At 34.7% G+C, this 70,096-nt stretch overlaps 8 protein-coding genes, 1 long non-coding RNA gene and 1 other non-coding gene across 23 annotated transcripts; 5 read left to right on the top strand and 5 right to left on the bottom strand.

Annotated features, from left to right (window-relative positions):
- Positions 1-18,489: 18,489 nt before the first annotated feature.
- LOC127264186 (probable transcription factor KAN2) lies at positions 18,490-22,597 on the top strand. 4 transcript variants are annotated; one of them, XM_051293634.1, is made up of 6 exons: positions 18,490-19,473; positions 19,599-19,675; positions 20,599-20,644; positions 20,777-20,924; positions 21,667-21,718; positions 22,126-22,597. In XM_051293634.1, the coding sequence occupies exons 1-6, from the start codon at positions 18,870-18,872 to the stop codon at positions 22,234-22,236; spliced, it is 1,038 nt and encodes a 345-aa protein (XP_051149591.1). In that variant the 5' UTR covers positions 18,490-18,869; the 3' UTR covers positions 22,237-22,597. The 4 variants fall into 4 exon arrangements, with proteins under 4 accessions (XP_051149591.1, XP_051149589.1, XP_051149590.1 ...); XM_051293632.1 differs by having other exon boundaries at positions 18,574-19,473; positions 22,123-22,597; XM_051293633.1 differs by having other exon boundaries at positions 18,579-19,473; positions 21,664-21,718.
- A 9,521-nt stretch (positions 22,598-32,118) lies between these two features.
- On the top strand, positions 32,119-34,603 carry LOC127263810 (protein ABIL2-like). The gene is made up of 9 exons (XM_051293043.1): positions 32,119-32,369; positions 32,467-32,555; positions 32,672-32,822; positions 33,268-33,367; positions 33,477-33,566; positions 33,656-33,716; positions 33,838-33,926; positions 34,000-34,097; positions 34,263-34,603. The coding sequence occupies exons 1-9, from the start codon at positions 32,250-32,252 to the stop codon at positions 34,428-34,430; spliced, it is 966 nt and encodes a 321-aa protein (XP_051149000.1). The 5' UTR covers positions 32,119-32,249; the 3' UTR covers positions 34,431-34,603.
- Positions 34,604-36,877: 2,274 nt separating this feature from the next.
- LOC127263717 (protein NLP7-like) lies at positions 36,878-40,780 on the top strand. 7 transcript variants are annotated; one of them, XM_051292898.1, is made up of 6 exons: positions 37,204-37,378; positions 37,466-37,523; positions 37,834-38,417; positions 38,622-38,669; positions 38,759-39,620; positions 39,693-40,780. In XM_051292898.1, the coding sequence occupies exons 3-6, from the start codon at positions 37,854-37,856 to the stop codon at positions 40,562-40,564; spliced, it is 2,346 nt and encodes a 781-aa protein (XP_051148855.1). In that variant the 5' UTR covers positions 37,204-37,378; positions 37,466-37,523; positions 37,834-37,853; the 3' UTR covers positions 40,565-40,780. The 7 variants fall into 7 exon arrangements, with proteins under 7 accessions (XP_051148850.1, XP_051148855.1, XP_051148852.1 ...); XM_051292895.1 differs by having other exon boundaries at positions 37,830-38,417; XM_051292900.1 differs by having other exon boundaries at positions 37,212-37,346.
- Positions 40,781-40,988: 208 nt separating this feature from the next.
- LOC127264015 (bidirectional sugar transporter SWEET4-like) lies at positions 40,989-43,976 on the bottom strand. Its single transcript, XM_051293342.1, has 5 exons — positions 43,899-43,976; positions 43,754-43,790; positions 43,297-43,678; positions 41,521-41,640; positions 40,989-41,138 (listed from the first exon to the last, which is right to left on the bottom strand). The coding sequence occupies exons 1-5, from the start codon at positions 43,939-43,941 to the stop codon at positions 40,989-40,991; spliced, it is 732 nt and encodes a 243-aa protein (XP_051149299.1). The 5' UTR covers positions 43,942-43,976.
- A 2,512-nt stretch (positions 43,977-46,488) lies between these two features.
- Positions 46,489-48,329, bottom strand: LOC127263677 (protein KINESIN LIGHT CHAIN-RELATED 1-like). The gene is made up of 3 exons (XM_051292824.1): positions 47,902-48,329; positions 46,892-47,806; positions 46,489-46,756 (listed from the first exon to the last, which is right to left on the bottom strand). Exons 1-3 carry the CDS (start codon positions 48,327-48,329, stop codon positions 46,516-46,518), a joined length of 1,584 nt encoding a protein of 527 aa, XP_051148781.1. The 3' UTR covers positions 46,489-46,515.
- Positions 48,330-48,412: 83 nt separating this feature from the next.
- LOC127263678 (APO protein 1, chloroplastic-like) lies at positions 48,413-51,539 on the bottom strand. Of its 2 annotated transcripts, none has more exons than XM_051292826.1 (5): positions 51,383-51,516; positions 50,654-50,763; positions 50,485-50,552; positions 49,657-50,024; positions 48,413-49,579 (listed from the first exon to the last, which is right to left on the bottom strand). In XM_051292826.1, exons 2-5 carry the CDS (start codon positions 50,706-50,708, stop codon positions 48,751-48,753), a joined length of 1,320 nt encoding a protein of 439 aa, XP_051148783.1. In that variant the 5' UTR covers positions 50,709-50,763; positions 51,383-51,516; the 3' UTR covers positions 48,413-48,750. The 2 variants fall into 2 exon arrangements, with proteins under 2 accessions (XP_051148783.1, XP_051148782.1); XM_051292825.1 differs by having other exon boundaries at positions 48,751-49,579; positions 51,399-51,539.
- Positions 51,540-51,587: 48 nt separating this feature from the next.
- Positions 51,588-51,658, bottom strand: TRNAG-CCC (transfer RNA glycine (anticodon CCC)). Its single transcript has one exon. It is a non-coding gene; the product is annotated as a tRNA-Gly (tRNA).
- A 76-nt stretch (positions 51,659-51,734) lies between these two features.
- LOC127263679 (uncharacterized) lies at positions 51,735-57,526 on the top strand. 4 transcript variants are annotated; one of them, XR_007841542.1, is made up of 5 exons: positions 51,735-51,814; positions 52,420-52,495; positions 52,693-52,806; positions 54,336-54,454; positions 57,262-57,526. It is a non-coding gene; the product is annotated as an uncharacterized LOC127263679 (long non-coding RNA). The 4 variants fall into 4 exon arrangements; XR_007841541.1 differs by having other exon boundaries at positions 57,259-57,525; XR_007841543.1 differs by lacking the exon at positions 57,262-57,526 and adding an exon at positions 54,719-54,949.
- A 2,553-nt stretch (positions 57,527-60,079) lies between these two features.
- On the top strand, positions 60,080-62,659 carry LOC127264036 (short-chain dehydrogenase TIC 32 B, chloroplastic-like). Its single transcript, XM_051293373.1, has 7 exons — positions 60,080-60,652; positions 60,739-60,818; positions 60,890-61,049; positions 61,142-61,223; positions 61,349-61,436; positions 61,524-61,570; positions 62,267-62,659. Exons 1-7 carry the CDS (start codon positions 60,306-60,308, stop codon positions 62,465-62,467), a joined length of 1,005 nt encoding a protein of 334 aa, XP_051149330.1. The 5' UTR covers positions 60,080-60,305; the 3' UTR covers positions 62,468-62,659.
- A 3,108-nt stretch (positions 62,660-65,767) lies between these two features.
- LOC127264035 (TATA box-binding protein-associated factor RNA polymerase I subunit B) lies at positions 65,768-69,857 on the bottom strand. Its single transcript, XM_051293371.1, has 5 exons — positions 69,465-69,857; positions 68,360-68,890; positions 66,747-67,535; positions 66,513-66,646; positions 65,768-66,416 (listed from the first exon to the last, which is right to left on the bottom strand). Exons 2-5 carry the CDS (start codon positions 68,883-68,885, stop codon positions 65,949-65,951), a joined length of 1,917 nt encoding a protein of 638 aa, XP_051149328.1. The 5' UTR covers positions 68,886-68,890; positions 69,465-69,857; the 3' UTR covers positions 65,768-65,948.
- Between the last annotated feature and the right edge of the window lie 239 nt (positions 69,858-70,096).

Below are 70,096 nucleotides of genomic sequence, written 5' to 3'. Positions count from 1 at the left end.
TTTTTGCTGCCTACATATTCGCAAAAATCCGCGCAGCAGTTTTTCGAGGCGCCCACTCTGCCTCGATGGACGGTCTGACCGGCATTCGTACCTCGGGTCACGAATTCGTTGTTGTCTGCCGGGGCAGACATCGACGATGATCCTTTCGCAGGTTCACCTATAGAATCCCTGTTACGAGTACCCATTTCTCTAAATGATAAGGCTTACTGGACTTGTTGCGTTGACGCGGGTTCGTCGGCGCCCGTGCGCGAATCCTCGTTCGCAATATACGGCTGGACGAAGGGTCCGTGAACAGCGTACAGGGTCGTCGTTCGCTATTTTTTGCCGTGACGTGCATCGCAGGAAATCCATTTTTGCTGCCTACATATTCGCGAAAATCCGCGCAGGAGTTTTTTGGGGCGCCCACTCCGCCTCGATGGACGGCCTGACCGGCATTCGTACGTCGGGTCACGAATTCGTTGTTGTCTGCAGGGGCAGACATCGACGATGATCCTTTCGCAGGTTCACCTAAAGAATACTTGTTACCAGTTCCCATTTCTCTGAACGATAAGGCTTACTGGACTTCTCGCTTTGACGCGGGTTCGTCGAGGCCCGTGCACGAATGCTTGTTCGCAATATACGGCTCGACGACGGGTTCGTGAACAGCGTACAGCGTCGTCGTTCGCGATTTTTGGCAGTGACGTGCATCGCAGGAAATCAATTTTGCTGCAAAGATATTCGCGAAAATCCGCGCAGGAGTTTGTTAGGCGCCCACTCTGCCTCGATGGACGGCCTAACCGGCATTCGTACGTCGGGTCACGAATTTGCTGTTGTCTGCCGGGGCAGACATCGACGATGATCCTTTCGCAGGTTCACCTATAGAATCCTTGTCACGAGTACCCATTTCTCTAAATGATAAGGCTTAGTGGACTTGTCGCGTTGACGCGGGTTCGTCGGCGCCCGTGCGCGAATCCTCGTTCGCAATATACGGCTGGGCGACGGGTTCGTGAACAGCGTACAGGGTCGTCGTTCGCTATTTTTTGCAGTGACGTGGGGTCACGAATTCGTTGTTGTCTGCCGGGGAAGACATTGACAATGACCCTTTCGTAGGTTCACCTATAGAATCCTTGTTACGAGTTCCATTTTCTCTAAACGATAAGGCTTACTGGACTTCTCGCGTTCACGCGGGTTTGTTAGCGCCCGTGCGCGAATCCTCGTTCGCAATATACGGCTGGACGACGGGTCCGTGAACAGCGTACAAGGTCGTCGTTCGCGATTTTTGGCCGTGACGTGCATCGCAGGATATCCATTTTTGCTGCCTATATGTTTGCAAAAATCCGGCGCACAAGTTTTTTGGGGCGCCCACTCTGCCTCGTTGGACGGCCTGACCGGCATTCGTACGTCGGGTCACGAATTCGCTGTTGTCTGCCGGGGAAGACATCGACAATGAACCTTTCGTAGGTTCACCTATAGAATCCTTGTTACGAGTTCCATTTTCTCTAAACGATAAGGCTTACTAGACTTCTCGCGTTGATGCGGGTTTGTCGGCGCCCGTGCGCGAATCCTCGTTCGCAATATACGGCTGAACGACGGGTCCGTGAATAGCGTACAAGGTCGTCGTTCTCGATTTTTGGCCGTGACGTGCATCGCAGGATATCTATTTTTGCTGCGTATATGTTTGCAAAAATCCGGCCCAGGAGTTTTTTGGGGCGCCCACTCTGTCTCGATGGACGGCCTGACCGGCATTCGTACGTCGGGTCACGAATTCGCTGTTGTCTGCTGGGGCAGACATCGACAATGACTCTTTCGCAGGTTCACCTACAGAATCCTTGCTACGAGTTCCCTTTTCTCTAAACGATAAGGCTTACTGCACTTCTCGCGTTGATGCGGGTTCGTCGGCGCTCGTGCGCGAATCCTTGTTCGCATTATACGGCTGGACGACGGGTTTGTGAACAGCGTACAAGGTCGTCGTTCGCGATTTTTTGCCGTGACGTGCATCGCAGGAAATCCATTTTTGCTGCCTACATATTCGCAAAAATCCGCGCAGGAGTTTTTTGGGGCGCCCACTCTAGTTCGATCGACGGCTTGACCGGTATTCGTACGTCGGGTCACGAATTCGCTGTTGTCTGCCGAGGCAGACATCGACAATGACCCTTTCGCAGGTTCACCTATAGAATCCTTGTTACGAGTTCCATTTTCTCTAAACGATAAGGCTTACTGGACTTCTCGCGTTGACGCGGGTTTGTCGGCGCCCATGCGCGAATCCTCGTTCGTAATATACGGCTGGACGACGGGTCCGTGAACAGCGTACAAGGTCGTCGTTCGCGATTTTTGGCCGTGACGTGCATCGCAGGAAATCCATTTTTGCTGCCTGTATATTTGCAAAAATTTGTGCAGGAGTTTTTTGGGGCGCCCACTCTGGTTCGATCGACGGCCAGACCGGCATTCGTACGTCGGACCACGAATTCGCTGTTATCTGCCGGGGCAGACTCGACAATGATCCTTTTCCAGGTTCACCTATAGAATCCTTGTTAGGAGTTCTCTTTTCTCTAAACGATAAGGCTTACTGGACTTCTCGCGTTGATGCGGGTTCGTCGGCGCCCGTGCGCGAATCCTCGTTCGCAATATACGGCTGGACGACGGGTCCGTGAACAGCGTACAAGGTCGTCGTTCGCGATTTTTGGCCGTGACGTGCATCGAAGGATATCCATTTTTGCTGCCTATATGTTTGCAAAAATCCGGCGCACAAGTTTTTTGGGGCGCCCACTCTGCCTCGTTGGACGGCCTGACCGGCATTCGTACGTCGGGTCACGAATTCGCTGTTGTCTGCCGGGGAAGACATCGACAATGAACCTTTCGTAGGTTCACCTATAGAATCCTTGTTACGAGTTCCATTTTCTCTAAACGATAAGGCTTACTAGACTTCTCGCGTTGACGCGGGTTCGTCGGCCCCAGTGCGCGAATCCTCGTTAGCAATATAGGGCTGGATGACGGGTCTGCGAACAGCGTACAAGGTCGTCGTTCGAGATTTTTGGCCGTGATGTGCATCGCAGGAAATCCATTTTTGCTGCCTACATATTCGAAAAAATCCGCACAGGAGTTTTTTGGGGCGCCCACTCTGCCTCGTTGGACGGCCTGACCGGCATTCGTACGTCGTGTCACGAATTTGCTGCTGTCTGCCGGGGCAGACATTGACTATGACCCTTTCGTAGGTTCACCTATAGAATCCTTGTTACGAGTTCTATTTTCTCTAAACGATAAGGCTTACTGGACTTCTCGCGTTGACGCGGGTTTGTCGGCGCCCGTGCGCGAATCCTCATTCGCAATATACGGCTGGACGACGGGTCCGTGAACAGCGTACAAGGTCGTCGTTCGCGATTTTTGGCCGTGACGTGCATCGCGGGATATCCATTTTTGCTGCCTATATGTTTGCAAAAATCCGGCGCACAAGTTTTTTGGGGCGCCCACTCTGCCTCATTGGACGGCCTAACCAGCATTCGTACGTCGGGTCACGAATTCGCTGTTGTCTGCCGAGGAAGACATCGACAATGACCCTTTCGTAGGTTCATCTATGGAAACGTTTTACGAGTTCCATTTTCTCTACACGATAAGGTTTACTAGACTTCTCCCGTTGACGCGGGTTTGTCGGCGCCCGTGCGCGAATCCTTGTTCGCAATATACGGCTGGACGACGGGTCCGTGAACAGCGTACAAGGTCGTCGTTCTCGATTTTTGGCCATGACGTGCATCGCAGGATATCTATTTTTGCTGCCTATATGTTTGCAAAAATCCAGCGCAGGAGTTTTTTCGGGCGCCCACTCTGTCTCGATGGACGGCTTGACCGGCATTCGTACGTCGGGTCACGAATTCGTTGTTGTCTGCCGGGGTAGACATCGACAATGACCCTTTCGCAGGTTCACCTACAGAATCCTTGCTACGAGTTCCCTTTTCTCTAAACGATAAGGCTTACTGCACTTCTCACGTTGATGCGGGTTCGTCGGCGCTCGTGCGCGAATCCTTGTTCGCATTATACGGCTGGCCGACGGGTTTGTGAACAGCGTACAAGGTCGTCGTTCGGGATTTTTTGCCGTGACGTGCATCGCAAGAAATCCATTTTTGCTGCCTACATATTCGCAAAAATCCGCGCATGAGTTTTTTGGGGCGCCCACTCTGGTTCGATCGACGGCCTGACCGGTATTCGTACGTCGGGTCACGAATTCGCTGTTGTCTGCCGGGGCAGACATCGACAATGACCCTTTCACAGGTTCACCTATAGAATCCTTGTTACGAGTTCCACTTTCTCTAAACGATAAGGCTTACTGGACTTCTCGCGTTGACGCGGCTTTGTCGGCGCCCGTGCGCGAATCCTCGTTCGTAATATACGGCTGGACGACGGGTCCGTGAACAGCGTACAAGGTCGTTGTTCGCGATTTTTCGCCGTGACGTGCATCGCAGGATATCCATTTTTGCTGCCTATATGTTTGCAAAAATCCGGCGCAGGAGTTTTTTGGGGCGTCCACTCTGCCTCAATGGACGGCCTGACCGGCATTCGTACGTCGGGTCACGAATTCGCTGTTGTCTGCCGGGGCAGACATCGACAGTGACACTTTCACAGGTTCAACTATAGAATCCTTGTTAAAGCTCTCTTTTCTCTAAATGATAAGGCTTACTGGACTTCTCGTGTTGACGCGGGTTCGTCGGCGCCAGTGCGCGAATCCTCGTTCGCAATATACGGCTGGACGATGGGTCCGTGAACAGCGTACAAGGTCGTCGTTCGCGATTTTTGGCCGTGACGCTCATCGCAGGAAATCCATTTTTGCTGCCTACATATTTGCAAAAATCCGCGCAGGAGTTTTTTTGGGGCGCCCACTCTGCCTCGATGGACGGCCTGACCAGCATTCGTACGTCAGGTCACGAATTCGCTGTTATCTGCCGAGGCAGACATCAACAATGACCCTTTCGCAGGTTCACCTATAGAATCCTTGTTACGAGTTCCCTTTTCTCTAAACGATAAAACTTACTGGAATTCTCGCGTTGACGCGGGTTCGTTGGCGCCAGTGCGCAAATCTTCGTTTGCCATATACGGCTGTACGACGGGTCCGTGAACAGCGTACAAGGTCGTCGTTCGCGATTTTTGGCCGTGACGTGCATCGCAGGAAATCCATTTTTGCTGTCTATATATTTGCAAAAATTTGTGCAGGAGTTTTTTGGGGCGCCCACTCTGGTTCGATCGACGGCTTGACCGGCATTCGTACGTCGGATCACGAATTCGATCGACAATGATCCTTTTGCAGGTTCACCTATAGAATCCTTGTTAGGAGTTCTCTTTTCTCTAAAAGATAAGGCTTACTGGACTTCTCGCGTTGACGCGGGTTCGTCGGCGCCCGTGCGCGAATCCTTGTTTGCAATATACGGCTGGACGACGGGTCCATGAACAGCGTACAAGGTCGTCGTTCGTAATTTTTGGGCGTGACATGCATCAAAGAAAATCCAATTTTGCTGCCTACAAATTTGCGGAAATCTGCGCATTGTTTTTTGGGGCGCCCACTCTGCCTCGATGGACGGCTTGACTTGCATTTGTACGTGGGGTCACGAATTCGTTGTTGTCTGCCGGGGCAGACATCGACAATGACCCTTTCACAGGTTCACCTATAGAATCCTTGTTACGAGTTCCGTTTTCTCTAAACGATAAGGCTTACTGGACTTCTCGCGTTGACGCGGATTTGTCGGCGCCCGTGCGCGAATCTTCGTTTGCCATATACGGTTGTACGACGGGTCCGTGAACAGCGTACAAGGTCGTCGTTCGCGATTTTTGGCCGTGACGTGCATCGCAGGAAATCCATTTTTGCTGTCTATATATTTGCAAAAATTTGCGCAGAAGTTTTTTGGGGCGCCCACTCTAGTTCGATCGACGGCTTGACCGGCATTCGTACGTCGGATCACGAATTCGATCGACAATGATCCTTTTGCAGGTTCACCTATAGAATCCTTGTTAGGAGTTCTCTTTTCTCTAAACGATAAGGCTTACTGGACTTCTCGCGTTGACGCGGGTTCGTCGGCGCCCGTGCGCGAATCCTTGTTTGCAATATACGGCTGGACGACGGGTCCATGAACAGCGTACAAGGTCGTCGTTCGTAATTTTTGGCCGTGACGTGCATCACAGAAAATCCATTTTTGCTGCCTACAAATTTGCGGAAATCTGCGCAGTTGTTTTTTGGGGCGCCCACTCTGCCTCGATGGACGGCTTGACTGGCATTTGTACGGGCGGTCACGAATTCGTTGTTGTCTGCCGGGGAAGACATCGACAATGACCCCTTCCCAGGTTCACCTGTAGAATCCTTGTTACGAGTTCCCTTTTCTCTAAACGATAAGGCTTACTGGACTTCTCGCGTTAACGCGGGTTCGTCGGTGCCAGTGCGCGAATCCTCGTTAGCAATATACGGCTGTACGACGGGTCCGTGAACAGCGTACAAGGTCATCGTTCGCGATTTTTGGCCGTGACGTGCATCGCAGGAAATCCATTTTTGCTGCCTATATATTTGCAATAGTTCGCGCAGGAGTTTTTAGGGGCGCCCACTCTGGTTCGATCGACGGCCAGACCGGCATTCGTACGTCGGATCACTAATTCGCTGTTATCTGCCGGGGCAGACTCGACAATGATCCTTTTGCAGGTTCACCTATAGAATCCTTGTTAGGAGTTCTCTTTCCTCTAAACGATAAGCCTTACTGGACTTCTCGCGTTGACGCGGGCTCGTCGGCGCCCATGCGCGAATCCTTGTTTGCAATATACGGCTAGACGACGGGTCCATAAACAACGTACACGGTCCTCGTTCGTGATTTTTGGCCGTGACGTGCATCGCAGAAAATCCATTTTTGCTGCCTACATATTCGCGGAAATCTACGCAGTTGTTTTTTGTGGCGCACACTCTGCCTCGATGAACGGCCTGACCGGCATTCGTACGTCGGGTCACGAATTCGATGTTGTCTGCCGGGGCAGACATCGACAATGACCCTTTCGCAGGTTCACCTACAGAATCCTTGTTACGAGTTTCCTTTTCTCTAAACGATAATGCTTACTGGAATTCTCGCGTTGACGCTGGTTCGTCGGCGCCCGTGCGCGAATCCTTGTTCGCAATATACGGCTGGACGACGGGTCTGTGAACAGCGTACAAGGTCGTCTTTCGCGATTTTTGGCCGTGACGTGCATCGCAGAAAATCCATTTTTCCTGCGTACATATTCGCGAAAATCCGCGCAGGAGTTTTTTGGGGCGCCCACTCAACCTCAATGGACGGCCTGACCGGCATTTGTACATCGGGTCACGAATTCGTTGTTGTCTGCCGGGGCAAACATCGACAATGATCCTTTCGCAGGTTCACCTATAGAATCCTTGTTACGAATTCCTTTTTCTCAATACGATAAGGCTTACTGGACTTCTCGCGTTGACGCGGGTTCGTCGGCGCCCGTGCGCGAATCCTCGTTCTCAATATACAGCTAGACGACGGGTCCGTGAACAGCGTTCAAGGTCGTTGTTCGTGATTTTTGACCGTGACGTGCATCGCAGGAAATCCATTTTTGCTGCCAACATATTCGCGAAAATCCGCGCAGGAGTTTTTTGGGGCGCCCACTCTGCCTCGAGGGACGACCTGACCGGCATTCGTACGTCGGGTCACGAATTCGTTGTTGCCTACCGGGGCAGACATCGACAATGACCCTTTCGCAAGTTCACCTGTAGAATTTATTTTACGAATTCTCTTTTCTCTAAACGATAAGGCTTATTCGATTTCTCGCGATGACGCGGGTTCGTCGGCTCCCGTGCGCGAACCCCCGTTCGCAAAATTCGTCTGGACAATGATTCCTGGCTGCGACGTGGATCGCAGGAAATCCCATTTTTGCTGCCTACAAGTGCAGGAAAATCCATGCAGGAGTTTTTTGGGATTCGTGGCGTCCACTTTGTCACAATGGACGGCCCAAGCGGCATTCGTACGTCGGATGACGACTTCGCTGTTGTCTTCCTGGGCAGATATCTACAATGAACCTTTCACAGGTTCACCTGTACAATTCCTTTTACGAATTCTCCTTTCTCTAAAAGATAAGGTTTATTCCACTTCTCGCGATGACGCGGGTTCGTCGGCGCCCGTGCACAATCCTCCGTTCGCAAAATTTGTCTGGGCGACGGCTCCGTGAGCGGCTGATGGGGTCGCCGTTCGCGATTCTTGACCGCGACGCGGATCGCAAGGAATCCCATTTTTGCTGCCTACAAGTGCACAAAAATCCGTGCAGGAGTTTTTGGGACTCGTGGCGCCCACACTGTCACGATGACGGCCTAAGCGGCATTCGTATGTCGGGTCACGAGTTCGTTGTTGTCCGCCGTGGCAGATATCGACAATGATCCTTTCGCAGGTTCACATGTAGAATTCATTTTACGAATTCTCCTTTCTCTAAACGATAAGGCTTATTCGACTTCTCGTGATGACGTGGGTTCGTCAGTGCCCGTGCGGGAACCCCTATTTGCAAAATTCGTCTAGCCGACGGCTCCATGAGCGACTGACGGGGTCGTCGTTTGCGATTCCTGGACACGACGTGGATCGCTGGGAGTCCAATTTTTGCTGCCTACAAGTGCAAGAAAATCCGTGCATGAGTTTTTTGGGACTCGTGACGCCCAATCTGTCACGATGGACGGCCTGAGCGGCATTCGTATGTCGGATCACGAGTTCGTTGTTGTCTGCCGTGGCAGATATCGACAATGATCCTTTCGCAGGTTCACCTGTAGAATTCATTTTATGAATTCTCCTTTCTCTAAACGATAAGGCTTATTCGACTTCTCGCGATGACGCGGGTTCGTCGGCTCCCGTGCGCGAACCCCGGTTCGAAAAAATCGTCTGGGTGACGGCTTCGTGAGCAGCTGACGGGATCGTCGTTCGCGATTCCTGGCCACGACGTGGATCGCAGGGAATCCCATTTTTGCTGCCTAAAGTGCACAAAAGCCCGTGCAGAAGTTTTTTGGAACTCGTGGCGCCCACTCTGTCACGATGGACGGCCTGAGCGGCATTCGTATGTCGGGTCACGAGTTCGTTGTTATCTGCCGAGGCAGATATCGACAATGATTCTTTCGCAGGTTCACCTGTGGAATTCATTTTACGAATTCTCCTTTCTCTAAACGATAAGGCTTATTCGACTTCTCGCGATGACGCGGGTTCGTCGGCGCCCGTGCGGGAACCCATATTCGCAAAATTCGTCTGGGCGACGGCTCTGTTAGCGGCTGACGGGGTCGTCGTTCGCGATTCCTGGCCACGACGAGGATCACAAGGAATCCCATTTTTGCTGTCTACAAGTACAGGAAAATCCGTGCATGAGTTTTTTGGGACTCATGGCGTCCACTCTGTCATGATGGATGGCCTGAGAGGCATTCGTACGTCGAGTCAGGAATTCGTTGTTGTCAGCCGGGGCAGATATCGCAAAGATCCTTTCGCAGGTTCACGTGTACAATTTATTTTACAAATTCTCCTTTCTCTAAATGATAAGGCTAATTCGACTTCTCGCGATGACGCGGGTTCGTCGGCGCCCGTGCGGGAACCCATATTCGCAAAATTCGTCTGGGTGACGGCTCCGTGAGCGGCTGACGGGGTCGTCGTTCGCGATTCCTGGCCACGAGGAGGATCGCAAGGAATCCCATTTTTGCTGCCTACAAGTACAAGAAAATCCATGCGGGAGTTTTTTGGGACTCATGGCGTCCACTCTGTCACGATGGACGGTCTGAGCCGCATTCGTACGTCGGGTGTCACGAGTTCGCTGTTGTTTGCCGTGGCAGATATCGACAATGATCCATTCGCAGGTTCACCTGTAGAATTCATTTTACGAATTCTCCTTTCTCTAAGCGATAAGGCTTATTCAACTTCTCGCGATGACGCGGGTTCGTCGGCGCCCATGCGCAAACCCCCGTTTGCAACATTCCTCTGGGCGACGGCTCCGTTAGCGGCTGACGGGATCGTCGTTTGCGATTCTTGGCCGCGACGTGGATCGCAGGGAATCCCATTTTTTCTGCCTACAGGTGCACAAAAATTCGTGCAGAAGTTTTTCGGGACTCGTGGCGCCCACTCTGTCACGATGACGACCTGAGCGGCATTCGTACGTAGGGTCACGAGTTCGCTGTTGTCTGCCGGGGCAGATATCGACAATGATCCTTTCGCAGGTTCACCTGTAGAATTCATTTTACGAATTCTTCTTTCTGTAAATGATAAGGCTTATTCGATTTCTCGCGATGACGCTGGTTCGTCGGCGATCGTGCGCGAACCCCCGTTCGTAAAATTTGTCTGGGCGACGGCTCCGTGAACGGCTAACGGGGTCGTCGTTCACGATTCCTGGCCGCAATGTGGATCGCTTGGAATCCCATTTTTGCTGCCAACAAGTGCAAGAAAATCCGTGCAAGAGTTTTTTGGGACTCGTGACGCCCACTATGTCATGATGAACGGCCTGAGCGGCATTCGTACGTCGGGTCACGAGTTCGCTGTTGTCTGTCGTGGCAGATATCGACAATGATCCTTTCGCAGGTTCACCTGTAGAATTCATTTTACGAATTCTCGTTTCTCTAAACGATAAGGCTTATTCGACTTCTCGCGATGACGCGGGTTCGTCGGCGCCCGTGCGGGAACCCCTATTCGCAAAATTCGTCTGGGTGACGGCTCCGTGAGCGGCTAACGGGGTCGTCGTTCGCGATTCCTGGCCGCGAGGAGGATCGCAAGGAATCCCATTTTTGCTGCCTACAAGTACAAGAAAACCCATGCGGGAGTTTTTTGGGACTCATGGCGTCCACTCTGTCACGATGGACGGTCTGAGCGGCATTCGTACGTCGGGTGTCACGAGTTCGCTGTTGTTTGCCGTGGCAGATATCGACAATGATCCATTCGCAGGTTCACCTGTAGAATTCATGTTACGAATTCTCCTTTCTCTAAGCGATAAGGCTTATTCAACTTCTCGCGATGACGCGGGTTCGTCGGCGCCCATGCGTGAACACCCGTTCGCAAAATTCGTCTGGGCGATGGCTCCGTGAGCGGCTGACGGGGTCGTTGTTTGCGATTCCTGGCCTCGACGTGGATCGCAGGGAATCCCATTTTTGCTGCCTACAAGTGCACAAAAATCCGTGCATGAGTTTTTTGGGACTCGTGGCGCCTACTCTGTCACGATGACAGCCTGAGCGGCATTCGTAAGTCGGGTCACGAGTTCGCTGTTGTCTGCCGTGGCAGATATCGACAATGATCCTTTTGCAGGTCCACCTATAGAATTCATTTTACAAATTCTCCTTTCTCTAAACGATAAGGCTTATTCGACTTCTCGCGATGATGCGGGTTCGTCGGCGCCCATGCGCGAACCCCGTTCGCAAAATTCGTCTGGGCAACAACTCCGTGAGCGGCCGACGGGATCGTCGTTCGCGATTCCTGGCCGCGACATGAATCGCAGGGAATCCCATTATTGCTGCCTACAAGTGCACGAAAATCCGTGCATGAGTTTTTTGGGACTCGTGGCGCCCACTCTGTCATGATGGACGGCCTGAGCGGCATTCGTACGTCGGGTCACGAGTTCGTTGTTGTTTTCCGTGGCAGATATCGACAATTATCCTTTCGAAGGTTCACCTGTAGAATTCATTTTACGAATTCTCCTTTCTCTAAGCGATAAGCCTTATTTGACTTCTCGCGATTACGCGGGTTTGTCGGCGCCCATGCGCGAACCCCCGTTCGCAAAATTCGTCTGGACGACAGCTCCATGAGCGGCTGATGGGGTCGTCGTTTGCGATTTCTGGCCACAACGTGGATCGCAGGGAATCCCATTTTTGCTGCCTACAAGAGCAAGAAAATCCGCGCATGAGTTTTTTGGGACTCGTGGCGCCCACTCTGTCACGATGGACGGCCTTAGCGGCATTCGTACGTCGGGTCACGAGTTCGCTGTTGTCTGCCGTGGCAGATATCGACAATGATCCTTTCGCAGGTTCACCTGTAGAATTCATTTTACGAATTCTCCTTTCTCTAAACGATAAGGCTTATTCGACTTCTCGCGATGACGCGGGTTCGTCGGCTCCCGTGCGCGAACCCCCGTTCGAAATATTCGTCTGGGCAACGGCTCCGTGAGCGGCTACCGGGATCGTCGTTCGCGATTCTTGGTCGTGACGTGGATCGCAGGGAATCCCATTTTTGCTGCCTACAAGTGCACGAAAATCCGTGCAGGAGTTTTTTAGGACTTGTCGCGCCCACTCTGTCACGATGACGGCCTGAGCGGCATTCGTACGTCGAGTCACGAGTTCGCTGTTGTCTGCCGGGGCAGCTATCGACAATGATCCTTTCGTAGGTTCACCTATAGAATTCATTTTACAAATTCTTCTTTCTTTAAACGATAAGGCTTATTCAACTTCTCGCGATGACGCGGGTTCGTCGGCGCCCGTGCACGAACCCCCGTTCGCAAAATTCGTCTGGGCGACGGCTCCGTGAGCGGCTGACGGGGTCGTCGTTCGCGATTCCTGGCCGTGACGTGGATCGCAGAGAATCCCATTTTTGCTGCCTACAAGTGCACAAAAATCCGTGCATGAGTGTTTTGGGACTCGTGGAACCCACTCTGTCACGATGTACGGCCTGAGCGGCATTCGTAAGTCGGGTCACAAGTTCACTGTTGTCTGCCTGGGCTGATATCGACAATGATCTTTTCGCATGTTCACCTGTAGAATTCATTTTATGAATTCTACTTTCTCTAAACGATAAGGCTTATTCGACTTCTCGCGATGACGCGGGTTCGTTGGGGCCCGTGCGCGAACCCCCGTTCGAAAAATTTGTCTGGGCGGCGGCTCCGTGAGCGGCTGATGGGGTCGTCGTTCGTGATTCCTGGCCGCGACGTGGATCGCAGGAAATCCCATTTTTGCTGCCTAAAAGTGCACGAAAATCCGTACAGGAGTTTTTTGGGACTCGTGGCGCCCATTCTGTCACGATGGACGGCCTGAGCGGCATTCATACGTCGGGTCACGAGTTCCCTGTTGTCTGACGGGGCAGATATCGACAATGATCCTTTCGCAGGTTCACCTATAGAATTTATTTTACGAATTCTCCTTTGTCTAAACGATAAGGCTTATTCGACTTCTCGCGATGACACGGGTTCGTTGGCGCCCGTGCGCGAACCCCCGTTCGTAAAATTTGTCTGGACGACGGTTCCGTGAGCGGCTGACGGGGTCGTCGTTCGTAATTCCTGGCCGTGACGTGGATCGCAGATAATCCCATTTTTGCTGCCTACAAGTGCACAAAAATCTATGCAGGAGTTTTTTGGGACTCGTGGCGCCCACTCTGTCACGATGGACGGCCTGAACGGCATTCGTACGTCGGGTCACGAGTTCGCTGTTGTCTATCGGGGCAGATATCGACAATGATCCTTTCGCAGGTACACCTATAGAATTTATTTTACGAATTTTCCTTTTTCTAAACGATAAGGAATTTGAAAATTATAAAAGCCTAAAAAGAAAAACTTGTTTGGTTGGTATTGTGTTTTGTATTTTTGCATAAATAATATTTTAATATTTTATAATAAAAAATAATATATATTTTAAATAATAGCAAAGTTAACAAATTTATAGCTCTCTTTGCTTTATTTACTGAGTCGATTTGGACTTGGTCATATGCTTTCCAAGGATGTATTTATTTTTTATTACTTTCTCTTTAATTGCAATCAATCGTCCACTTTATTGCAATTCAATCAAACCATGCATTTATAAAGAACAAAATCAAACATCCTAATCTCTCTCTCTCTCTCTCTACATATATATATATATATATATATGTAAATAGACAATTAGGGTGAGCACAAAATTTCAACTTGATTGGACTGCATTGTGCTTAAAGAACAATGGACCCCTCCAAAAAAGCAATGTCATTTCCAGCTTTTCTTGGAGAAATTAATTGTAAAAATTAAAGGAACCAACAAAAGGAGACCGACCCCAGAATAATATATATCAAGAATAGAATAACAAAGGGCAAATTATAGAAAGTAAAGAAAATATATATCGGAAAAGAAAAGAAGAGAAAAGAAAAACACATGAGTGTGCTAATGGGTTCTTGTCAAGAAAATCTTCATTGGTTCTATCAGTCATTTGTTCTCTCGGATTTGTAGGGCTCCCATTATAAAATACTACAAATTTAAAACTAAATAAATATTTAAAAAAAAAAACAAAAAACAGAAGAGAGAGAAAGAGAGAGAGAGAGAGTCTTTTTTGTGCCCGTAAAGTCTTTGGAAAGATTCATTATGTTTCAACTTTTGTTTAGTTTGACCATAGAGGTGATCAAGAATATATGTATGTATGTATATATATATATATTTGGAGATTATTCGAATTGGGAATTAAGTTATATATAAATGAAGGTCACAGCAGGTGTTGATACCTATGGCAAAATGGGTATAAAGGGATCGAAGAGTTGTGAAAGTTTTACTATATTGAGTTATTATGGGATATCATATATATGGGGGAATGATTGGGGAAATCTAATTTTATATTATACTATTATATATATATGATGCCACTCATCATGATTCTTGGGCATATATATTTGTGGTGTTTGCACATATATATATATATATATATATGTTTGGAATGAACACACACACACACCTTTATTCCAAGTGTTAGATATGTCCTAAGGACTTCTTAGATTTGGGAATATTTATTGTGTTGCATCTGTTACTACAATTAGGTTATTAAAAGAATTAGGGTTTTCTAAAATTCAATTTTTTATTTATTTCTTCAAATTCAATACAAGATTTAAAGTTTAATCATGTGTTGTGTGTGTGTGTTATTTTTTAAAAAATTAGATTGGTAGCATAGAATTGGGAAAAAAATATTTCTTGTTGAAGAAAATCAAATTTACGGTGAAAATTTAGATGCTAACTAAGATTAATCAACAAGATATTGGTATATGGTTAATTCTAATGATTAGCATATGGTGGTAATAGTACCATCAGCTGCATAGATTAGCTCTAATTAACACAAAATTGTTTATTATAATTTAAACATATGATACTAGTTCACACAAGACATAATGTAATTGATCTTAGTATAATATAATATATATATATATATATATATATCAACACAATGGTGCTTATTAACTCTTATCAACAACCTAACCATTTCCTAACATGGATATTTGTAAAGAAAAAATAAAAATACATTGAGTAATGAACACACAACATTGCCTTTCAATATTCAAATTGAATAATTTTATTTTTGGAAATTGTCATATTGGGGTTTCAAACCCAAAATTTGAAAATAAAAATAATAATAATAAGTCCAAATCAAGTTTTGAAGTTAAAAGAGTGAAGTTGTATTAATTTAAAAATAATGAAAATTAGATTTTACTCTTCTTATACAAAGGGATTAAATAATTTTTTCCTTTCAAAAATATTGTGACATGTCCTTTATGCTTTTCAAAGATCATATGCAATATAGATAGTATGACATAAATTCACCGTATACAACCTACAGAAATTTGTCCCAGTCGCAAATTTTAATATGTGATAATTAAAAGTCACATAAAGTAATCTCGTGACAAGTTTATGTCACAATTTTTTGCTTTGACTATTCCGTAAGTAGTATTTGCAGAAAAAGTTACAAATAACTTTCCGTGACTATTTAAAGTAACGACTTATGTAACGAAAATGTCCGAGATATTTCTATTTCGTATTTTTTACTATTTCGTCACAAAAATTGTCACGGATTTTTTTTATGACTATTTTAAGTTGCAGAAAAAATAACCAAAATACTTGCAAAATTTTAAATTATTACAGATATTGTCATGGTATAATTTATGTGACTTTAAAATCAAATGTCACAACATAAGTAATGAAAACAACTATAAATTTTTCTTATTATTATTCGCAGTTATTTAAAGTAATAACAAAATAATAAATCAATATTTTTATTTTTTTTTACTTGTATTGTAATTAAATAATTTTTTTTTAAATATTCTTCACTATTTAAAATCATGACATAAGTATTGAAATATTAGCAAAATCTTATTTATAAATTTATTTTTATAAAAAATTCTACTATTTAGGGTTACAGTATAAATAATTTTATTTAATTAATATATATTTATTTAAATTATTGCAAATATTAACATAAACTAATTTTTAATTATTTATAGTTACCATATTGATAATGTTTTTAAATATATTGTTAATTTAGAAAATTTATATGATAGATTTTTTTAAAAAAATGATTGAGTCTTAAAAAAATAAAAATAAATAATTTATTGACAATAGATGAAATTCAAAAACTCTTGATATTAAAAAAAAATACTATATGTTAAATAAATTTGATAATTTTTTATATTAATAGACAAACTTCCATTTTTTTGTTAAAAATTCATAGTGCTATATTAAATAAATATGTATATATTGTTAAAAGATAAATTTATACAAATATTTATATAATTAAAATATAATAACAAATGAAAATTAATACTTTAGAGTAGATAGTTAAGTTGGTATGACAAGTGGTATAAGTCTTTAATAACTTTCGTTACGGAATGGTTCTGTATATTTTTTTTCGTGTAACTTTTTTTACCGTAATTATAACATAATCTTCTGGTAGTGAAAAATCAACATTTCACGTGAAATTAGGAAAAATTTTAAAAACACTAGTAGCCATGGATCCAATTTGGGTTAAGAGTATTAATAATTGCATTTTGTATATAAAATGTCAACAAAATATAATAATAAAAAAATTTTAAAAAATAACGAGATTAATTAACTAAAATTTTAAATTCAAGTTCAATACGCAATGGTTCAGGCCTTGGCCCAAAGCCTGCTTTATATATGGATGTATAAATTTATTATTATTATTTTAATAAATATATTTTTTATATTATTTACAAAAAAATATTTCAATAATTTTAAAATAATGTATTGTCTTGAATGATAGATTTTTTTTTTAAATGAATAAAATATATAATATAGTATATATATATTACATTTTTTATAATATTAATTGAGAATCATATAAGTAAAAAACATATATTGGGTGAACATACTCATAATTTTATTTTTTATATTGGATTTACCTTTTCTTTTTCATTGTTGTCAATACACAATTAGCTACTATTGGAGAATTTGTGCATCTTTTTTGTGTATATATATATATATTTATATTTAATTCTCTTTCCCACCAAATATAAAAGAATAAATTCATATTGATATATACTCTATTATTATTTCTTTCAATTTCAATACTGTACCAAACGCTCATTAGAATTTGGCCAATTTTTTCATTGACTTACTACATTGAATTTCGTAGACTTGATAAGATTGTGGAACATAAATTTATATAAATTTTCATAGATTATAACATTGAAACTATTGATGCAAATATATATATATATAAAATAATGTAGTAATTTAAGATTTATAAGAAAAATAACTTATTATTGAACTTCTTGAAAGTTAATAGTTAAATATATATATATATATATATGTATGGAGTGAACACTCTAACTTACATATCTCTTATGATATATATTAGTTTGTAATATATAGGCTTGTTATACTCATTTATCAATTTTGTTACTCCTTCCATATAACTACGTATCCGTTTGCTTTTTGTACGGAATTTAAAAATATTAGTATTATATTGGGATGTAATATGAATAAAATAGAAATGATTAAAATAATCTTATTAGTATTGTGTGATATAAATGTAATAGCAATTGTGTAATATATCATAAGTTGTAAGGGTATTTGTAACGTTAGGTAAAAAAATAGATATTTTATTATGAGACAGATAGAGTATATACTGTGCGTATTTTTTCAAAATATATATTATATATAATTATTATTTTTATATTATCTATACAATTTTCTATATTTTACATAAATATATATATATATATATCTTTTTAAAATTATTTCATAAAACAAACACACCTATTTCTAATTTTTACATTATTCAATATATAAATGATTCATTAGTACTCTAAATAGTACCTGCCCTGAACTTAAAATCTTTATAATATTTTGGTGCCCATATTGTTTCAGACCAAGCCCAACTATGCCATTGTTACTCCATCACTGATTATCATTAAATCTAAATATTTATATATATAAATATCAACTACATATATAATATATAATCCACCAAAATCCATACGTGCAACATTACAAAGGCAAAGGAAAAAAAAAAAAAAGTAAGTAAAGAAAACAAAAGTTAGCAGATTACCAAGACGGCAGTAGTCAAGAAGAGGTGGTTATTGAAAAGTGATGCCTGAAACTAATGAATAAATTTTTATTTATTTATTTATTTGATTTAACATTCTCAGAGAGTAATATATATGTATGTATATATATGCTATGGGTAAGAAAGGGAAGCAGTAGCTGTTAAGAGACAAATGCACACGTTAAAAGCTTACACTAAAATTCCTTTTTCCTTCTCCCAAAGAATACAGGAAAAAGGAAATTGAGTGTTATAAAACATCATCCCCTAAAACTGTTTCCTTTTCCTTTATTACATTTACATTTACATTTTATTTAAATTAATCAATTTTCAATTTTTTCTTTTATTTATTTCTCATCTCCATCTCCTCCCCGACCACAAAAGAATTACAATTTACAGCCACCCCACCCCACCCCCAACAAATACCTATTCAAGAGTCACTTTCTTACATAAACTTCACATAAAGGAAACAACCAAATCTCCATCACAAATCCCCTCAAGAAATTAAAAAACTCCTCTCTTCTCCATATCCAAAAACCCCATCTCAGAAAATTGCTGATTCAGCTCACATTTTCGAAGATCGATTTATTCTCAGAAGAAATTGGTTAGTAATTTAAGGGATTGGTTTTGAAAGATTTGAGCTTGCAGTAGCCCTCCATTAATGGAGCTCTTCCCTGCTCAGCCAGACCTCTCCCTGCAAATCAGCCCCCCCAACAGACGAACCCCTAATTCCCAAGATGAAATGGATTTAGGGTTTCTCAGAAGAGCCATCGAATCTTCTAGAAACGCCAAGCCAGATCATATCCCCAATTCCAGTCCCTTACCCCTTTCGAACCCCTTCAAAATCCCAATCTCCGACGCCGCCGCCGCCGGCGGGGGACACTTCCACCGGTTTCTTAACGGCGGTAGGTTTCTGCAATCGCTGCCGCAGCAGAGCGGCGCCGGCGGTGAAGAGGTTTGTTTGTTGAAACCTATTCGAGGGGTTCCGGTGTACCAAAACCCTCCTCCGTTCGCATTTTCCGCGGCGGCGGCGACGCATCAGATGGAGAGTCCTGCGGCGGCGATTGATCAGCAGATTAAGATTAGGAATAATTCGTTGGGTCTGTACGGACAGTCGATGATGCGATCAAGGTACCTGCCGAGGTTCGCCGCCGCTGCCGCCGCCGCGGCGACGAAGCGGAGCATGAGAGCGCCGCGGATGCGGTGGACGACGTCCCTCCACGCGCGTTTCGTTCGCGCCGTCGAGCTCTTGGGCGGCCATGAGAGTACGTACGCCTCCTCTTTAGTTTCTCTGCAATTTCTCTCTCTCTCTCTCTCTTTATATATATATATATATATGTGTGTATGTATGTATGCACAATTAAGTTTCTTCGATCGACTGCAATTTTAGGAGCAACTCCAAAATCGGTTTTGGAGCTTATGGATGTGAAAGATCTTACCTTGGCTCATGTTAAATCTCATTTACAGGTAACTTTTAAGGATAATATTTTTTTTATTATTCTTTTTAATATTAGCTTGGAAGCCATTTTTGTTGGCTTCAGCCACAGATTCTTCTTCTACTTAAGCAAGAAATTTTATTTTATTTTATTTTCCAAATGAGTTCAAAGATGCAATGTTGATTCAATTAGTAAAATGAATGAGAGTGGACTAACATTTCAACAGAAGAAAAATTGGGAATTAGGAGTCAATTATGACAGCAATTTCAAACTCCAATGCTTTTTGTTTGTCTCCTCCTTGCAGAGAGAGAAAGAAGGAGAGAGAAAGAGAGACTTCTCACAGACCCTTGTTTTTCCATTTAGATCTGCAAACCCATCAAACCTTCTAGAGAGAGAGGGAGAGAGGGTTTCAATCTCATTTCATCACTATTACTAAAACTAATAGTAATAAAGAAAAATCTGAGAATAAGACAAAGAAGAAAAGATTAAAAATATATAGTCGAATGATGACATCTTTTGTTATGTAAGTTTTCCAAACAATGGTATATCTAATATCCCTCATTTTCCTCAGGGTTTTGGGTAGAAAGAAGATAAAGTACAAAACACTATGATGACACAATGATATACACAAACACACTGTCCTTTGGGGTTTACAAAACCCATCTTTGGCAAACCATGGTTAACCTCGAGAAAGTAGACATGCACATTTCTTAAAAAATTAAATCCATCTAATATTTATATATTTATATATATATATATGTGTGTGTATTAAATTTTGCTCATCATTAATTCTTTTCATATTGCATTTAAAATTCATTGCAAGAAAAATGCTACCTTTGGCAGCTAGTATTTTTTTTTTTTTTTTTCGAACCCTATTTATTAGTGCTTGTCTGTTATTTATTTATTTACATATGTTAGTTAAACAAGTGAAATAATGGCATCAAATTTTGGCAGATGTATCGAACAGTGAAATCAACTGATAGAGCAGCAGCAAATTCAGGTCAGTATGCAGCATACATATTATATTCTCATTAATTACTACTTGAGGAATTCTTGCAACATACTATATGATTAAATTCAATCAAGGGTTTTATTTTTTTTATTGAACAATTAAATTTTCATGGATTTTTAGGACAATCTAATAGGTCGACAGAGGACACATCGGACGATATCCTATTCGACGTTCAGAAGTCGGAGGTTTCGGGGCAAGAAGGTGAACAAATTAATATGGATCATCAAGAAAAGGGACTCCATGGCCTTTGGAGCAACCCCTCTTCAAGGTAATCTATGCATTATTGCATTAAATGGATGATTATATATAATGTTAGAATTCATTTTTTGATATATTGATAATGTTAAAACATAGTCTTCATAAGTGCATTATTAATTTTTATAGAGAAATTCTTGTCTTGATTGGGATTTTAGTGTTCCTTTCAAGTTGTGTATATAGATTTTGAAAAGGGGTTTTGGTTCTAAATGGAAATAAAATAAGAGTTGAGGCCAAAGATAGTTCCAAGAATAATCATAACAACAAAACAATAATAGGCAGAAGTGATGAACCCTCCAAATTGTGATTTTTTTATTTCTTGAATCCTAAATTATAGGCATAAATAATCAATCAATCCCCCTTTTTATTTTATTTTAGCTTTTTGGGTGTCTTCAAATGGGACCCAATCAAGAAAAATTTCACTTCACCTTCCCCAGGAAGCTAACTATAAAACTTGTCCTTGGGACTTTGTAATGAACCAGAATTTTGTAAGAATATAAGAGTAACATTGATATTTTTTTAAAAAAAAATTGTATATATATGTGTGACATAATTTAAATAGTTGGGGTGTCACATGGGTGACTTTCACTTTTGCATGCATAAAGAAGGTAAAGTGAAAAGATTGCTTTCTTTCTGAACCCTTTTTAATTTTTTAATTTTTATTTTTTAAATTTATTTATTTATTTAATTTAATTTTCATCTGCTGCTGTATGGCTTCCACTGACTGCAAAAATATTCTTTCAAACTTGTAGCAGAGAAGCTTGGTTGCATTTGCATGGAAGACCAACCAACACAAACTCTACTCAGGTTCACTTTTAAATTACCAAATTGCCCCTCTCTCTATTATTTTTAAAGTGATCTCACCTCTCATGAGAACCTTTTTTTCAAAAAAAAAAATATTTATTTTCTTAAAGAAGGAAAGATAATAAAAAGTTTTAAGGGAATTATTTAAAGGCCGTGCCACAAAATGGAATTTTTCCTTATTCTTTTTAGGCCCCTTTAGTGACTTTGATTTTATATATATATATATAGCATTCACATACGTGCACACATACGCATGTGTGTATATATATATATATACCTCGTACTTGTCCACCATTCTTGACTCTTGTAATTTTTAAACAAGAATTGATACTTAGGTTTTTCTTGTATAGATGCAATGCTATACATACAAACTTACTCTCTCTCTCTCTGTGTGTTTCTCTCTCTAGAAGGAGATGGAGATGGAGTGCATATTGGTATCAGATGTGAGCTCATCAAGGTCAAGCATATCAGATCAGAGCAGCCCACAGAGACCTAATTTGGAGATCACACTTGGAAGATGAAATATCTATATATATGTGCATTTTGGAAATCGTCAGAAAGATATCTCAGGGAATTAATTAATCACAAATTAATTCAATCCATTGAGAAAATAATATTGAAATATTTGAGCTATATATATATATATATATATTATATGAGGCTGGGAAACTAAATTAAACCTCTAAAGGAACAAGACAAGAAAGACAGACAGCATATTTATATAAAGTATGTGTTATTATTATTATGATTAAGGGGCCAATGGTTTTGTTCTAGCTGGCTAGCTTGCCATAAAAATATTTCATATATATATATATATATATATATATTAGTTATTTATTGATTTAGTGTAACATCGATGTAACTTTAAATTTCCACGTAAATACAAACATTGGTTTTCTTTAATATATATATATATATAGCTTGTTATCGAAGGGCAACGGATTTTCTATAAATATTTTATACAAGAATTTAATTCATAACACAAATTTGACATATTTTGTAAAATCAAAAGAAATTACTAAAATTCGTCAATATCGACCGAGTTGGTATGGTATAGTTCGAAAGGTCACCATTTTCACAATTTATTTTTTTTTTTGATATTTTATAAAAATAAAAAAGGAGAGTGGGTGAAGATGAGGGAGGGAGCATTTAAATGAAGATTGTTAGTGACATTTGGGTAAGCATTAAATTGTCACATGCTTTGGTCCTATATATCTACTTTATTGCATCCTGAATTAATTTATATATGTCAAATTATTGCAAAATAAACTAAGCAAAATATATATGTACCCGAATCTGGTAACGGAACTGCACCAAAACATACACATATACATACACACTCTACCAAATATATTTCATTTGGAAAATAACATCAATATAATTTTATTAGTTCCATCATATGCTAAATTTTATTTCATTATTAATTTTAGACAGTTGGATAAGTGTTAATCTAAAGGCTAGTATTTAATCGAATGTGAAATTATAATTTTATCAATATAATTTCATCGTTAATTTAATAGCCTTTAGTAAAATAACTTAAAATATCTGAACATTTTTATGCATTTAAATACAAACAACACAAGTTTAATACATATATAAATACAGACAATAATATATTATTAATATCTCTATTCAATATCATTCAGTAAAATAATTTTACAAATTTAGACAATCTTATGTATAAATACAAAAAACATACCATTAAATATGTAGTCAACAATTTATATAAATACAGACGCCACGTATTTAACATCTATTTAATACTATTTGATAAAATAACTTATAATATATATAAAATATCTTACATTTATAGATACAAATGTTACATTGTTAATATTAAAAAAAAATCTACGTCCAAAAAAATATTAATTAAATAATTATTTTTTAAAAAATTATTTTCTGACACATTTAATTAATGATACGATACCTAAAATAATAATATTTAATTAGTTAATAATAGTAAATCATAATATTATTTTATTATTTTTATATAATTAATAATATTAGTAAGTTTAAAGATATATTTAATATATATAATTTAAAAAATTAGCATATGTATTATTTCAAAAATTATATCACAATAAAAAACTATATGCAATATAAACATTATGTAATAAAGAATAAAATTTCATATAATATAAATAAAGAAAGAAATATGTTTATTTATTTATAATTAACATAAACTAATTTTATAAAAGTGGTAGAATTTTAAATATAGATAAAATTATTTGTGTTTTAGGAGCAATAAAAATAAAAAGAGTTTTGAATAGGTTCTACATGATGTATAATACTTCCTCTGATATAAAAATATTTTTAAAAGACCAAAATACTCATACTTTATACTCCTACCGTCCAAGCAAAAACTATATTTACTTTTGGCGAGAAGTTTAAGAAATAATAGTATTTTAATTATAGTGAGTAGACAAAAGTATTGTAATGACATTTTTGCCCTTACTTTTTTGATATAAAAGTAATGATGTGATATAAAGTACGGGTATTCGTGGAAAAAATACGGTATTTAATGAAATTGTTAATTTGTAATTGGACATCACAAAATGAAAATATGTATACTTTCTAACTGGACGGATGGAGTATAACTATTGTAAAAAAAAGTGATGATAGTTTTGTAAAAGTGTAGAAAATGAGTTACCAAAAATAGAAACAAAACTATTATTTTGGAACGAACAAAAATGGCAAAATAAAACTATTATTTTGGACGAATGAAATATCATATGTTATTTAGTTAATTAAGTTAATTTATATTTATTAAATATATTTTAATTTAATAAATTTTACCCAAACAAAAATATATCAATTGTTATAGAATTAAAAAAATAAATAAAAAATAAACTGTTAGTTATAATGGAACATATGAATTATTTAATAAATAAAATACAATAATTTTATTAAAAATCGGACATGAGAATTAAATAATCGTAATTTTAATTTAAACTATAAACCAAAAACCAGTAGATTTCAGTTCTTTATAGAAGAAATAAATAAAAGTAGGGAACTGTAGAGCAGCAACTGCAGAGAGAGACAGTGCAGTGCAGGTCTCAGCATAGCATTCAGACCTAAAGAATGTCATATAATTTTACCATCATTACACTATCATTTACTCCCGACCCCACCTCCCCGACACGTGTCAATATCTCACTGGAGCTCAGATGGGTCAGATATTAAGGCCCTGTTTGGGGACAGTGACTTGTGAGTCTTACTTTTGATTTGCTTTTTTCGCCATTCATATCAAAATTTATTTTTTATATATATATATTTGTACGTATTTGTGTATGTATACTCTCTGAAATTGAAGAGCTCGAGGCACTTACTTTTGCATGGAAGAAAGCTGATGAGAATTATATAACCAGAAATGGGGCCCACATTATGATAATAATAAATAAAAAATAAATTAGAATATCGAATAAATATAATGTAGAAATTAAAAGTAGGGTCAAAAACAATGCCCCTTTACTTAGGGTTTTATCCTTTTGCTCTTGGAATTTTTAGCATCCTCGATATGACAATATTTTCTCATGTTTTGCCTTGTTTCATATAAAGGGAAAAAGTAGTTTATTATTATTATTATTATTATTATTAAAAAGGAAACTTAATTTTATTGTAGATGGCATAATTTTAAAATGAAAGTGAAAAATCTAACACCAAATAAACGTAATTTATTTAATTTTCTCTTACAAACAAAATTATGTGCTTGAATGCCAAAATATTTCAATTGGAAACTCATTGTTACATCTTAAGCTAAGGGTTTGTTTGTTTGTTGGTTTGTTTGTTTGTTTGTTGGTTTACCAATACTCTCAATTTTTATATCTTTAAACATAGTATTAACCATTTTTTTTTCCATAAACAACGTAACCAATTTTTTATGCCACTTTGTAGCAATAATGGAATTGTTTTTTAAGAAAAAGAAAGAATGTGTGGGAAAACACACAAGTAAGTAATGACAAATAAATAAGTATAAATTAAATTAATAAATGTAGAAAATATGGATGATGATGATAATAGAGTGCCCGCCTTGAATGCCGGGCAGACAAAGACAGGACTGAGCTAGACGACGACCCTAATTGCAGACTATCAGAATATATATATATATATATATGTGTGTGTGTTTGTGTGATTCCCAAACCAATGAGTGTTGTAAAAACAGTGTGTGTCATTTACTACTCACTTAAATTAATTGTAGAAAATATTCAGACACAGCCGCACCCCCCCTGCCTGCCCGCCTGCCTACCTTCAGTAATACATACATTATACATATATATATAGAGAGAGAGAGAGAGAGACATAGAGAGAGAGGCCCGAGAAAGTTTCGGGCTGGCCCGGATTTGTTAAGTATTACTATGGACGAGAGAGAGAAAGAGAGAGAAGGTCAATCATAAAGCAATGGATTACAAAATCATTGATTGATGATCTCTGCTGGTCCCTTTTGTATTTGTATCTATAATATATATATATTAATATGTGAAGGATTTAAGTGACAAGTCGAGCAGAGAGAGAGAGAGAGAGAGGGAAAGAGAGAGAGAGTGTGTGTATTATGCATATATATATATATATATGATATTGATATATCGATTCATTGATTCATTCTTTTTCCATTTCTGCTTCATTTATTTGTCATTACATTTTATGCAACTGAAAACTGCTCCTCTCTTTTTCATTAATAACACAAACCCCAATCACACACATGTACAACACATACTCTCTCTCTCTCTCTAATCTCTCTCTAGGTTTGTATTTTAGTTTAGAGTTTAATAATGGTAAAATACTACTTCCTCCATCACTTAAAAAAAAAATAAAAAAACTTTTTACTAATCTCTCAATTTTTTGGTATGAATTTTACTATGATGTTTACTAGTCTCTTTTAATTTATAGTATAAGAAATATAAAAAATAATATATTTTTTACTAAATAAAAAATAAGAATATTTTTAGGTGAAAGATTAAAAAAAAAAAAAAAAAAAGAGCACAAATTTAACTAATAGGGGGAGTATAAGATATGTTTGACTCATTTTGATGCAAAACTTTAAATGAAGATTTAATGTTTGATTTCATGATTTAGTAGAGAAAAGAAATTAATATAATGAGTTTATTCATAAATTTTTTACACTCCTTTCAATTAGCATTATAAAATATAATATACAAAAATATATAATATATATTGTATTAATTTAAAAGAAAACCAATATAAAATATTTAAATTTATGTAAAGTATAGAGAATCGTGTAGAGAATATAAAAATAGTGAATGTGTGTAGTATATTACTCCATTCGTCTCAGATACTATGTCCATGTTGCCGTTTCTGTCCGTACCACATACCATGTCATTTTTCTTTTTTAGAAAATGATTACACACTTTAATCTCATTTTAAATTTTTTAATTTTATTTTTTTAAAATTTTAATTAAACTAATTAGTTATCTTAATCTTAATTTATAATTATTTATATTATAAGATAATTATTTTCATTAATACATTCTTAATTATCTACTAATTACATACCTCCTAAAATACTGTGTTTACAGTGTAACAGACACGGTATTGGGACGGAGGGAGTAATATTTTGAAAAAAATATGTGAGAAAAAAAAGTTAGGAAAAACAAAACCTATTTTATATTAATGGCACACTGTCTAATAATTGGTGCAAATTATTTGAGGGTCTTTTTTTTATTATTTATTTATGTAGACAGCCTCCTAAACCTATGTTTGTTCTAGAAAATATAATTTGAAATTTATGCCTAAATTTGACTCATTAAATAATTGTCCTATTTAAAGGCTTCATTTGTCTCATTAAAATTTTCTTATTTAGAGTTGACCTTAGTTTAATTTATTATTATTATTATTATTGAAAGGAACCAAAATATATGAGCAACTTAAAAAATTATATATTTGAAATACATATGCTTTAATCTACTACTTCATACAATAGGAACCTTAAGCTCTATTCTCTTATTTTTATTTTCTCAATTCATTTATTATTATTATTTAAAAGAAAATAAAAATATTTTATTATTCTTTGTGATATATATTTCTTTATTTGAAAAAAAAGAAAAAGAAAACCTAATTAATCACACATAGTAAATAGGGCAAAAAAATATATATCTTGAGATAATATATATTTATTAATAATTAAGAATTAAAAAAATATATATCCATAACTGGGCTGGACATGTTGAAGGCCCAAAAAGAAAGCTTCATTCCACACAAAGTGGCCCATTCAGAATCGCCTCAACTTAAATGCTACTCATAATGAACGTTTGAGATAAATTAATAAAATGGCCCATAATTTATAAAATTCGCATTTTATTGAAATCTGTAAATAATGATCTTATTCAATTGAAAATAGCATTATAAAATTTGCGTTGTCACACACATAACTATAAACATTGGAGTGCAATATAAAATTAATTTTAAACAATTTTGACAAATGACGCTTACAATACTAAATAAAATAAAATAAAATAAATAGTATCATTATCATATTATTTATTTACTTAAAAATAAATAAAATAAATAAAAGAACATGAAAATCTAATTCTGATAAAGAATTTTGAGCTACCACAATTATTGTTGATTTCCCTTTAATTCATATTTTATTTGTCATTTTCCATTTGTCATTTAATGTTAAACGTAACAAACCCCACTCACATTTTTCTTCTGTAGCAGTATGTTGTGATTTATTTATTTATTATTATTTTGAATAATAATATGGATGTGATGTTATGGAAAAGGAATTAATATATTTTATAGGAATCCTAATTATTGAATAATGGAAACTATAAAAATAATTGTTAAGTAAACCCTATTCATACTTCTTCCATTTCTCCTTTTTTTTTTTTTTTTCCTTTCCGAATAATTATATATATATATATATGTTATTAATTTTTTTTGACAATGAAAATTAATCATAAATATATATCAAGAAAATGTAATGGTTGCATTCATACCTTCACAATTATTGCACCAACCAACCAGAATATAAGCAACAATTTAATCCACAAAAGATGGAAGGTCAAGAATATATATATATATATATATTTGAAAAATATTTTTATTGATATAATATTTGAAATAATAATAAAATGTAGTAATATATTTTTCAGATATATGACATCCAAATTATAGAATATGCAATTAGTCGATATTTAATAACAAATATTAGTAATTAAATTTTTTGGATACGTACTCGATCTTAATTATTTGGACCCTGATTGTGATTTCTGATATTAAAAACAATTTGTGCATTTCATTCTTCATTAATTATATTTTGAATTAGCAATAAATCAACAGGACCTCTGTATGGTTATCATCAATTTTGTATAGACAATTTCCACAAGGTTCTTGACTTTCATGAATTTTTGGTGTATTTGTTTATGTATTTTGTATTTATTTTTTATATTTATATAGTAATTAAATATAATATTTTATGAAGAACAATACTATCTATGTCACATAAGAACGGCATTGTTTATTTTTCAGCATTATTGTATTTAACATTAAATATATTTTTATATTTGTACAAGTTATTCCACAAATATTATTGTATTTTAATTATAAGAGATTCGTAGATTTTTTTTTTCTTTAACAAGAAGTGTATAATAAAGAAATTGAAAAATATAGACATTGTATGTAAATGTTATTGTTACAGTAATAAAAATAATAACAATAATACATTTAAGACCTATTTTTTTCGAGTGCAAAAAAGAAAAAAAATTGTAATTGTTTGATTGTAATTTAAAATTGATTTAAAATTAAGTATTGATTTGTATTTTTATTTAAATAGTATTTTGGTACGATATTTTTATATAGAAAAATAGTAATATATTTATATTGAAAATTGTGCAAAGTAAATAATATTGATTTATTCACAATCAAACACTTGAATTGTGAAAAAAAAAAAAAACTAATATTAAAAAATAGAAGACAATTTTTTAAAAAAAGTTTCAACAATTAGGGATTAAAGTCACAAATACTTAAAAGAGTAAAATACTTTTAATTAGCATATTACCATGTTTTCTATTCAAAAAGAAAAGAAAAAAAAATGATTTGCTATGTAACTTTATTGAAGAAAGCATTCCATTTTAATTCAATCTTTTTTTAAATTCAATTTTAAACTAATAAGAAATGGAATATAAGCAAATGGTATATTAGTTTATTGGTGGCGTGTTGACCACATTATCTAATAACAAATAATACAATGTATTACTTCAGTAAACACATCTTTTATATTAATATAATACAAATACAACACATAAACTAGCAGCAACTATGTAATAACAAACAACATACTGTATTACTTATGGTTGCACACCCCTTATATTAATATAGTACAAATACAACACATAAATCAACAGCACATGCTATAGTCATGTATAGCATACACAACAGTTGATTTTAAGACATGACATGCTCTTATACATCATACATATAATTATAAACAAACGACACACGCCTCTGGTAAGAACATGTATAATAAGAACATGTGTTGTTTATATGTATTATATGTGTTGATTTAAAAATTCAGCATGGTATTGATTTGAAAAATATATCCATTAAACTAAAACACATATTTTTATATTTCATATATACCTAAAATATTCAAAGCATACCCAAAGTCTCTCTTATAATACTATTTTAAAAATATATATACATTAAACTAAAAAACTAAAAAAAATACAATATTTTTTTTATACTATTTTCATACTTTTTCGTAATTCACCACAAAAATATCTAAAATTACAAATACTAAGGTGATCTAATTTGTTTGATACTACTCTTAAATTTTTGCTCCAAAAAATCAAATCAAATACCTATTTTTTAAAATTATTTGTTATATAAAAAAATAATTGTATATTCAAAATATCACATCAACTCTTATTTATATCACATCTAACAACTAGTCGAATTTAATTTTAATAATTCAAATCAAAATCACCAAACAAACACAAATCACAAATGTACATGCATATAAAGCTTTATTAAAACATATTCGAAAATTACTTTTTAGTATTATCCATCTGCATATTATTTTTGAAAAGCTTCAACATAAATTTTTTATTTTTTTTACAAAAATAGTACATCCAATACATAAAAACTTTATTATTCTTTAAAATGTTTAAAACTCCAAAACTTAAAAAACAATATCTAAATATTTGGTAAATTATTGACCACACTTTATAGGACATAAAAGTAAAAGATTTTTTTGGCCCATTGCATCTTTTAAGCTTTACCTTTTCTTTATTTATATATTGGGTTTGTATGGTTTAACTTTTTATAGTAGTAATTTGAATTTGTATATATAATAATATATCAATACAAAAATATTATATTTTTATTGAAAATTGTTATAAAAAAATTTTGTTGTAAAGAATAAAAAATCAAACTAGACCTAAGTATTGTTTGTGTCATTTCATTTCAATGTGACAATTAAATTGAATTCAATAATTGGGCAATCCTACAACTCAAATTCACATGTAAAGTAAACAATCATATGTTACTAAATGTGGTATTTATGCAAGAAAAGATGCAACAATCCATTCAAAGTGCTTCTTCCTATGATTGGTTTAAAACATGCAATACAATAGACATTTATCAGTATTTCTTCTCCTAATACAATTTTACTATACATCAATTTCAGCTTATTTAGATATACTTTGAAAGTAATTTAAATTTTAAAATTACTTATAATAAAAAATAATAATAATAAATATTTTCTATGTTATTCAACTTTTTTTTACTTTCTTTTTTTTTTTTTTGTTCTCATTTAAATTTATTTTGTTTTTTTGTAATGAAAAAATAGTATTATTTTTTCTAATTTTTCTTTATCTTACTTTTAAAATGCGTGTCGATCAAACGAGCATAAATTTTAACAACAGAGAGAGTATTACTCCCTTCGTCCCGGTCCAAATGGACATTTTGGAGTTTTGTAGTAAATTAAAAAATAACTGTATTTTATTAGTTAGTGAAAATGTGTAAGAGATTTTGACATTTTTACACTTTGACTTTATGTAATAGTAATTATATGTACGATGATATGTTTGTAACTTAGGTAAGAGTTAAAAATATTTTAGTATTAATGTATGATTATTTTTAGTAAAAATAGAAAAGACATACTTTTGAATAAGACAGACGAAAATGATAAAAATAAAACTTTGAATTGAGATGAAAATAGTATTTTAGAGCATAGATCTGCTGCTAATCCGATCAAATCATGTGTTGATTTGATTATCTTACCAATTATTACTATATTAAAATTCTAATTTTCCTTCCAATTTAAGAAATTTTTCAAAATTTCAAAATTTAAATTATTTAGGCATTTACTTATTTAAAATTAAATCCGTGATGAAATAGTTTCACGATAATTAATGAATCGATGAAGATTCTTACAAACCCCACAAATCACAATCATTACTAATCCCTGCTTCAGCAACCACCTCTCCTTCCTCTTTCTTCTTCACAAAAATCCCCAAATTCTCAATTAATTCTTCACTTACAGAAATTCAGAGTTGAATTCGAACAAGAATCAATGGCGATCGACGCTGAAACCGCAGCAACATCGTACTCCTCAAATACGCAACCACTCTACAACTCCAACTGCGACGAAATCTTCATGCACCACAGACTCCAATTCTCTAACAATCTAAAGGTTTTTCTTACCGCTCTGCATCTTTTAATGTTGAATTTGTCTGTCCGAACGATTAATTATCGATTTCGCCTTACGATTTCGTTCTGTTCTTCTTCAGGACTTGAAAAACCTAAGGCAGCAACTCTATTCTGCAGCGGAGTATTTCGAGACATCCTACAATAAGGATGATAATGATCGCAAACACATGTAAGAACAAAACATTTTTTGCAATAGCACTTTTTGCGATCTGTTCGATTGATTGATGTTTGTTTTAGGTTTCTGTCTCTGTTCTTACACTAGCGATTTTGAATTTGTCTGCGCAGCGCGTTCGAATCGTCGAAAGAGTACGTCTGCAAAGCTCTTGTTAGTACTGTCGACCATTTGGGGTCCGTCGCCGACAAACTTAACAAATTTTTGGACCAGAAAACAGAGGAATTCTCTTCCACCAACACACGCTTTTATTGCATTGAAAAGGTTTTTTTTCGATCCCATCGAATGTAGTTAAGAGCCTTTTTGCACTAATCATGCTTTCAAAATTTAAAAGTTTCGGTAAAATTTTTAGTAGAGATAAAAGTTTTCAGAGTGAGAAAATTTTCAATAATAGTAAAAAATTTAGTAGTTGATATACATGCAGTGTGAAATTAAATTTATTAAAAATTTATTATTGATAAACAGTGTTAAAAAATATTTGTTTAAAAAAATATTTATATAGACATATTTTAGGGCTGGGGCGAAAAATATTTTGATATATTGGAACACGCCCCTCAGGTGCAAGCCAAACTCGAGACTTAACCTAGGCTCTGATACCATATCGGATGTTAATGACCGTCTCACCTAAAAGTTCCAACTGTTAGGGAAACATAAGTCATTATTCATATATCCGCAAACGGGAGTCCCAACAAAACTTTTGTTATTTTAGAGGTTAAATGCATTCTATGGATTTGTCGACTCAAGAGGCATATCGCGGCATTCCCTGTTTCCGGAAGCTCCCGAGCACCATAAGCAATATAATTTGCCGGGTAATAATTTTGTATGACAAGGACATATACGATTCTTATTAATTTGTGTACTGTTAAGTTTTTGTTTGTTCGTGCTCAATGGAACACATATGATGTTTGCGTTTTTTAGGTGCGCGGAATTCATATTTTAAGAAGCTAAATTTGGTGTATAAAGATTGTATCCCGTGCGATGAAAACGAGACAAATCCTTCGAAGCAAGGTAACCTCAACTTCTACAAAGCTCGAATAAATAAAATTCAAAATGATCGGATATCTTAATATTTAAAATTGGTGCAAATTTATTCTTAGATAATCCGTTCGCCAAAGCCTTTCAAGTATCGGTTGCAATGCCACAACCGCCATTGTTAAGGTAACATTTATTACACTATATATATATATATATATATACAACCGCGTATAAAAAGATCACATATCTATTTATGATTATATTGTTCGCAATACCTAAAATCTCCCAACCTTTGTTTGTGTAGGAAACAAAACATAAAGAGCTTTTCAAGCGAACTCCCTATGAAACAAGTTAGCCACGCATTTGCTCGGATCCTATCTACTAAAGACACGGGTTAGCGCAAGTTAAGGCTTAAATTTAGTACGCCTTGTCCAAATGTTTCGATTGACACGAGTCTCTGTTTCAGCGAAATCCTCTGTTTCGCCTCATAGCTTCGCCCTCAAGAGGTCGAGCTCGGCTGCCTTCAGATCAGCCTCTCCCGATTCGTCCATCAAAAGAAACCAAGTAAGCTGATGTAGCGAATAAAAATTAATGAATATCGGATCAAGTTTATCCGTTAAGGTTGCGCTATTATCAGCCATAGAGACAGAGCACGTGTTCTAATTTCGAGCAAATACTGCATTGTGTTAGAGTCGAATTCTTACACGAAGAATGGCTCTTTTTTTGTAGGTGCATACTCCATCGGAGTCGGGAAGATCGATTATGTCAGCGCGTGTAATACCGGAGACGACGACGACGATGAACAAGGAAAAACAGATAATATCTTACAGTCAGAGGAGTAAGAATTTTTTGAAAGCTTTACTCAGCATTCACCATTCTAGAAGAAGCAGCAGGTGATACATACATACATACATACATACATTCATATATATATATATATAGCCTTTCTTTGTAACTAATATATATCTATTGTGGAAAACTACATGGCTACTTTTCGAGTGCGATCATTCCGTTGGATGTTATATATGTTTAAATTTTTAATTGTCAATAAAAATATTATTTTTCTATAATTGTATTTACTTATATTAATATAATTCGTTTTTTAATATTACATTATACAAAACATATCTAAAATTAAAAAATAAAATAATATAGACTGGTCCGCCCAGTATAGTTTAAAACCAAGCCATGATTGATCGTGAGTTTCCAATCAGTCCGGGCCTATCCAATGAAAAATGAAAATGGGCTAGGACGGCCCGACATTAAAATCATTTTTTGTTGTTGAATATCACAATTATCGATTTTTGTCCAATTGAATTTTTTTTATTAATTTTGGTCCTACTCAAATAAAATTTATCAATTTTAATTCCAAAATGGTTGACTGAAATTGAACACGGTCGTGTTAAATGACTTATAAGGGTGACTGAGCCCCCCAAACAGCCAACACGACTATATTCTCAATGCAGTCATGTTTTAAGTCATATTCACATTCATTTTTTATTATAGGTATATTGTAGGTGATGTTTATTATTATTTTCAGTTCTTTGTTAAAAGTATTTGGCATATATATATATTTATAATTCAACCAAAAAAAAAAATATTTACAATTATTTCATAATTTAAAAATAATCATATGTATATATCAAATTTTAATTACAACAATGACTTGGCCAACAAAGCGATAAAAATACGATATGTTCATATCAAATGGTTGTCGATTTATTATTGTTTGGCAATCATCCATGGACCATATCATATCATACCTCCCCTTCATTCATATATATATCAAATGGTTGTCGATTAATTATTGTGATGTCCCCATAGTTGGGAGTTTAAATGAATCGAACAAATTACTCATATTAGTGATATGTACATTTATTTTTTCCGAAAGTAAAATTCACTGATTGAATATTTTTCCAAATGAATGACCTCAAAATGTTGTCGTAAAGTATACTTAGAATAGAATTTTGCGTAAAAAAAATTTATTTCGAATAATAGAAACCATAAGTAGACATAACCTAAATGCTATAGGTATTTTAGTCCATGTAAATAGATAGTTAATACTCCCTCCTACCTAAAAAAACTATCCATTTGCTTTTTACATGTAGTTTTAGAAATATTAATATTATATTGGGATATAGTAAGAATAAAAGTAAAAATGACTAAAATAACCTTGTTAGTATGTGTGATATAAAGGTAATGATATTTGTGTAATATATTGTAAGTTGTAAGGGTATTTGTAATGTTAAGTAGATAGTACAGTTACTAAAAAAAATGAAATAGATACTTTGTTATGGACAAACTGAAATAAAAAAAATTGAATACTTTGTTATGGGATGGAGAGAGTATAATGTTTTGAATTTAACAATATATATAGTGTATGTAATTAGTATAAAAAATAATACTAATAACTATTTATAATTTGTTTAGTTATGATTCAATATTGAATATTAATAAAATATTAATTTAACTTTTTGTTTAAATATTATTTAATACGATATTTTATGAAAAAATATCATATATTTTTATTAAAAAATTATGAATAGTAAATAATATTGATTATAACAGTAAATTTTATTTATAAATAAATTATTGATGTAATATACAAGGTGGGACAAACTCCCACAATTAATTAGTTAATTAATTTATTTAAGCCAAAGCCTATAATGATATTTTAATCCAAAATTATATTTTAGTCCGAATAATTAAAAACGTCTTGATTAATTCATATTTTTGGTTCAATACTTTTACTCACCGAAAAATATATTTAGAAAAAAATCAAATTTAACTTCTTTTAAATTAAACTCTATCAATTATTCAAATCTATTTATTCAATAATCATTACATCACCACTAACTGTACTCTAATTAAAAATATTTATTTATTTAAAAATTTTAACGATTCTAGACACCCATATTTACTTGATTGAACCTACGCAATTAAAAAATATAATTTAAGTATTATTTTTTAAAATTTAATTCAATTTTCGAACAGTAGTGTTTGACTAGCACAACAATTTTAGCGCTCCCACAATGTCGGAACCATGCATTTCCCAAACACGTTTTTTAGCTCATCTGATTATTCATTTTTATTATACAAATACGTCCAAAATATTTATAGAGACTATATATATAAATATAAAATATAATATAATTAATTAATTACACATTTATAGTAATTTTTATAATTTAAAAATAAATCCGTTCTTCACTACATTGAGTCATTGATTATCACTAAAAAAAAATATATATATATCTTTATTATTATATTTATTTTATTTCATCCAATGAAATTTGAAAGAGGGGAGTGGTACAGTGAACCGCAGAGCAGAGGAACAAAACTCTATTGTTTATCGGAGAGAGAGAGAGAGAGATGAGGCAAGTAGGCGAAGTACAATAGATTCCAAGAACTTGTTGCTAAAATGGCAGAAGAAGAAATCATCGGTAGAATCACAGTTTCACCACCACCATCATCATCTGCGCTTCTCTGTCTCCTCCACACACCAGAAAATAATGAAGGGGCCGTCATCGGACCCCGACGACGACGCCGCACAAGCACAGACACAAACATACCCGCCTCCTGAGCTACTCATGGAATTGGATCTCGATCTCGATCTCGATGCAGTCTGGCCTTTGGATCAGATACTGGCCGCCGCAGCGGCGTCGTCGTCGTCGAATCCTGCGTCGCCGTTTCTTCTGTCGAACTCCGAGCAGCCGTGCTCGCCGCTATGGACGTTTTCCGATGACAATAGCAGCGGTGCTTTGGTCGCTGGCGCTGGTCTCCGGTTCTCCGACTCCTCCAGGATTCATTCTTGTACGGATTTTTGTCTCAGAGTAATTTGATTAGTAAGTTACTGTGTTTTGCTTTGTTGTGTGCTCTACGTTATCTTCTTCGCTGTTTTGCTAATTGATCTGCTTTTGGTGTTTGTATAGCTGATTCCTTGCTGCATTTCAATAGGAGTTCGTGTCATTTAGACGAAATTGATTTCTAGTAAGCATCTTGTTGGTCTGTTTTTGTTTGAACAACTGTTTTATACATCAAATTTCTGTTAGTTTGATTATAACTTTGAATAGCGATTTTTGCTTGAAGCTGCTCATCAGATTGCTCTGAAGATTTATACACCTGCTTAAATTGATTTTTGCTTGAAATCAATCACCTGCTTGTTTTGTTAGTTGTTTAATCTTCTGCTTAGCAAGAGTGACATTTCTGTAAGCTCTAGTTGCATTAGATGATGCCTTCATTGATCTTTGAAAGATTTTATCAACTATGTTAATATGAATGATTTGTTTTTTGGAGACAGATGCTAACAATAACACTGAAATGGTGACCGAAAGTCCCATTGATGGTAACAACAAGGAGATGCTGCCTTCTCCATTTATGGGATTAGTGCCCCTCGAACATTCGGATGGATCATTCATAATAAAGGAAAGATTGACTCAGGCTCTTCGACAATTGAAAGATTCGACTCAACAGCATGTCCTAGCTCAGGTTTGGGCGCCTGTAAAAAATGGTGGCAAGTATGTGCTCTCGACATCCGGCCAACCCTTTGTTCTCGATCCTAACAGTAATGGTCTCCATCAGTATAGGTTGATATCTCTGATGTATAAGTTTAATGTGGATGGAGACAGTACTGAAGGAAACCTAGGACTTCCAGGACGAGTGTTTCGACAGAAGATTCCAGAATGGACGCCAAACGTGCAATACTACTCTAGCAAAGAATTCCCACGTCTAAACCATGCATTAAATTACAATGTTCGAGGAACTTTAGCTTTGCCTGTGTTTGAACCTTCCGGGCAGTCTTGTGTTGGTGTTCTTGAGCTTATAATGACTGCCCAGAAAATCAACTATGCTAATGAAGTTGATAAGGTCTGCAAGGCGCTTGAGGTTAGTTTATGTTTCGTCTCTATGTTCTTGAGCATTACACTAGTTGTTGTATTTTGGTTGATATTCTGTGTTAAATCCTCAATGAATTAGTGTATGTATGTGTAACTGCATCAAAATCGACAGTATATGCAAACAATCTTGTCTCTATTATGTTTTTCAACATTCTACTTGCTCCTTCATTGACAAGGTTTAGTTCTCTCACAGGCTGTGAATTTGAAAAGTTCAGAGATATTGACTCATCAAAACATACAGGTAAAAGATCCAAAACTGTTGATTCGAAAGATCATGCCGGCAACAAGTAACTTCTTCATCTAACTTCATCTACTCGTGTTCTTATATAGCCGATATGCAATGAAGGTCGACAAAATGCATTGGCCGAAATTTTGGAGATAATTACAATGGTTTGTGAAACACACACATTACCACTAGCTCAGACTTGGGTTCCTTGCAGGCATCGTAGCATCCTCACCAATTGTGGTGGATTCAATAAAACTTGCAGTAGCTTTGACGGGAGCTGTGCGGGACAGGTCTCTATGTCGACAACTGATGTCGCCTTTTATGTTGTGGATGCTCAAATTTGGGGTTTCCGCGAGGCCTGCGCAGAGCATCACTTGCAAAAGGGGCAAGGTGTTGCCGGCAGAGCATTCGCTTCGCAGAGCTCTTGTTTCTGTCAAGATATAACGAAATTTTGTAAGATCGAATACCCGTTGGTGCATTATGCTAGGATGTTTGGGTTGAGAAGTAGCTTCGCGATTTGCTTGCAGAGCAACTATACTGGAAATGACAACTATGTTCTAGAATTCTTTCTGCCCCCGAATATCAAAAGCTACGGCGACCAGCATGCCCTGTTGGAGGCACTTTTGTTAACGATGAAGCGACACTTTGGAAGTCTAAGGGTAGCTTCCGGAGAAGATCTTGACCATGAATGGAGGTTTAGGGAGGTCATTAAAGCATCCATTAATGATGAACTTGATCTCAGGCCGAGCTTCGATTTGGCTTCTCCATCTAAACCCGATGCTTTTGATGGACAAGCGACGAATAAAGAAAATATTGGTGATCTGAATGAAGTTCAAATCGCGGTACCAAAGGATGCAGGCAAGAAACTGGAAAGAAAGCGAGGAAAGGCCGAGAAAACTATTAAGTTAGAAGTTCTGCAACAATATTTCGCCGGCAGTCTTAAGGATGCTGCAAAGAGTCTTGGAGGTATTCTTGATGCTCTTCCTTTTGTATGTTTAGTCGAAATCTTAGTCGAAATCTAACTGAATCTGTTTTAAGTTTGTCCTACAACAATGAAGCGAATCTGTAGGCAGCACGGGATCACCCGATGGCCCTCCCGGAAGATCAACAAAGTTAATCGATCTCTCTCGAAGCTAAAGCGTGTGATCGAATCAGTTCAAGGAGGCGACGGTACATTCAGTTTGACATCTTTGGCTCCGAGTACCATCCCCGTTACGGTTGGTCCAATTACTTGGGCCCCGACTTCAAATAAAACGAATCAACATAACGACGACAAGAATGAGGTTGCCATGTCTAAGTCGAACCCATCCCAAGCTGGAACTGGCTCGAGAGAAGAAAGCATCGAGACCCCAACTTCCCAAGGCTCATGCCAGGGCAGCCCGTCCTGCAGAATCGACACCTCTCCTCTTAACGATCCAGTCGAAGAAAATAATACGAGCGCAGCTGGCGCACACAAATTGGCGTTATGTCGAATGCTAGTCGAAGATGCAGGAAGTTCGCACGATTTGCACAAGTTATGCCATCCAGGGGAAGCCCTCTTCGATGTTATCAAGCCCGAAGACAGGTCAGCGAATGGTTCCGATAAGGCAGAGCAGTTTGCAGCCCGGCCCGAAGCGAAATCTATCACTATCAAGGCCTTGTACAGAGATGACATAATCCGGTTTCGACTACCTGTAGATTCAACTATCGTCAAGATTAAAGAAGAAGTGGCGAAGAGGCTGAAGTTAGGTATGGGAACGTTCGACGTCAAGTATCTTGACGACGATCACGAGTGGGTCCTTATAGCTTGTGATGCAGATCTTCTGGAATGCATCGAGATTTCGAAATCTTCGGGTGGTAGCGTGGCGAGGCTATTGGTTCACGACATTATAGCCGATCCCGGAAGCTCTTGCGCAAGCTCGGGCGAGTAAGACCTCGATATTTGTTGTCGATGATATGATATGATATGATTCAAGTAGGGGTGTCTAAGTGTAAATGTTGTCGATTTGAGTTTGTATCTCTACATGGTTCTTGAGGGTAAGTTGGTTTTTTTGTAGGACTTAAAGGTTGTGTTTAAGAAACTTCATTCCTGTGGGTTCAATTTTGTGTACATTTGGTGCTTAATGAAGTTATGTTTTTTTTAATTTTCATTTTGAATTTTCATTTGAACAGAGTAATATTTTGTACAAAAAAGTGACAATTGAGAAATTGAATTCTAACTTCACACGAATGTCAAATATATATATATATATATATATTAAAAAAAGATTAATATGACTGCATGGTAATAAAACCAACGGATTAGCAAGTCAGCCAACAGATTATTCTACTTTCTTAATGGGCCCAATGGGTCCATTAAGCTCCACCATATGTGCCTCTTTTGGACACCAGGCCCACTTCTGATTGGGCTTTACGATCTGCCAATATTTTTTTAGTGGATTTGTAAAATGTAGCATATAATATCAATTGGGCCAGCCCAAGAAGAGTTCCACTTGCATTTGGAGCCTGCATTGCAATTTCAATAATTAATATTAATAATCTCTCAAATTGAAATATATATGTGCAACTAAAATGATAATATATATATATATATATATATATAGACATGCATATAATTAATCAAATACTTTTATGAAGAATTTAAATTAATTTCTATACAAGTCATTATTTTGAAGAAATTAACAATTATGTTCTATATTAGTCACATTTTTAAAATAACATTAAAATGATTTGAATCAACAGAAATTTCACCATAGGGATATAAATGAACATGCAAAATTTCCTATTACTGTTTCTATTTCATCAATCAAAATTTTCAATATTATGATATTTTTTTTAAGGACATATTTTAATAAAGAATTTGATTTTTACGATATTCTACACTTACAAGAATAAATGGGTCGAAACGGATGAAAGCATAAGCACTCCAACAAAGCCCGTTGAAGAAGGAGAAAAGAGAGACGAAAAATGGCATATACTCCACGCTTTTTGTCACGATTACCATTTTCTGTAAATTTAACAATGTAAGCAACATATCAAACATTCAAAATAAATTAAAAAGGAATAATTAAACACAATTGTATGATTTGAGAGTATTGAAATACAATCGAATTTTGAACTTGTAAAAAAAGGGATAAAAAAAAAATGTAGATACAATTTTAGATGTTCTAATTTGATTTATATTGCATGCTATCTAATTTCTATGTACCTATTTTTACTTCAAACTATTTCTTTTTTTTTTTTCTTATATATATATATATATATATAAAAATTCAATGCACTTATGCCTAAATCACTACAAAAAAATAATATATTTGTAACGGAATTCCGTCCCTAAAGTTCATGTAGCTAACGTAATTCCATTACTAATTCCGTCTCTAATGTCATTAGTAACGGAAAAAGTAGATTTAAAGATAAAAAAATTTTGTTTAAAAAATGATTTTTTCTTGAAATAAATAGAGTTTCATTTTATATAAATATAATGGCGTAAATATTACACTATAGCTAGTTCTATATCAACTTTTGTAATAAAATTATGAATTTTATGCTGTTTTTGTGTGCCTATCTTTTTAATATTACTTTCCCACTATTCATTCAAAGAGCTTTTTTCTTGTAAAACTATCATATCTAAAGTTCATTTTTTATTTAAAATGTTATACTAAAAATTAATTATTAATCCAAGACAGTACATTGAAGCCCTGTATATATCACATCAAATACTTATTTATGTATTCAAATTATATACTTCTTTCGTCAAGTTAAAAGGTATACATATTTCTATTTTGGGACGTTCAATTACAAAGTAACCATTGCATTAAATACCATACTTTTTTTTTTCACAAATATTTTTATTTTATATCACATCATTACTTTTTATACCAAAAAACAAGGGCAAAAATGTCATAATACTATGTTACGTACCTACTATTATAATTAAAATACTATTATTTCTTAAACTCCGCGCTAAAAGTAAATGTATACTTCTTGCTTGGAGGAGGGACTATATAATTATTTTCAAAATAATTTAAGACATCAAATTATTTTCAATTAAACACTTTTTTTTTTAGCACAAAAAAAAAAAAAAAAATACAACAAACAAAACTATATGTGCAACGAACAAAATATTACAACTCTATTTAGATCATTTTTGAAATTTTAGAAAAAAAAATTGAAAAGACAGTATAAGAACATGTTTGGTTGTGAGTTTTTTAGGGTTTTTAATATTTTAAAGACTGTCGTCCTATATATACATTATACTTATATTCTTTGTTTCGTTCAATTGTGAGTTTATCTAATCCGGCATGAGTTTTATGAAAAATATATAAAAATATATTTTGTTTATTTTTTATGATACAGAAAAAATAGAAAAATAGTATGTATTTACTAAAAAAAATAAAATAGAAATAAATTTAGATGACAATAAAAAATAAAAGGAAAAATATATTTCGTTGACAGAAAAAGTATCAATTAATTATTTCAATTTAAAATTTTAAAATCGAAATTCACAATCCAAACCTAAAATCACAAGGACAAACACACCCTAAAAAAATTGAATATCTGAGGACATATTTTGTAAAATAAAATTTTTATTCAATATAATATTTAAAAATAATAATAATAATAATAATGATAAAAGCGTATATGAATAGTGTAAATACGATACCATGACAGACAACGGCGCTGCGTACATCAGAATGTTGCCGGCGATGCAGATGCTGCCGACGACGGTCGACCGGAGTTTGGTGGTACGCGCCAAACTGAGCACCAAGGCGGCGAGAACGCCGAGAAAAGCGCACTCCGCCGCCAGTATCGCCGCCACCGTCAGCCGCTTCTTACCGCCGCCGGCGAACACCAAAAACATCGACAAATAGAGAATCTCGATGACAAACCCGGCGCCGTTAATTGTAACGACCAGCGTGCTGTGGGGGTGTACCATAGGCAGTCCGTATAGTACCCACAGCCCGCAGTTTACAAACGTCGCTAAATACGGCGCCGCCGAGTACTCCTCCACCGACCTCTTCTTCCATATCCGCCTGAACGTCGGCCTGCAAATAATTATACATACAAATAATAATAATTATAAATCAAAATTATAAATTAATCAAAAATTCAATTCTTACAAAGGAGACACGAACAAGATCAGAGATACGATGTTGCCTGAATACACAAACAAGAAATCATATTAGGGTTTCATATATATATATATATAAACATATACAAATATTTTAAATTTATATATTATATATATTTATATATTTTATTTACCTATGATGCCAAGAACAGTACGAGCATCGTCTTTACTGAACATGGTGGAAATGAATTTTAATTTCTGTAAACTGTAAGAATATTGTGAATTTTGGATAAGCTGTGTATATATATATAGAGGAGAAATGGGCTTAAGGCTGTGTTTGGATAAATTCAATTTTGTGGGGTGCATTAGCTGGATTTTGGATTTTTTCCAAACAGGGCGTGGACTATGGATTGTACCGTATCCTAACTACTCAATAATAAAGAAAAAGCGAAATAAATGTGGGTGAAATATGTTTTAATAAATTAGATGTAAATTGGTTGGTTTAATTTCTACCATTTTTTAAATTATGGTCGTTCGATACTAAAAATCTTATTCTTTCATTTTATAAGAGTTGATATTTAAATATTAATTATTATATAAAAATATAGTATAAATTAAAAAAAAAAAATGACAAAACTGCTAAATATAACGACGAAAAAGTAAATAAAATTCTTATAATAAGACGGATTTTATTAATTTTTCGAAACATTATTAAAATCAATCGCTTAGTAATATTCATAATTTTACTTTTCTTTTAAAATTAATTAAAATGATATATATATACATACAATATATGTATCTCTACGTTTGTGGGAGTGTGAAATGTGCAGAGAGTAAAAGGTGCATTAATTACTGCCACAGCCACTATCACCAAACTGTGCACACACACATTTATTTATTTATTTATTTGTTGTTATTAATTCGATTTGTAATAACTATTTCTCCCAAATTCTTTGATAATAGGGTTTTTTAAAGGGTGGGTTTTTATTTTATTTTATTTTAAATTTACAATGTATATGATTTTTAACAAAAATATAATTTTTTTTTTTTTTTTTTATAAAAATTACATCAAAAAGTATTTAAATAAAGTTTTTAAGTCAAATTAAAATCAAACATATAATTGTTTAAATTTTTTTTCTTAGACATGATATATACACCCTCCGTCCCGAATACCGTGCCACACTGTAAATACGGTGTTTAAAGATTGGTGTAATTAGTAGATAATTAAGAATGTATTAGCGAAAATAATTATTCTATAATATAAATAATTATAAATTAAGATTAAAATAACTAATTAGTTTAATTAAAATTTTAAAAAAATTAAAAATTTAAAATAAAATTAAAGTGTATAATCATTTTCCAAAAAAAAAATTAACTTGGTACGTGGGAGGGAGTATTTTTTTATAAAAAAATATAATAAAATTATTTTGAATAGAAAAGAAAAATAAAATAGTAAAAAAAATTAACTTTTCATTCCGATCACCTCAAAGTATATATTTACTATTTTATAGTAAATTAAACAATAAATAATATTTTATGAACTTGTATAAGATGATATTGTTAATATTACCATTATACAAGTACAAATAAAATGAATATTTTTATAAAAATTAAAAATATTTTTAGTCAAATAGATAACAATAATAATAAATAAATTGAGTTGAAATGAAAAAAATATATTAAAAAAATATATAAAAATGAGGTATTATATTATGATAATGTAAAAAATATATATTTTTCTGTGAAAATATTACACATATTTAAATACATCTATAATTTATATATATATATATATTTTACTTTTAACTGGTATTTTAAAAATTTTATTGTATATATTTTTAAAAACTTTAATTATCGTAATATCATTATTTTTAATAATATATACTTATATAAAATTTTACTATATATAATTATAAATTCCATTTAAAAATAATATTGTAAAAAGTTCAAAATTCAAAATAAAATAATAATAATAATAATAAAAGCACCTCTGTATTTGTTTAAATTTTTTTATTTATTAATTCTTTTTAAAATATATATATAACATCATTTTCTTTTATATTATGCTTACAAATTAATTTTAAATCTAAAATATTAAAGAAATATTTGTTTATATTGTATTTTACAATTTTTTCTATTTAAAACTCACCGCCGAACAAAATATTACGTATACGAAGAATGTGGTTGAGAATATTCGTACTATATTATTACACATAGAATTGGGTGGTGTGATTGATTGGCGGTGGAAAGTTTGATTAAAATCAAATCCTATTTAATTAAAGATAAATTATATAATACCCAGTTATATTTTTAAGTAAAAATGCATAAATATCTCATGCTTTATTTACTGTATGAGTTTTTTGAGACAAATTGTTATTTTATTTTTATAAAAATTATAAAAATAAATAATTGATCAATTATATATTTATTTATTTGTATAATATAAGTTTTTATTTAGAACAAAATATCAGTTCTAAACTTAGCAGCATATGCTAGAAGTGTAATAAACAATATTTATACATATCTCAATATATTTATAATACATCATATATTATATTATTAATTAACATATATTATTTTATACATAATATATGGTGAGATATATATAAACTTATGTTGGTCACTCCTATAGTATATACTGAAATGCGTATAAATATATGCTAGTCAAATCAACACTCTGTTAATTAAGTTGATTTATATTTATTAATTATATTTTAATTTAATAAATTTTTTAAAAAATAAAAATATATCAATTATTATAAAATAAACAAAAATAAAAAATATATTAATTAAAATGAAAATGTGAGAGTATTATATATTCCTTGCTTCAAAAGCACCCGGCAACATCGTCATCCTCCGATTCTCGGCCCTCGTCCGATTCGGATTAAAGAGGTTTCCGAGCGACTTCGTCTTCTTGTTCCACGACTTGCCCGATTCTTTCAACAACTCCGCCAACCTTTTCCTTTCCTCGTCAAAGTCGGGATTGGCCGTCCCAAGCTTCTCCTCTCTTAGCTTCAGAACGTACTTTAAAATCTCTATCGATTCTCCAATTCTAATATAAAAATATATATATATATATAACAATTCACATTTATATATATAAATAAATTTAATAAAATTAATATAATCACACTGTGCATAGCACGAATTTCAACTAACTCAGTTATAATACACATACAAATATTACCTTCCCATTGCGTCATAAGTGGCCGCAAGATTGCTATAGACGCCGAGAGTGTCCGGATGGCACGGGCCGCGCTCCCGTTCGAGCGTTTCCCGAGCTTCCTCGAATACCTCGACGGCTTCCTTGATCTCGAAAAGTCGAATACAAGCCAAACCCATTTGATTCAACACGACCCCAAAATACGCCGATTTTTTCTCCCCAGAGTTTCTAAGCTTCACCACGGCACTTTCGAACGACCTTCTTGATTCTCCATACCTCCCAATAGTATAAAGCATCATGCCGATCCGTGCCTCGATTCCGGCCGCAGTGCTCCTTTGTCCCGGCCTATCGGCCATCAAATTCCTCGCCTTTCGAAGAAGCCTCAACGCTCGCTCGTGTTCGCCAAACGCCTCGTAAATGGTCGAAAGTTCGACCATTCCGCTCGCAACCTCCTCGGCCGATGTGGTTTCCCCAGCTGGGGGATTTTCGTATATTCTAAGGGCGTTTTCGCAATACGAATGCGACTCGCGGGGCTTCCCGATCTTGTGATATAGGTCAGCGAGGCGGATGAAGACCGCGGCGACGGAGGAGTGGGCGTCGCCGCGGGAGGATTTGAAGATGGTGAGGGCTTTTTGGTAGGCGAAGACGGCCTCGTCGTAGCGGGCGAGAGACGAGTAAATATTTCCTATGCTGAGATCGATTGTGGCAATTTCGGTCTCGTTCCCGTTCGCGATCATGATCATGCTCGCGAGCACGAGGTGTTCCAATGCGGATTCGTGATCGCCTTTAGCCTCGCGGATTAGCGCCATTAGGCGGCGGTCGCCGGCCTCCTCGGGAGACGCCGGCAGGGTGTGGACGCGGTGGATCTCGAGTGCTTTCAAGCATAATTTGTCGGCTTCGTCGAATTGCATGGCTTGCATGTGAGCCTCTGCTAAATATCTGCAGTATTCGCTTCGGTTCGATTAATTTATACTCGATTTGGATTGATGATTTTAGACTATATTGGAGAATCAGATTCAGAAGTAGAAATTGACCTGCATGTGTGTGCGATTCGTGGATCGTCGTTCCCAAAAATCTCCATCTGAATCTTCAATCCTTGTTTATAGCAATCGATGGCTCGATCGGACTGTCCGAGCATCGAACACGTGTCGCCGAGCTGCATATAGCCGGAAAACACCACCGGCGAGTGGTTCGCACGTTTTCCGACGACGATCGCCTTATCAAGCGCAGCCACCGCCGCGTCCATCTTCCCCATCCTGCAGTATATAGCGGCGACTAAGTGGAGGCTGCTCGCCAGATCAGCACCGGCCGCCGCGGATTTCTCGAAGCTTCTAGAAGCACGGAGGGCATAGTCTAAGGCTTTGGTCGCCTCTCCGCCAGACGCCGCCGTGTCTCGAGCCAATTTCAACAGGTACGGACCCAGGTCTGGATTTTCCGGCGAGGATCGCCGCGGGTCCTCCATGGTCGCCGGCGGTGGCGATTTGATGGAAACTAAACCAGGCATAATTAATTTGTTGGATAATGGAAAAAATACTGTATGGAAGTGAAATTGAGAGGTTGGGTAGGAAATTTGGAGCTGAGTATAGAGAATTGAAGAAGAAAGAATGAAATCGATTTGAAACTTGAAGGCTATTAATTTACGAGGGAAATAATACTATCTTAAGGCTAAATCAATTGAATCAATGATGGGTCTTTGCGGATTATTGAATTTACTATTATTACTACTGAATGCTTGTTATTTCTAACAATTGTACTTATGAAGGCTCACTTTAACAACCTTTTTTTTTTTTTTTTTTTTTTTTTATCATTATATAAATTTAAAAAATAATTATAGCGGACCAAAGGAGTAATATTTAACGGTAAACGTCGATATTTACCTCCGGTTACGCGACAAGGCGAGCTTCGTCATCCTCCGGCGTGACAATGTCGACCCTCATCATCGGCCGGTACTTATCGGGCACACAGGCTCCCGCTTGAAAGCAAAGCTCGATCACGGCGGGCGCCTTGCCGTAGAATCTCTTAAGCGCATTCGTTAGCGGCGGCCCGTTAGGCTCTTCAACATGCCAAACGTAATTCGGCGGGAAAACTTCATCTACCGTCGCGTCTTGCCATCCGTGCTTCCCGTCTCGCCACTGGTGTTTAAATTCGCCGCAAAGCTTCGCATTGTGCCCCCACGGCCCGACGTGTACCTCGGAGCAGTACCCGCACGCTTTCACCGTATACTTTCTCATCAGCTTCGCGACGCCCCATTTTACCTTCTCGTAGGCGTAAACGGTCTCCTGAGCGATCTTCGGGATTTCTCGATCGGTTGGGGGTGGGAATCGGTCGACGGCGCGATGAGTGTCGAGTTCGATAATCGGTGATGTCGAGGGGCTGGTGCCTGGGTCCTCGACGAGTCCTCCGATATCGATCACTTTTTTGCCCATCATCCGGATGGGTTCAGTTCTCCTTCGCGACGGATATCCCGGCAGCTCGACGCCTGCTTGGATGCAGAGTTCGACCACGGCGGGGATTCTGTCGAAGTTCAATCTCGTTTCGTGCTTGATGCGCCGGCCGTAAGGATCGTACATGTGGTACGATTCGATAGGGACGAGTATGTCGTCGACGGAGCCTTTTATCCATGAATGAAGACCCTTTCGTCTGCCATTGGTTGAGCCGCGGCAGTTTTGTATGTGATGACCGGTTTCTGCGACATGAATTTCCGAGCATTCGCTGCAAAAGTGTACGAAAGAATCACTTCCTCGGCCGACAACATAATCAAAATGCAAGAAATACGCAAATGCGTTTACCTACAAGCATGGACTGGCACGACGTGCAAGAGCTGCGCAACCCCTCGAATCAAAATTTTCCAAGCATGGACAACTTCGTAAGCAACAGGAACTAACTTTGGAACAAGAAGTCCATTTTTCGGAGGCTCGAGATGCCTCTCGATGCCCATTTGAGCCAGCTTTTTGTTAATCCTCCCCTCCTGCAAAAGCTTCTTGATCGGTACAGGAAAGGGCTTCTTCTTCTTCTTCGGAAGTATCGTAGGAAGATCCACATTCTGAGGTAATATTTCATCTTTTTTCTTGCTACGATTATGATTAGGCCGTTTAGACGTACAGGCAGAGATTCCTCGATTAATTTTGACGGTAGGATTGCTGCACACAAAGCCAAACTGCAAATATACAACTGCAAATGTTCATTATCAATTGACAGAGCACTTATAATATGCATAAGATAACTTCAGATAAATGAAACAAACCAACATATCGACCCTTTTGCAGTAAAACAGTTTAGGTTGTCTTTTTCTCGATTACATTTTTTAAGAAAACACGGCTAGAAGATTACCAATACACATCTGATTCTACCACAAACCAAACATCATAGTCCACGAGAGAGAAAGAAACATGGAACTAAAATGTTATATAAGAACACATGGCAAATTCATAGAAGGTTAACAGTGTATTTTTCAGGTGTAATCGACTTTCCAATAGTGTCGAATTTCCATGTTAAATCGATTCTTCATTAGCAAAATACTAAGAAGTGACCATTTCTAGAAAATACATTAGCACCTAATTCAAATTCAGAAGAGTTGAAACACAAGTAGAACTTTCGGAAAGTAAAAAAAAGAAGACCTTTAGCCCATGGAAACTGGAGTTCAAAACAGGGTGCCGAGACATTTCTGCTAAGCAAAGCGGATCACCTGAAGAAAAATTAACAATTGTTCGGTATAACATCAGTTTAGAAACTTCGCCACGGCATAGGAAATGCAATAAACATTACAAAAGGATAAATTGTATATACCCTTGTTCGATACGGCCCATGGAGCAAAAGATACAGCTGGTAAGTGCCGAAGCATTTATATCTTATAGACCTTTGTTCTAGCCTCACAAGATAAACTTTGATCCAGAAATCTGCAATTTAAAGAACAATAAAAGTCTGAATAAAACAACCTGAAATAATCAAAATTTATGATTAAGAGCATACTGACAAATCATGAACAAATTGACAAACAATATTCGAGCTAGATAATGGTTATAGCACAAGATAATACTTGAAATACTTAAATACATTCAAAAACAACATTAGAAGATTACAAATGTTATTAGATTTTGAGAAATACAATCACTTCCAAGCAGCATAGTATTGTGTTAGAAATTAGAATACAACTGTAAACTAATAGACATAAATACTAAAAATCGAGTAACAGTCGAAGATCAGGAGGACGACGAGCAAGAACAATGATAATGATGATGCCATGGAGATTGAATGTTGTTCAGAAACAATCGTTTCTTCAATTTTGTTCTGCTTTGTTTCGTTCATGTTCTTTTCTGTCGACAACACTTACAAAAACCAGCAACAAAAATTGGGTTTTTTACAGTCTCGTGGAGGAATGAATTCAACCGTGCGAATCAATCTAAAGTCAACACAATTAATTACAACCAACATGATTCAAACCCTAAAAACCATAGCAGCCGCGGTGGCATAGAAAATTTGATAATAATTCGAAAATAGTGTAAGGATTGAGCTAGCCAAGCCTTCGACGAACCTGCCCTGTCGCCCGCTGTCTTGGAGGACCACGTCGAATGGCGGAGTAAAAATACTAAGAAGTAGAAGACGATGACGGTAGGCAACGGAAACGAATTTCAATTTCAGAAGCAGACATACAAAGACGAAAAACCTAAAATAACAGAAAAAAAAAATACCACTTTATCCAAAATGTAAAACCATGTCCATCTGCGCATCCGGGGAATCGAACCCCGGTCAGTACCGTGGGAGGGTACTATGATACCACTACACCAGATGCGCTATGATGTCTGATTCCTCGGAGAAAATATATATAACAGTTTGTAATTAGGAAGAATTCTCTAGGGTTTATTACCATCGGGTCGGCTGAGATTTGTAGATGAATGGTTACTGACGACGACGGAAACTGGTTGGTGTCTGCGTGAGTGCGATAAGGAGGTAATCTTGACGGAAACTGGTAGGAATATTGTATCTCTTAATTGCTTGGAATTGGATATGGAAGTTTTGCAAGTATGGAGTTTTTCGACGCTGTATTAGGTTTTCTTGCGGATCTCGATTACTTGAATAATTTCAATTGTTTTTGAGGTTCTTGTTGGTAACATTACTTGGTGATCAATTGATATTGATACTGTTTGGCTTGGAGTGTTCATTTTTGTTAATGTCATGACTCTGTGGAATTGAGATTGTTCTTGTTGATACAAATTGTTTGAAGCGATTCATGTCGATTTTGGTACCTAGGTGCTGTTAGTTTGGAGTGAGGGTAAGTTGTAATAGTAGTTGAAAGTTTGAACTTTCGATGTAATAATTTGTCGTTTGTTCATGCTGCTGTCGAAGATTACAATTCACTTTCCACTTGAATTGAAAGTTTAAATTTTCGATGGAATGATTTGTTGTTTGTTCATGCTGCTGTAGTGGATTATAATTAACTTTCCATTGAATTAAAAGTTTAAATTTTGTATACTTGTTGCAAATTGAGCTAATTTCTTGCTGAAACTGTCTAATCAAATATCTTGACTGACCCCTAGATGATTTCTTCTGGTCAGTACTCTGTATCAAGAATCTTAATTTCGTCATTGTTGAAGAATGTGTTATTGCTGGATGACTCCATTACATTCAGATGTGAGTTGTGGGATTCCTTATAACAGTCTTACTGTAATTTGAACTCAATCTTATCCAACTTATGATCTAGAAGCAGGAAAAGATCAATATTTTCTTTGACAAATAAGCATACAGAGGCATTAATATGCAGCCTGACTTATCTTCATGGAAAACTTTTACATCACTGAATCTCACATTTTTACTTTCCTCTTTTAAAGCTAACTTCCGCGATGACAACCTCCAAGAAAACCTATCAGAATTAGGGAAATAGGATTCTGAGAACAATCAGAATCAGGGGCCTGTTTATTGCACTCAACACTGATTTTCACAAGGTATAGATTCGACAAATCTTTTGGGTTTTTATATTTTGGGCTCACTTTTTTGTTCGTTTGTTTATCCTAACCAAATATGTTACTTAGCTGATAACAATCACGGCAGGAGGAGATAAGCTCATCCTAACTTTAGACAATTTTGTCGGGGAAGCTTTTGGTTTCATTCATGCTCGAATACAGATAATCTTTACCGTTGTGTCTATTAATTTCTATGCTATCTAACATCAAAATTGAATCATGCATTTTATTCATGCTAATGGATGCTGCTTTTGTTCTTGGAAACTAGACCTTTCACGACATGGGTTTTCTGTTGTACTTGAAAGCTCCGATGATGATTTGAGACTTTTGTTATCGTTCCAATATCTGAATGGCTCTACCTCATGTAGTCCCATTAAGTAGAGTTGAAGGGACAACTGAGGAGCTTGTGCTAATTGTTTTCTTTGCGTAATCGAGCTTGTCATTCATATCCAAAATGGGCTTTCTTGGGAGTCATCGACATGTTATCCCCAGAAATCTTTTCTCTTTTTGGACCTCTTTTTGAATATAAATAACTAACCAACTTATAAGAAGTTCATCCATGAAAGGGATATGCTATTAGGCATAGGCAAATGTTGTATGGCAGACAAAATCAAGAGGCGTTGAAGTTTGAATTCACGATACATTACGGGATTATTCCATTATACATTTGTTTTTATGAAGGTTTGCTTTTTCAAGGCCTTGCTTTAGTCAGGATGAGAGATTCTTACATACACCATACATGTTGTATAGTTGTTCAATGTCTTTGTGCCTGCAAATTAATCTGTGCCAATATAGATTTTTTTTTTTTTTTTTTGGATAGTAGCTAATCTAGAGAGCTAAATTTGGCTCCACTCTCCATGCCTATCCTTTTGTGATTAGGGCCATGGCCCATGGTTCCATGCTTCACTTTGTGGGCAAGAAAGCATCTTAGAAATATATATATATATATATATTAACTAAAAATAATATGTTTGGTTTTATGATTATTGAGGGTAAGTGTAATTGATTCGATGGAGTTAAATTTCATGGCGGATTTCAAATGAATGGATTTGAGTTACTTCAAGTTTGTAATGCTTTGAAATGTTAAAAGGTGTGTTGATTTGAACCTATTGTTGACTTCATAGATTTGATTTCCATTGTATTGTCCATCGAGATAAATAAAATTGAGCGAGTCATTTGAATTTATTTTAGGTCAGATCACATCGACCAAACAGACCCTCAAAGGGCTTGTATTGATCTGTTTGTGTAAATCAATCTTCGACCCTAGAGTTTGAAAGTCGAATTCTTGATATCTTCTTAATATGATCGATTCGATTATAGACACGAAACTGAGTATTTTCATGAGATGCTCTTTAACTAAAATAAAAATAAAAATACAGAAATGAAAAGGGTATCTGATTCTGAATAATGGATCAATGATTGAAGCAAAAAACTAATTACATTACATGTGTTTGTTTTTGTTGGTGCAAAATATGTAGTTGGTGACTTTGGTGTCATTGATTCCCTTGCAGCTAGCTGTACACAAAGATACCCACATTCATTGACATCTCAAAATTCACACATATGTGTGTGTGAAAAAGGGTTGCAGAAGAAAACAAACCAACTGTGGATTTGATCAAGATTGAGTGAGGTATGTATGTATATGTGTATTATGTGTTTTTGCATTAAACCTAATTATGCACTCCAAAGGCAGTGGAGTTAGTTGCTAATTATTTTTATATTAGACTTTAAATTATTGTTTGAGTCAACATCAAGCTAATGAACTGACAAAACCCAAAAATTTTATTTTATTTTATTTTTATTTTCTTGGTGTTTTTTTTTTAATAATATTTTAAATGTAATTGATTTATTAAAGAAACTAATGCATTTGTATGGAATGGCAAATACTGAATAGGATTGTGGATTCATGGCCCCAACCTAGATCACTCCCAATATAGGTGTATGTATATGTGTAATAATTTAGTATCTTTTTATTTTATTTTATATCTTTGGTGTATTTGGTGGTGGGTCAGATTTAGATCCCTTGAACCAAAAAAGCCTAATATGGAGGAGATCACCTATAATTAAATCTATTTATTTATTTATTAGTGTATTTTTTGGTGATTAGAAATGAATTGGGTGACCATGCAAGTACATATTATATATACATATAATTAAGCTTGAATTATTTAGATTAAGGATCAATACATTAAATAAGGTTTTAGATCACTGGATGCTTGAAATCCTCGACATTACTAATCAAATGTTAATTAATTGAATTTTAAATTTTGATCGTGATTAAGTTTGCTTTTTTTATATGATTTGTAAATATTTTTAAATCTTGGGTAGTAGTTGTGGCTTCTGATATTTTAAATAATACATATATCAAATAATGTCTTATTTCAAACAGTAAAGTTACATTTTAAATCACAATTTAAAACAATATTAATCAAACATATATATATATTTTTCAATCATATATATTGCATGATGTCACATAAGCATAAACTAAAAAAAAAAATATGTGAATAATTAAAAACCCTAATTTGAAAGAGGGGACCCTTCAAAGATTGGGAACCCCACACAAAGAGCTAGTGGCAATCATTGATGATATATGGGATTATTTTATTTTATTTTATTTTTGGGATTATTAAATAGAACAACCTTATTTTATATAAATTGTATATTTATTAAACAATATAATTTGTATTTAAACTCTTAAATGGTTATTTTAATAAGAGTACATAGGTGTGTGTAATATGCAATAAAATTATTGGTATATATATTAAGTGCTTTTCACTTTCTAAAATAAAGGGTTTTTGTCAATGCAATGCGGATCTTCATGCAATTTTTTTTAGTGCTATTATATAATTTCTTATTGTAAAAAAAAAAAAAGATGGGAATATTTTATAGTAAATTATTATTATTATTTTGAAAAATTCAAATAGAACAAAATGGAGTGTCTATTTAAAGAGGAATTAGGGACTAAGTGGGAAAGTGATGACAAATAGCACAAAGTAAAGGAGAGGATTAATAATATTTAATGTAAATGGCTATAATTAATTAATTAATTAATACATGCTTTGGTTTGTTCTTTGTCAATAGTCAATTAGAGTTGGCTAACAAATCATTTAATTTTATACAATAAAATAACATGTTAAAAGTGTATTTCACAATAGTCGGCAATTTATCTTTTTATTTAATTATCTTTTTACATTTTTTTTTTTTTCTAGAGATTCCAAAATTTGGGTATTATATATGTTTGGAAATATGTTCTGGTCTTTTGCACATAGAATCGTATACCTTGAACATCCTTTTTGAGTGAATTTCAAATAGATCCTAAAAGTTTGATATTATTACAAACTTCCCTCCTTCTGAATTGGAAAATTACAGTCATGATCCTTTTTAAAGATTTGTTCATGTATTAATTTCTATTATAATAATTATTATAATTTATATATATGTTAAAAATATATAACATCAATTTCATTTATAATATCAAAATAAAAAGTAGTAATGGCAAAAAGATACTCTCTCCGCCAAAATAATTAGTTATACTTTTTTTTATAATTAATAAAGAAATTGTAACTAATTTTGGGAGACGAATGTAGTATATCAAAATTATATATTTATCCGTTCAAATTTAAAGTATTTTTTTTATCATTTTCGTCTGTTCCACTCTAAAATACTTTTTTTTTTATTATTTTTAATAGAAATAATCATACATCAATACCAAAATATTCTTAATTTTTACTGTAAGTTATAAACATATCATTACATATACAATTATTTTTTTACATAAAGTCGAATGACAAAAATGTCAAATTTCTCATACATTTTCACTAATTAATAAAAAATTATTATTTTTTAATATATTACAAAACTTCAAATAATTTCAAAGAACTTTGGCCAGAGACGGAGGGAGTAATATATTGAATTCTTAAAATTATTTTAAGCATGATTTTTTTATTCGTAATTTATAATTGAAAATATAAAATTGTCAATGGCGTTGAATTGCTATTTTCATCAGCACGGAAATCGAATAGTAACATTAATAACGGTCAAAGTCAAAGGATCGATTAATGCATATACACATCATTAATTATTCCCGAGAATTACACTCCCTTTATTATCCTTTGTTTGTGTCCATGTATATATATATATATATATATCAACATAATTATAATATTTTATATCTCCTCTGTCATTTAAATCTATACTTGCTCTTTTTTTGAATTATCATTGAAAAATATTCTGGTTTATTTTTTAAATAAAAAATTATTATATTTTTGTATTTTTTTATTATAAAAAAAAATAATCATTATTATTTATTTTTATTAAAATTTATATCCAATCAAATGAGTATACATTTACGTGACGGATGAAGTATAAAAATAAATAAACAAATATTATCACATTAATAAAATATATATATATATTACCTTTTTCTTTTAGAAGATGGGAGTGTACAAAGATACAACAGACAGTCCCAAAGCTCGAGGAAGCTTATGATGCAATGAAAGTTCGGATGGCTCACAAGGGCATTCTTGTCATTTCAGCATTCTTGACGATAATACCATGCAATATAATGCATTGAAAGAGTTGGTGAGGATCAATAATTACAATCCAAATTTTACTGTCGAAATATTTTACAATTAATATTTTTGTAAATATATATATATATTATATAATTTTGGTTAGTTACAGAAATTTTCATTTTTGTATAATTTATTCCTTTTAAGGACGCAATCATATTTTCTTACAATAATTTTGGGAACTTATTTTTAATATTTAAGGTAAAATTATTTGTCCTTACTATTTTATTTATTAAAATTCGTATGGTTGTATATAGAGAGAGTGGATTAGGTGATAAGTGTTTGTTGATTAATTAACAATTGATTAATTTTACTAATTAATCTAACAATGATTATCAAGACAATGATATAATTTAAGCATAGTTATTTAATAACAAAAAAATATACTAAAATTTATCCTTATTCTATCATGAAATTATTTTTACTTAAATTTTAAATTATTCTAGTGCCACATTATACTTCGGGTTACATTTCATTAAATATATTGAATCATATTGTTAAATAGTATCGAATTTTTTTTTTACACCAACGATTATATATTTCCATCAAGGGGTAGAAAAAACACAATCTTGTAAAATCAAATTTTTATTATTATTATTTTTTTTTTGAATAAAATTTATAATGGGTTATAGAGAATGGAAGAAACATGAAAAGGGAAGTAGAAGAAATCAAAAGGGACCCAAAATCCTTTAGAAGTGCTCTAAAAAGTTGGTATATTATTGAACACACTTTTTATTTAATCTTGTTCAAGTTTTATTGCTCAATCCCCTTTTGGCTCTCAATGGTTCTTTCCCACTTTTTCTTCACTAAAGGACAATATACCAAAACATGCCTACCTCAAGTAATCATCATTTATTAATTATATATAAATAATTATACACTTAATTATCTTCTAATTAATTCATTTAAATTTGTTTAATACCTAACTAAACTTTTGTTATTTAATTGATTTATCTGGGGCATGGTATGGTTGCTAGATTACGACTCCATTATGTTTAAATTTAAATTATGGATGGGATAAAGATTGATGATTGGAAAATAAATAAATAATAAATAGATAAATAAAAGAAGTGATGATCACTTTAATAAAGTGTGGATTAATAATGCTTGAAAATATATATATATAGTAAATATTTTTACTTCAGGTACAATATTATTGTGTTATCGAATAAGCGTGTTATATAATCGTAAACTTGAATATTTTTTAGATGCAAATTCTTTTACTACACACTATTAACCCTTGTACACAATTTATATTATTTTATTTTTAAAAGCAATTGTTGTTTAACTTCAAATCTATTAGTAGTTGCTCCCAAAAATAAAAATATTATTGATTTTCTAAAGTAACATTTGCTATTTCTTTTAATCTACAATTATCTTGGAAAATAAATTAACAAGTCTGTTTTAAATAATGGAAGCTATAAAAAAGAAAGCAACAAATTAAAAATAACTCATAAATTAATTTATAAAATTAATCCAGTAAAAATTATGAATATAGTGAAGGTTTTTGGCTTTCTTCACCCAAACCTGTCAATACAATTTCTAATATATATACTTCATAAAATTCAAAATTATTAATATATTTATATATTTTATATTTTATATAAATAAATTTAAAACTAAAATACTAAACAAACATTTTGAATTTTTAGTATGTCGTAACTATCACACACAAAAAAAAGCATATTGAATTTGTTGAGTCTATTATAGGGTTTGTTTTGGTTGAATCAAAATAAATAATATTCAACTTATACGGTTTCATATAGAAATGTAATATTTCAATTTTATATAAAATATTTATACTAAAATAATGTTTAAAAAATAAGGAAAAAAACTCAAATTCAATTTTTTTTTTCAAAAAAAAAAAAACCCAAAATATATACGGTATTTTATTATTCTTGAGGGTTTTTTTTTTTTCCCTTCAAATTTTTATTAGTAAATTCTTTTAATCCTTTTGTAAATGTAAATTACTATAAAATACTTACATTATGTTAAATAAAAATGAAAACACGATAATAATATTCGTCCGATGAAATAATAATAAATTGGGGACATGAAAAATGGTTGAAATGAGGAATGATTGACTATTGTGAGTGAGTGAGTAGTGAATTAGTCAGTTGTGAATCCCAATGAAATGACATATTGACTGTCAACGCCACCCTCACGTGCGAACCCACCTCCCCCTTCATTTCTTCACTTCTTACTCCCTGGACTCACCGTCCCAAACCCTCGATTCCGCAATATCCACCGTTCAAATCAACTCTGGACCTCAACGCCTGGGACTTCGCAAAGTAACCCTACATGTTGTCCTATACCCCTCATTAATGCGCCTCGACACCTGTGCTTGCTGCTAAGTAATTAGTTCTCCAAATCTTCTCTAATTAATATCCACTGTACTATTGCTTTCACACCCCTTTTTTTTTTTAAATTAAAAGAATTAAATAATGAAATTATACTTAATTAAAAAAAAAAAAATTACCACTTTTAGAACTAAGTAACTGTGACGTGGCGGTGGTAAAATTTGGACACGTTGAAAAGTTAGTTACAATTGAAGAAAAATAAAATAATACTACTACTACTACTACAAAGTGTCTGTTACCATTAAATAATAATATAAAATAAATGTAATCTTATAAATCTTAATTGATCGATGATCGATTCCCCATTATATAAATCTTTATTATCCCCCTTTACTTCAGCCACCGCCACCTCCGCCGCCGCCGCCGTCGCGTCGACGTCGTGTCTCTGTAGTTGAAGTTACAGGCACTGCAAAAACCTGCAAAAAAAAAGAAAGGCTACTGTTCTTATTTCTGTGTCTTTCTTTGTCCCTTTGACCCTTTAATTTATTAGAAATTAAATTGTAGAGAGAGAGAGAGAGGAAGAGAGAGAAAGGGGCCGGGGGTGGGTATGTTGGAGACGGTGAAGTATTTGATGGGGACGGCGGGTCCGAGCGGGTTCGGGTCGAAATCGACGGCGGAGGAGGTGACGGGGGAGCTCCGCCGCGTGACGGCGATAATAACGGGTGCGACGTCGGGGATCGGGGCGGAGACGGCGCGCGTGCTGGCCAAGCGCGGCGCGCGGCTGGTGCTGCCGGCGCGTAGCTTAAAGGCGGCGGAGGAAACGCGCGGCCGGATCGTGGCGGAGTTTCCTGACTCGGAGGTCATCGTTATGGGACTCGACCTTAGCTCGCTCGACTCGGTCCGCCGGTTCGCCGCCGGTTTTTTGTCCCTTAATTTGCCGCTCAATATTCTCATGTACAGTAATTATTTCAATTTATTAATAATCTAAAATAAAAAACCATACATATATATATATTATTTATTTATTTTTTGTATTGTAGAAATAACGCGGGGAAATTCTCGTACGAGCATGCGGTGACGGAGGATGGAGTCGAGATGACATTTGCTACAAATTATTTAGGTAAAAATTATTATTATTATTCTTATTTTAAAAATAATTTTTTTAATATATGAAATTGAAAATTGGATTAGGGCATTTCTTATTGACAAAATTGCTGGTGAAGAAAATGGTGGAGACAGCAAAGGAGAGTGGTGTGCAGGGGAGAATAGTGAACGTGTCTTCCAGCATTCACAGCTGGTTTTCATCAGGGGACATGCTTTCTTACCTTTCCAAAATTACCCTCAACAAGAGGTCACACTCATATCTTATAAATTAATTTTAATTAATTATGGGGGGGTAATTGCAATTGTAATTGTAATTGTAAAATTGGTAATTTGGGGCAGTGAGTACGATGGGACACGTGCGTATGCTCTGTCGAAGTTGGCTAACGTTTTGCACACCAACGAACTTGCCCGAAGGCTCAAGGCATCTCTAATTACTCCTCTTGTCTTTTTTATTAATTAATTATTTGAAATTAATTGGATGATTCAATTTAAATTTAATTTGGTGTTATATATAAATTAATTTGATTGTTATTATTATTGGAGCAGGAAATGGAGGCAAATGTGACAGTGAACTGTGTTCATCCTGGGATTGTAAGAACGAGGCTTACTAGGGACCGTGAGGGACTAATTACAGGTACCTATTTAATTTAATTCGATATATAGTTGTGCATATTGCCTGTTATTTATTTATTTATTTATTTGTTTTGATTTTTCCATGCAGATTTAGTGTTCTTTTTGGCATCGAAACTCTTGAAAACCATACCTCAGGTAAAAGAAATTAACTGCCTTTTATTCTTAATTCCTTTTTTTTAAAAAAAAAAATTAATTTGAATCTTAGCATTATACTATTATTCATCACGCATTATTATTACATAAGATATGTATGCATACAAATTTAGATATTATTTCATGTGCCTATATGCATGGTTGGCCAATTTCTTAGGGTTTTCATAAATTGATAACCACCCCCCCTCCCACCCCCCAACCCCCACCCCACCTAACCTGTATGTATATATATTGTCCAAAATATTGCATGCATGTGTAGTCACACCAAACCAGATGTCTCACGAACACAGCAACGATAGGGACCAAAAACAGTCACAATCTTTTCTAAATATATATTTTTTAATAGTTTATTTCAACATAAATAAGCATTTGATTTGATATATTTTTTTTTAAAACAAAAAAAAAAAAAAACATACATATAATATATTAAATAAATAAAAAACAATACATGTATACAATCTTAGGGTTTTGAGAATGTTTGTTTGGTTGTTAATGTTTAGTCTTTAATCCAATCGTAAATTGAATATTAAAATTTTGAAATTAATCAAAAAGCTATTTGATGTAGTATTAAATAAAAAATAAATATATAACGAAATAATTTTAGTTCTCGTGTTTTTGTATAAAACTTTTTCTGAATTGTTGTCCTTAAAAAGATATATCGAATTTGCACATGATCAGGCGGCTGCGACGACATGTTATGTCGCCACCGACCCGAGGCTGGCCAATGTCTCCGGGAGATACTTTTCCGATTGCAACGAGGGATCAACATCGAAACTTGGATCGAGCTCGGCTGAAGCTCTAAGGCTTTGGACAGCTTCGGACATCATGGTCTCATCGGATTGTCATATTCGCGGCGGCGTATTGTCTGAACAGCTTTAGAGGAATCGAAAAATATATACATACGTATATAGGGATATATATATATATAGATAGATAAAAGGGTTTGAATTATTTAATATGAGAGTAGAGTTGTGAAAATTTTCCAATATATATATAGATATATGTGTATGTATTATACGTATGTAATTTACTGAGTCTTTGTATAATATACATACATCAACATGTGCTTAATTGTTAGTGTTATTTTTAAAATAGATATTTTAAATATATTTATATATATATATATATATATACACGTGATCGCGGATTTTGTACTGATCCGGTCAAGTCTGTATGGTGCTAATTTGACGAAATCAGCATATATCATATACATAATCAGCGTATATTTAGACACAGTACAACATATACTGAATTATAATACAACGTATATATGTGTGTAAAAATATATATATAAATATATGTTAATTATCTATATAACATATATTGATTCAGTCAAATCAGTATCATACAGTCAAATCAGTATCATACTTACTAGACCGAATCAACAGTTGGTCTATGCTTTATATATATATATATATTATAGGTGATTTCCTTAATAGGATTTGTTTACTTATGTTTTTAAATTACCTTTAACATTAATTATTTATCAATAATGATGTTTTTATAAATATAATTTTAATTTTTTTTAGTCAAAATATTACACATCAAAAGGCAATTTATATGAAACCATTACATTCAAATCTTTACATCACAAGAATAATACACATTTATATTTAATTTTTTTATTATTATTTTTAAAACTTTTCGATAATACTAGCAAAATCTATCTAACCACAAGGTTAGTATTTGTATAATAATATATGCATGTACAAGGACACTATTGACCGAAAAAAAAAAATTATTAAAATATTGTGTAACTGATCTGTAGAACCATATTATACAAAGATTGTTATAATAATTTAAATATATTTAATCATGTAAGAAATTTGTTGAATCACATTATTCAAAAGAATATATAAATCTGTATATGCATAAATCAAAATAAAAGGATTTTCTTTGTATGGTGGATGATTTTTTATTGTTTTATAAGATTTAATTTTTGTAATTAGATTTATATGCATAAAGAAATTAAAAATACAAACTCTAATAATTGCTAAGTCAATACACATAGGATATATTACAATAAAAATTATTACTATTATTAAGATTCTCTAGCTATTTTTTACTCATAAGATTTATTTTTACCCATAAGATTCTCTAGCTATTTATTTATTTTATTTATAATTCATTTTGAAATGAAAATAATTAGTTTGGGAGAATCACTAACATGGTGATTGTTGACCACCTTAGCATTGCATGTGGGATTTAATTCAATTTTTATGGCCCCACTAACATGCATTTTGATGTTCTATCAACATTTTCAATTTTTTTTTTTTTTTTTAAATATGAATATACATATAATTAGTTATGTAACAATATGATTAATATTTCAACCTTAAAACATCATAAATCAATATTTTCATTCATCCAATGTAGATATTTGAAATAAAAAAGATTTTTTTTTGTACTGTTAGAGAACATTGCAAGAACTGAGCCCACAATCTCAACTACACATTTCAATTTCAAGAAGATTTTTTTTTTGTTTTGTTTTCTTGTTTTTTTTTTTTCAAGATGTTTTTTTTGCCCCCAAGTGTTATGTTTCATGTCATATCATGTGTGTGAGATTGCACAATCAATAAACAAACTTTCCTCTTTTGAAATAATAATTCTATGGTAACATTCAAATATATGCTTACTTTTTTTTTGAATTGTCATCAAAAAAAATATTCTCATTTCTTTTTTAACTAAAAAATCATTGTATTTTGTATTTTTTTTACTATAAAAAAAATAACAATTAATATGTATTTTTATTAAAACTCGTGCCCAATTAAATGAGTATACATTTGCATGACATGACGGAGGGAGTAATAATAATAATAATAATAATAATAATAATAATACAAGGAAAAGGATGAATGGAAGATTGTAAAGTGAGTTATGGACCTAAAAAGGAGGCAACTTTTTTTCTTTTTTTTTTCTTTTTTTTTTTTTTGTGATCAAAATTCTTTTTATGTCTACAGAAAATGAAATTAAAAAGGATGAGTATGGGTTTATTGGCCGGACATCTATTATTACTTGTGGTTTAGATTTGATACTTTAAAAAAATAATTTTAAAAAAAAAAAACAAGAAAAAATAGTGAAATATTAATATATTTTTATGAAAAAAAAATCGTAAATGATGTATAATTAAAAAATTTAAATTACATAATAATAATAATAATAATAATAATAATAATATATTATTATTATTATTTACATTTAAGTTGTTTTGGGCTGCTAATAAGAGAATTGGGAACATAAGAACACATTATTCAATTTGGACATCTCTTCATATCTTGAACACATTCATTACTGGCCATATTTTGTCACTTCACTTTTGTTCCACCACCATTATCTGTTTCCCACCAATTTATGTTATATTTCACCAATGTATAGTTTAATTTATATAGTGTATAAAAATAATTGGCAAAGGATAAATGTGAAATGAAAATTATAAATAGAAAAAAATATATATATATTGACATTATAATAATGGATTATCCACCATTCAACGATATTACATTAATAAAAACTAATTAAGGATTCTATTATTAAATAATAACATGACCAATTTACGGAACAATAATATAAATCACATAAAATCAATTGTGATATATTCTATCTAGACTATTATCATTTATATAGAGTACTGATTTAAATTAAATAAAATAAAATAGCAAAATGTTAACAATACATTGTACACCTTTCGTCCCACCGGAATTGAACCCTTGATTAGGAACACAGTGTTTACGGTTACTTAAGAATGTTTAATTAGTTAATAATAATGAGTTGTGATATTATTATATTATTTATTTATGTAGTTAATAATATTTATAATTTTTTAAAATAAATTTAATATATATAATTAAAAAAATTAAAATATATGTTTAAATATTTATTAATTATATAAAAATTAAAAAATATATATACTCATTTTATAGGAAATAAAATTTTCTATAATACGAGTAAATAAAAAATACTTTTGTTTATTTATAATTAATTTTATGAGAGAAATAAAAATAAAGCATCTCATCAATACTTTACATCAAATATTATTTGAATTCAAATTTTTACGATCACAAGAATATGTTTGGATGCGGAATCGGTTACAAACTCCAACTACTCATCACTTTTTTCCCTTAAAAACATCGAATTCAACCCTTTTTTATTTTTCATACTAAATAAAAATTAAATTTTCAATTAAAAAATCACATCAAACACCACTTCAATTCAAATTTTACTATTCTGAACCCAAACCCACCTCCTAAAAGTTACCTACAACGTTTCATTTCTCTATCTTAGAGATGATCAAACACTAAACTTTTATGCACAACAAACAGATCAAAAAAAAACTATTGCCACAGCAAAGAAACAAATAATTTCAAGAATTAGAATCCATCGGATCATTACCAGCATTTTGTACAGCACCATCCCGACAAAGATTGCAGATATCGTAGTCGAGGCTAGGATCAATATGCAACGTCGAATCAATCCTATTCTCCAGCCACTTCAATCTCCTCTCCACACTCAGCACTGCTTGATGCATGATCCGGGCTTCCACCCGGGCAACCTTAGCACAAGATCGGAGCAAGATGTAGTAATCGGCGTGCACAGCATAGATATACATATGCCTCTTTCTCCTGGCGTAGTGGAGATAGTCACGCCTCTTTATCCGGGTTCTCGGTGAAATATAGCAGAACCTGTTTTCCTCCATGTCCAACATCATTTTCTTAATTGCTTCGTCCTTTGTAGTGTCGTCTGGAATTGGACTCCGACGTGCAGAATCATTGGAAGATCTCTTGTTAGATTCTGACAAGTTTGCTGGTTCTGTATCTACAGGCGTAGAGGGCTGAAATCGTATGGTAGGAAAAATGTAGGTTCAGATCATTTCAAAGCTCAAATTTTTAAGATTGATTCAGAGAATGGAATTCGTCACAAGACTTACCTTATGGCTCTGATAAAATTCCCAGAAGTCTGATATTAACTTTTCTTCCTCAAGATCCTCGTACGATGGTCGTAATCCAGCAAAGACTACATCCTTGCAGTACTGAAGGTACGAAGACAGATCGCGAGAATATGCTATGCAAGAGACAAAATAAATTCAAATTAGTTTCATTGCATATTCAAGAAAATTTAGGGTTTTTAATAAAACTGTAGGTTACTGTAAAATAAATGTTACCAGGTAAATCGTCTAGCTCGTTATATTTTTCTTCAAGAAGCTGCAGAAGCTCAGCAGTACTCAACCTACTGTCCTGAATATCCGATTCAATACCACAATGCTCTGGATTGTTGGAAGATGAATTTCTGTCCAAAGATGTGCCTTCTTCATTATTATCTGGAGATGGGGAACAGTTGGAACTGCACAAACTAGATTCCCAGATTCCATAACCGTTGATGTCAAAGAGAATTCTTATCGCCACGATCAGAACTGACATGACGAATGCACGAGTGGGGATCCTTTGCTCGTTAGCTGACAGGTATAACTCCGAAGGCATAGACCATTCACAAATTTTGCACGACACAGGCAAAATATCCTCAACAGGAAGTGATAAATCCCGGCAATAGCGCAATGCAATCGCATAGAAGTTCACAGGAGACAGCTCCAAACCAATTGTATTAGCGATGTTTGCAGCCATTGACTCCAGCTTCTGTAATGATGGGGTGTGGTTCGGTCTGAACATACGGCTGGTGTGGATTGGACATGCATTAGAGGGAGAGCCAAGCTGCGTCTCGATTTTGGAAAAAGCAGCAACATACGGAAGCTCTCCCCCGAGCGTCCATTTCAATATGTCGGATGGTAAAATCGCCTCCCTAGCAACATGACAAACCAGGTACGAAATCGCTAAAGAACAATGTAGTGGTATTGCATTTCTTAGAGAACGAAACCAAATATGTACTAAGCGCTTCCCAAAAATGTTAGTGGGTTCATCCTGAAATTTAGCACTAGGCTGAATTTCCTCTACTTCCCCTGGATAATAAGGCAGGATTATGATTAGCTAAAATGCATTTCACTAGCGTGTATTACAAAAGAGAGAATAAGGAAACCAAAACAAAAGCGAAAAAAAGTTACCCTATGCGATCCTTGCAAATAATCTACGAGGATCATTTCAAGATAAAAAGATCCAAGGTAAACTGATTTTTTTATCATGTAACTAGACCTCTTTATCATTTTAGCCACGTAACTGAAACATATCGCAAACTAATCCTGCAAGTAAAAGATTTTTGCACTTTTAGTCCTCTGGTACCGGAGATGCCTATGTGCACCCGCGTGGTTCGCCGGAGGACATGTGTCGTGAATTTTTTTTTTACAAAAAAATTATTTATTTATTGTCTTTTCTGTAAAAAAATTTTAAAAAAAAAATTCAAAAAGAATTTTGAAATTTTAAAATTTTTTTATAATTTTTTTTTTTAAATAATAAAAATTCACGTGTCCGCCAAGTGTTGCTAACCTGACGGACACATGTTCTTCGGCGAGCCACGCGAGTGCCACGTAAGCATCTCAGGAGCCAAAGAACTACAATTGCAAAAATTTTCATTTACGGAACTAGTTTGCAACATGTTCCAGTTACTAAACTAAAACGATAAAGTGTTTAGTTACGAGACTAAAAAATCAGTTTACCCAAAAATCTAAAATCACAAACATTGATTCCATATTACTATTTTGCTTGTATTAAAAACAAACAAATTACCCTTCCAAGTTTTGAAAAGCACAAATTGTTGCTTACTTAATGCCCACAAGAAAGAACATAAATCATATAGCCATTTGTTTAAAGTAAGGATAAAAGTATGAACCTTGAGTTTGGGACTCAGAATCATGAACAGCCTTGTCTGCCCAATCATCAGCCATAACCCGAGTGGATGCGAGAAACCTCAACCATAGAGGCCCAACAAGACCAATAATTAAAGGGCTTACGCTGAACTTTTCAACCAAAGCCCGGCATTGCAATTGAATCATAACTTGAAGCCCAGTCACATACCGTGACCTAATCTCCGAATAATACTCTTCATAGCTAAACTTTTTCCTAGAAAACCCAAAATCCCTAGGCCCATCTGCCATAGCATCCTCCATATCATCCCCATACTGAGATGTGTCGGGTTTTATTTGAGAAATTGGTTCAACAGCAAGAGCAACGGAAGGACGCACTCGGTTGCAACTGGCAGTGTAATGGCTGAAAAATTGCTCTTCATCGATTCCAGTATCAAAAATATCATCTGCTTGTGAGTTGCAATAACTACAATAGAAGAAGCCATCGTCTGCTTGGGTAAAGCCTGCATTACTACCACATACTTCGCAAATTCGCTCTACACTCCCCGCCATCACACCTATTCAAATATAGAGAAAATTTTAAAAATTTTGATGTATAAAGAAAGGGTAACCTTTGGGCGTAATCATTTGAAATTGAATTGAAAGACAAATGTTCCAAACAACCAACAACAACATACTCATACAAATAAAATTACCTAGTGCTCTTATCATTTTCAATACATTAAATTCAACAAATAGGCGAGCAGATTCAATTAACAATAGTATATATACTCTATATCTACTTCAACCAATCCTCCCACGCCTAAACTGCACATTGACAGCAATGTAAGCAAAGAAACTGAAATAGAAGTAAAAGGGAAAATTCAGTAGTGCATCGTTGGTGAGGATTCATAGTTGAGTTGAAGATAATGGCTATAAAATCTGGCAAACAACTAGCAACTACAAAATACAGACGATTCCAATGGAATGACTTCATTCACATTCAATAATGCCCATTAGCTTCACAATATCAAATTATCAATCCAAATGATATCACAGCAAAAGCCAAATGAAATTCCAATCTTGGATTAACCACAATTTACCTCCCAAAAATCAATTCCAAGTTCAATTTAAGCACAAAAGAAAATATACCGGGTTGAGGGGATGACCGGCGGTGGTTGGAGAAACCGGCGTCGGCGGTTTGGATTTTCTGGGCGAGGAGGCGGCTGGACGACGTTGACTGGAGAGGAAGAAAAGGCGACGGCGTGGCTCGGCGGTTGTGAAATAGAGGGGGGCGAGGGGGAGACGGAATGAAGGAGAAGCGGCTGGGGAAATCGGGAAGCGGAGTCTGGTGTAAAAGAATGCTGGAGGCTGAAGGAGTGGCTGGGTGGCGGCTATTGTTGATGGCGACGGGGAGTCGACGCCGGCGGTTGTAAGGAGAAGGGTGGAAGGCTGCGGCGGCGGCGGCGGCGGCGGCGGTGGTGGTGGTGGTGAGAAGAGAGAAGAGAGGAGAGACAGACGGTGTTGTTGGTGGGTAGGGTTTAATTTTTGTTATTATTATTATTTGGATATGATTTATTTAAACATTATGTATTTAGGGTGTGTTTCGTTGGGGTTTTGGATTTTAGATTGGGTTTTGAATCGTAAAAATTTTGAATTTGAATAACTGTGTGATGTGATATAAATAGGTATTGATGTGATATTTTGAATGTAAAATTAATTTTTAGTATAATATAAAAAATAAAAAATAAGAGTTTGATTCGATGTCTTGGGGAAAAAATTAG

The sequence above is a fragment of the Andrographis paniculata genome, unplaced genomic scaffold (assembly GCF_009805555.1).
Source record: "Andrographis paniculata isolate CXL003 unplaced genomic scaffold, ASM980555v1 Contig69END, whole genome shotgun sequence".
NCBI classification, from domain to species: Eukaryota; Viridiplantae; Streptophyta; class Magnoliopsida; order Lamiales; family Acanthaceae; genus Andrographis; species Andrographis paniculata.
Note: the sequence above shows the minus strand (reverse complement) of the source record. Positions and strands in the feature narration are given on the sequence as shown.

Bases quoted from the DNA above. Each gene is read 5' to 3' on its own strand.
- LOC127264186 (XM_051293631.1), top strand. From the start codon at position 18,870: ATGGAGCTCTTCCCTGCTCAGCCAGACCTCTCCCTGCAAATCAGCCCC. The intron at 19,676-20,598 runs GTAACTTTTAAG...AAATTTTGGCAG, and splicing joins ATGTTAAATCTCATTTACAG to ATGTATCGAACAGTGAAATC. The intron at 21,719-22,122 runs GTTCACTTTTAA...TTCTCTCTCTAG, and splicing joins CCAACACAAACTCTACTCAG to AAGGAGATGGAGATGGAGTG.
- LOC127263810 (XM_051293043.1), top strand. From the start codon at position 32,250: ATGGCGATCGACGCTGAAACCGCAGCAACATCGTACTCCTCAAATACG. The intron at 33,368-33,476 runs GTAATAATTTTG...TGCGTTTTTTAG, and splicing joins TAAGCAATATAATTTGCCGG to GTGCGCGGAATTCATATTTT. The intron at 34,098-34,262 runs GTAAGCTGATGT...CTTTTTTTGTAG, and splicing joins CGTCCATCAAAAGAAACCAA to GTGCATACTCCATCGGAGTC.
- LOC127263717 (XM_051292893.1), top strand. From the start codon at position 37,046: ATGAAGGGGCCGTCATCGGACCCCGACGACGACGCCGCACAAGCACAG. The intron at 37,347-37,833 runs GTACGGATTTTT...TTTTGGAGACAG, and splicing joins CTCCTCCAGGATTCATTCTT to ATGCTAACAATAACACTGAA. The intron at 38,418-38,621 runs GTTAGTTTATGT...GTTCTCTCACAG, and splicing joins AGGTCTGCAAGGCGCTTGAG to GCTGTGAATTTGAAAAGTTC.
- LOC127264015 (XM_051293342.1), bottom strand. From the start codon at position 43,941: ATGTTCAGTAAAGACGATGCTCGTACTGTTCTTGGCATCATAG. The intron at 43,791-43,898 runs GTAAATAAAATA...TTGTGTATTCAG, and splicing joins TACTGTTCTTGGCATCATAG to GCAACATCGTATCTCTGATC. The intron at 41,641-43,296 runs GTATCGTATTTA...TTAAATTTACAG, and splicing joins CAGCGCCGTTGTCTGTCATG to AAAATGGTAATCGTGACAAA.
- LOC127263677 (XM_051292824.1), bottom strand. From the start codon at position 48,329: ATGGAGGACCCGCGGCGATCCTCGCCGGAAAATCCAGACCTGGGTCCG. The intron at 47,807-47,901 runs GTCAATTTCTAC...CGAATACTGCAG, and splicing joins CGAATCGCACACACATGCAG to ATATTTAGCAGAGGCTCACA. The intron at 46,757-46,891 runs GTAATATTTGTA...TTTTTATATTAG, and splicing joins ACTTATGACGCAATGGGAAG to AATTGGAGAATCGATAGAGA.
- LOC127263678 (XM_051292825.1), bottom strand. From the start codon at position 50,708: ATGCTTCGGCACTTACCAGCTGTATCTTTTGCTCCATGGGCCGTATCG. The intron at 50,553-50,653 runs GTATATACAATT...ATTTTTCTTCAG, and splicing joins ATGGGCCGTATCGAACAAGG to GTGATCCGCTTTGCTTAGCA. The intron at 50,025-50,484 runs GTCTTCTTTTTT...GTATATTTGCAG, and splicing joins CCAGTTTCCATGGGCTAAAG to TTTGGCTTTGTGTGCAGCAA.
- LOC127264036 (XM_051293373.1), top strand. From the start codon at position 60,306: ATGTTGGAGACGGTGAAGTATTTGATGGGGACGGCGGGTCCGAGCGGG. The intron at 60,819-60,889 runs GTAAAAATTATT...AAATTGGATTAG, and splicing joins ATTTGCTACAAATTATTTAG to GGCATTTCTTATTGACAAAA. The intron at 61,437-61,523 runs GTACCTATTTAA...TTTTCCATGCAG, and splicing joins CCGTGAGGGACTAATTACAG to ATTTAGTGTTCTTTTTGGCA.
- LOC127264035 (XM_051293371.1), bottom strand. From the start codon at position 68,885: ATGGCGGGGAGTGTAGAGCGAATTTGCGAAGTATGTGGTAGTAATGCA. The intron at 67,536-68,359 runs GTTCATACTTTT...CTTATTATCCAG, and splicing joins TTCTGAGTCCCAAACTCAAG to GGGAAGTAGAGGAAATTCAG. The intron at 66,417-66,512 runs GTAAGTCTTGTG...ATACGATTTCAG, and splicing joins AATTTTATCAGAGCCATAAG to CCCTCTACGCCTGTAGATAC.